A 67,000-nucleotide genomic window follows, 5' to 3' on the forward strand; every position below is an offset into this window, starting at 1 on the left:
AATGAAAACAAGTACTGCAACATTTAAAGCAATGAACATTTGGAGTTTAAAGCAATAGATTGGTCAAAGATTGTATAGGGGAGGGACCATACAATAAAATTTGACTAATATATAATAATCTGAAATCTGATAACAAAGGGAAAATATGATAATTTTAAAAGAATTTAAAAGGATATTACAATTTAGGATTGAAATAGCTTGCAAACAATTCACTTTTCAAACATGTCTCATATGTATTGCAAAATTGTCAAATGGCTGACAATTCATTTGCAATTTAAGATAACGCATGCTACATCCGTGTTATTATCTATAGGACTAAGGAACACTATAAATGGGACGGACAGGCGAATGGAGAAGTCCTAGTCTTCCCTCATATTTCACAATTTGGTAAATCATAAAACTATAAAGTATAAGCGATTTTTAAGCCGTAAAATCAAACAGGTACTGGCATATCATTTTAAATGACAATCATGTATTTGCTCTTTCTTATAATGCCGATGGAACACAAACATTTTAAACACAAGAACATAATCATGCAAATCATATTCCGTGCGTAGGTTGCAAGGTTGACAATTATTGATAACAAGAATTGTTTACGGAAGGACGGACGAGCCACGGGTCACGGACGAATGGCGAGTTGAATAGCCAACCAAACCGAACCATCACATTTTAAAATCAAAATTACTATTTGTTTTGTAAGCTTAATAATATCATGATTTTTTCAGAAAAGTCACTGCACAAACATCATCTTTTGATCTCAAAGTCTACGCAAGATGGAAACCGCAACACCACTGAATAGCTTTCACCATGTCATTGCAAAAGACATCTGGATTCGAGTACCCCCACCAAATGCACAACACTAGACCACATGTGTATGCGGTGGGGAACTGTTGAGTACTTCCGAAGCTTAGTTCTAGCTTGTTAGGGAATCATAAGGCGGTACAGTGGAGGCCCCAGTCCAAAAGGCCAGTACGTCCTCCAACCTAACGCCAGTGGTCCCTCCTATATAATAAACACAATGAATACATTCAACTGCTGGTGACTATGCATACGAAATAATGCAAGTTAACACTTCTTTGAAAGCTCACTATTGACAAAATATTTTATAATGCAGTATGATATTGTATTAATCCCGACAGTAATTTTTCAGATATGATATAGTTATGAAGACACGCATTTTTCAATAGTACATAATGCCAAGTAAGCAACCCGACAACTAGACAATATGAGGATTTTACCCCGACAATATAATACTCTATGCCCGCTATTAAGCGTGTTCATAATGTCGTGTTGTCTAGTTGTCCGGTTTCTATAAGTTTGTAAAGTTATTGATGGAGTATATTATTTATGGATTTCTAAACCCTGTAGCACGTTCTTAAATATAATACCTTCACAGTCAGTCAGGAATGCTTCAAGACAGTACATTGCCTGGTTATCAAGGCTCCGTTTGTTTGAGCCCTCAAAACTAAACTGAACCTTGTACATTTTGCTTGAGGTTTCTAAATGATAGTGGTTTGTTCCCAAGTTTACAGAAAAGAGTCTTGAAATCATCCGGTGCGAGCATGACTGCATCAAGCAACCTCCCGACTCTGATGAGTCCCTTTCGGAATTGGTCAATCTCTGTATACGTACATTATTATTTATTTATAACTGAAACAAGAATTTGAATCGGCTTAAAATCTATGCTGTCATGCCATATACATGGTATAAAAATGACGACGACGTTTGTGCGTTGATTTTGATTGACTAATACAGAAAACAAAAAGTGTTTTCGTTATGATGGGTATATCTTATTTTTATGATACATTTTTGATAAATGTTACCTTTGACGAAAGTTTCCAAGAGTGATATTTGCAGTGGCTTAAAGTACATGAAATTTGAAAAGAAATGTTCTAATATGTGGACTTTCAGTCAAATGAGTGGGTGAAACATATTATTAGATAATATCAGATGACTCAACTAACTTGCTTAGTTAAAAATGTAATCCTGTATAACAAAAAATGTACGCTGTGTAAAAAAATTTTCGTTGTAGTCGTGGTTGCTGTGGAACAATGGATATAAGAATAAATACATTTGGTGTAAGCAATATTAATAGTTTCAATGTTAACCATGCATTTCTGTACTAATTTCAAAATAAGCTCCAAACCATGGAAGGACGTTACAAAGAAGAGTTCATGTTATACAATACTAATTTTTGGTATCTACAATAATGATTATATCTTAATATTGTTTCATTCTTCAATAAAGCTTGTATAAGCCTTTCCCTGTCCGCTATATTTCTGTATGGCAAGGTGGAAAGCCCGCGGTCACAGCACCAGTCCGAGATATCACTAAGAGCTTGTCGGTAGTGTTCTTCTGTCCCTGCTTGTTCTATCTAGGACGGGGAAATAGGCAAATGACACAATCTTATTTGCATTTTATTCATTTTGCATTAAATTACGGGTCATCATTTATGGAAAATATTTTCTCCTATCCGAGCATTGCTTCAAATCCATTCGATACTTTATGACTAGCAACGATTTAAAGGAATGGTATTTCATCACTAGCAGCAATAAATAATAATAAAAAAACAACAATCTGTAAAGTTAAATGATCCTGCTCATGGACAGGACACGCGACATGCACATACAGTGTATTTTTTGTAGACTAGCTTGGGTGAAACAACCCAATGGTTTCACTTGGTTTGGTTTTATTTTGCTTTACGTCCTGTTAACAGCCAGGGTTATTTAATTATGTTTCCTGATTTTGAAGTGTAGGAAAGTCGGAGTACCCGCCAAAAATCTCCAGCCTGCGACATGTACCTTATAACAGTCCCACATGGTTCTCGAATTAATGACCAAGAGTTGGAGGGATAGTTGGTCGAGACACCTTAACTACTTGGCCACCATGGCTCCTAAATAAATGGTTCTATTCTCCTGATATTTTTTTCATGGGTCTCCTTGCAAATCTATATTTAAATTGTTAATATATTGTCCTTGTTTCATCGATTTTAAGTTTGGATTATGTTTTCCTTGTGCTGTCGGTATTACTTATTTGAAATTGAATGGGGGCGTTTCTGATAAACATTGTGTGATGCGTTCCTCTTTGATATGCATATATATCAATTTGAATAAAGAATAGAAGACAAATTGATTACTGAGTACCTGTGTTTTCTTGTTGAGATTTGATGTGACTCACTTCTATTTATCACCCATTGGTATCTTATCTACACCATTTATAAACTAATAAGTCTACACAAAACATACACAATGAAATGTATGCCATAACAACAAACAATTTAATGCATGATGTATGCTATAAAAACACAAAACTCTGATACGTACCTTTCCCTTCATATCTCGTAACATGTTTAATACACCACAGCAAGCATGGGCATATCATGCATACCGGAAGGCGAAAAGACGATGTTTAGCGGGGCGCCATAACGGTAAACAGCGTTATGGCGGGGCGAAAAGACGATGTTTAGCGGGGCGCCATAACGATAAACAGCGTTATGGCGGGGCGAAAAGACGATGTTTAGCGGGGCGCCATAACGATAAACAGCGTTATGGCGAGGCGAAAAGACGATGATTAGCGGGGAGCCATAACGATAAACAGCGTTATGGCGGGGCGAAAGGACGATGTTTAGCGGGGCGCCATAACGATAAACAGCGTTATGGCGGGGCGAAAAGGCGATGATTAGCGGGGCGCCATAACGATAAACAGCGTTATGGCGGGGCGAAAAGACGATGTTTAGCGGGGCGCCATAACGATAAACAGCGGGGCGAAAAGACGATAATTATCGTCTTGTCGGGGCGAAAAGACGCTGTTTATCGGGGCGCCATAACGATAAACAGCGTTATGGCGGGGCGAAAAGACGCTGATTAGCGGGGCGAATTAACTCGCCCCGCTGATTAGCGGCTTCACGTTTTCGTTATTTCGCGTTGAGTTGTGGCGTCTTTTCGTTATGGCGCGGCGCCATAACGCTAATTATCGGGGGCGAAAAGACGAAGATTATCGTTCTGTCGGGGCGCCAGAACGAAACAACGAAATGGCAGAAATCAGCCACCATACAGATCTCTAAATATCATGGCTTATTAATACTTTTTACGTCTCGACATTTTTGGCGATGCTACTGTATCTATCAGAAACTTCCAATCACAATGTTGGAGCAGTGATGTTCAACACCTACGTAAACGTTTATGTATGAAGTTTTTTTTTGTAACCACCGTTGGAATGATCATTAGCCAAAACCATTTCTTTTTACTCTGAGGCATTTAGGAATGACTTGTTAATTGTTTTATTTCTGATCAAACTAACATTTAGTAAATTAAATAATGATATTGTATATTGAAATATGAAACCAGATATTTGAAGAAAGGGGGCGAGTCTTTGGATTTGGCCAGTCTTAAAAAACAATATTAGACCGTTTACAACAGAATGTTCTATTATTGTATTTACTATCATTTTCTTCCTTAACGATTTCGCTGATATCCAGATGATTCAAAAAAAGTCTGTCGAAACACTTGCCGGTAATTAAACTGGAATTGTTAATAGATACATCAAATTTTAATGTGACAAGGTTTACTTAGTAATATTGTGTCGATCGAATGCACCTGCAGGAGTTATCGCTCTTGTGAACTTTCAACCCGCATTGTTTTGAATTGACTGAAACGGCATATGAGGGCGAGGACTATGTACTGTGGCCTATTTTGCGGCATTGTGCCTCGTAAGTAGATTTAAATGACCATTTTAAACTACAGTCAAACTTCGTTAACTCGAACTCGGACAACTCGAAAACCCCGTTCAACTCGAAGTATTACTCCGGTCCCGGCAAAAATCCTTCTTTTTCTTAGTAATAAAAACTCGGATACCGTAATCCGAAAAACTCGGTTATTCCGAACTAAAATATTGGTCGCGATATTATAAAACCTATGTAAAATGTACCGGTTATCCCGAAGTTGAAAACATAATTTTCATTTTTAAACAAAATGTGTCAACAAAATACTCATCGTACGTCTTGGTTAAATTGTTTACAATTTCGTGCACGAGAAATATACAGTTTTTGTTTCGTTTTGTTATTAAATTACCTTAAACATATCTGACCATTTTTACTGTAAAATCCGTCTTTATTAAGATCCAACATGTTGACAAACAGAACTTACATAATCCCTTTGATGATTAAAGCAGTGCGATAATTATACCCAAGTTACACCCAAGCTGGCGCCTCTGTACAGCTGTCTAGGTGACCATGTGCGTTCAGGCGGAACTATCCGACACACCTGAAATCACAACTATGGCTGGGTAACGTGTGAATTAATTCCAGGACTTCGTTTCTGATCGAACTATGATAAACTGTGCATTTCCTGCTGCTACTGCACTTGTCAACACGTGATCTGTGCTGATACATTTGTGTATGTATTATTTGCCGCAGACTTCGTATATTGTTTTTTTATGATTTTTAACGATAATATAATTTTTGTACCACGATAGAAATTATTTAAATAGATTTTAAAGTGATGAAATTTTGTGTTAATCTTCACTTAGAAATGGCATGTCGGACACGACTCCCAATCACAAATATACTGGCTTACTTGATTTCAAAACGAGATGATAGTATTGTATCATATATTATTTACTTTTTAGAAATGTCGTGTCTAGCATAAATAATAAATACGATTTTGTTATAATTAGTATTTGAAATCAAATAGGCGTGTTTCTGACTGTTAAGGATGCGTGTTTATGCAGAGGCCTATAGGTCTCTGGTTTATGTAAATGATTTTTATAGATATAATATACCAACACGTCTGTCTTGAAACTCGGTTAACTGGAAGACTCGGATAACTCGAAGTTTTTTCACGATCCCGACGACTTGGAGTTAACGAGGTTTGACTGTATTACATTCTATCAAGTTCAAAAATGAAAGTAGATGGCATCGTAAAAGGTAGATTGTGTGTTGTTTACCAGTTGGCCAGACGATGAACTCCTTCATCATATTCCATTATGGCGATGATGACTCGGGCCTTAGTCCTGGCGATTCTACTGACAGTGACATCGAAACGGTCTTCTATCTCTCTGTGTGAATCTTTATTGGCTAAGTACCATATGGTTACCAAAACTTGCTTTTCAATAGATATGGGCTTACGGCCCTGCTCATGATAGACCGGCACTTTACCAGTGCGATGAATAAGATCTATTAAGATTTCAAAACATCCAGGGACCATCAGATATGCTGGATAGTGTCTGATAGGGTCGGAAGTCTTTAGTGATAATAATTTATTTGTTAGTTAATCGCACATCATTCTGGCTGTACATCTTAGTTGAAATTTGAAACTTTGAATATGCTTGATTGCATTATTATTTAATTTATAAATAAAAAAATGAAATTAAAAAAAAAAAAAAAAAAAACAAACTTCAATTGTCAAAATCTAAGATGGCTGTTTGTCGGTCATGTTGTTTTCCGATTGGCCCCAACATGAAATATGCATACATTGTAACTAGGGTCCAAGGGCAACAACCTACATATGAAACTTCAGAAAGATCCCTTTAGTACGTTCTGAGAAATAGCGATAATAAACTTCAATTGTCAAAATCCAAGATGACTGCCTGTCGACCATGTTGTTTTCTGACTGGTCCCAAAATGAAATATGCATACATTGTAACTAGGGACCAAGGGCAACCTACATATGAGATGGTGGGCTAAAAATGGGGTCATGATTGGTATTAATTTCAGAGAATGGACTCAAATATATGTTCTACATTGCACAACTGTATCTTATGTAAAATTTTAGGGGTTTATTTTTCAATCTTTCGTGATTCACAGCCCGATTCCCGTCTGAGTTGAATATTAATTCAATAGTTCTATATGTTGTTTAAATAGCATAATTATTAAGACATAAATTGAAATATTAAAGACACTTGAATAAACTGTTTATTTTTTTCAATAATCAACACAAAGGTTGCTGCATTGAAATCATCTAAATTTTAAGAACATCTTATTTTGATATACATATGTTACACCATAACTTTTTTACACGTTTTATAATTCCAACATCCTCATTATGCAAATTCCACATGAACTTGTATATAACAAAATAAGAATAAAAGATAATGATTTAATATATTATCCATGGTTATACATATTACATAATATGCAAGAAATAGTGAGCGCGTGGCACAGTAGAATGGTGATTTGCAGTCTTTTGTGGTATTTTATATAAATTATACAAAGGCAACGCAATTACCAGTTTGTATTATTACTTTACCTTGATAAGTAAGATTATGAACTATATATGATTAACTACTCAGATTCAATTTCTGTATGAAATATTTATTATATAGATTTACTGGGCAGTACGACTTTCAACATATTTCAATTATACATTCACAGTTATGGAAGTAATTTCTACCATATATGAAGATAAATTTCTCACACATGGGAAGATTTATAAGTTGACATATCTGTGTATCTCTATAACCGGCCAGTGTATTGAAAGATTTCCTGAGGCTATACCTGAACTGTCCAGGTAATCAAAGAGTGTCACACCTGTACCAGCAGGGGTGAGGAGAGGAGGGGAGGGGGAGGTGGTGGTGGTGGGGGTTGTTAACCTATAGACCTTCATTTTTCACCTGCGAGATATACCCAGAATTTCATAAGACTGTCTTTATAATAACTTTAACAAGATGTAAATCATCTTGGAAGGTTTAAAGATACAGTATAATTTATCGTTTTGTATCGGATTAGAAAACTCTACTGAGCTAGATCTAGTTACACTTCTTTTGCATTAAAACATATGTACTTGTACAATTAATATAATAATTAGAATAAGACCATCAAATGTTAGACGGCTATAAAAATTCAAAATTTACACGGTGCAGATATCATTAAAAAGTTGTTACATTTCAATCTAAATATATAAAGTAAATTTCGGACCAATATTAAAACGATTTCCGGTGAAGATAGACGACAGAGTTTTTACAAGAATTTATTTAATACATCTGTGTTTCTTTTATACTCAGAACATTTTAAACATACAGTTATTACAGTCACAATATGTATATGTATAAGTAGATATACGTTTCTGTCTGTTTTCTTCTTTTTTTTTTTTTTATAAAAATTCATGTTTATAAGTTTCGTTTGAAAAATAAATTTTAAAAAGAGAGAGAGAGAGAGAGAGAGAGAGAGAGAGAGAGAGAGAGAGACAGATTTTGCCGATTTTTGTGAGAGAATGGCTGCAGTTCGGTCCCAATATTCTTAAGTCAATTTAAATATACTGTTTCTTAGCAAATATATCTAGGTTGTTAATAACATAATTTCAATTCAGGTAAAGTTGTTAATTGGAGAATTCACCTGTGACCAAATTTGGCGACAGTCGGAGTGTTTCACGGTTGGCTGACTCTTGTAATTAACCCCTTGGGGTCAATTAGTGTCACTGACCATAGCTAACCTACACTTTGGTGAGTCTATATATAGGACAACACAAAAGAACTTTCATGCAGCACTAGTGTTAGTCAAAATTTTAAGCGTCAAATTTACGAGCGGCTCAAATTATTTTCTGCGTCCATGCACTGATTTAAGATATTGAAATTATTATAAAATTATATTTGCAAATGAGCTACGAAAAGATAGTACTAAATCTATCTTTAGCCTACTGTACTACAGCTAAGCCTTACTGTTTGTTTGTGTTAAAAGGCCATTTACATTCCGAGCAAATATGAATTAAAACAACTATAAACACGCATGCGAATATATATCTTTTCTTGAAATATAGATAGATATAATTATAATAAATATATAAAAAATAAAAAATAAAAAAAATGCTGCTGCCGGGAATTGAACCCCGGCCTCCACGGTGGAACGCACCACCTTAACCTACTGAGCTAACCACGACGTTAGTTAAATTGAAGACATTTTATAAATAAGAGGCTATTCAGTCTAACATTAGTTTTCTTTTTTTTCAAAATTCATCTTTATATTATATTTTCATTGCAAAATAAGTGAACAGAATGATGAAAAACCTTACAGTGTTGCATATTTGTGCAAATTTGCCAATACAGATATCACAGTAGTCAAGTAATTTTACAAAACACCAACCGGGTGGGGGGGGGGGGGGGGGGGGGTAACAGCGCGTTGCGTGCCCATCTCTCAAAAGCGCTGACAATAGCTGCTAAAACCTATGGTTTTAGCGCTAACAAACAAACAAACAGATTCAGTTAAAGAACAAGCAGGAAAACAATCAACATGGGACAGTGACCTTGATTAAGTATAAGACTGATAATATTCAATATCCAAATTTAGATGCATGCCCATCCATTGGTTAAAATAAGCAATGCCTTATACTTGTCATGCTGTTCAGACTCATGGTCATATCTTTTATGATACAACAGAGAAAATGCTTTATCAATGCGTTAACAAGATGCATGACTTATATGTAAAGATAAGATGTATACATATCATGCATATGTAGATTGTGATTGGAAGTAGGAAGGAATTGTTGGAAGGCACAAGGTCAAAATATCATGGCTGGTGAGGTTAATTCAAATACATTCCCAATTTATTTGAATGACTATGAATTACAAACGCTTATCTTACGCTACAAAATCAAACTTCAGTTAGTAAAACATTTTTGAACTTTTTAAGTCAACGGATTCAATGAAGTATACCTCAAATCTAACAATGCTTTTACAAGATTTAACAGTAAGTTTCTTGTACCAGGCAATGCTGAAATAATCAATGTCAAAATTCTGACAGCTTAAACAATACAATCATAACTATTTGTATGTGATAACTAACTTTTGTAAATTTGACAGAATTATAATTTTTTTTAATCATTAGTATGCAGATTGAAATGATGTGAAATGCTGCTTATGCCAAAGTTATTGGGTCGTATCTTATCAAATTGCAGAGTAAGCTTATGGTTACGTAATTAATATATATGAGGAAACAAGTTGTTTTTCACAAATTATAACCTTTCAAAATCAAAAGAGTCACTATCTAAATCAAATCACGTAAGGTGTACATACGATATAATGAACATTGGGACAGTTTTAAATCCATTCTATTAAACGATTGATTTTGATACCTGTTGCCAAGGTTGCTACTAGTCTTGTGTTCCTCCACAATATCTGCCCTGCAGGTAGGGCGTAATAATTGTACCTGCTGCCCTCATTGCATGATCGTAAGAGGCGACTAAACTTTGGATATTATCTTTTCTCTTCTTTCTTAACAACTTTCTTCTTCCTAATGTCTCCCTTGACAATGCCTCATTTTCTTGTGAACAGCGTTCGCCCCTGTTAGGAAGGCTTTGGGTTCTGTCCCCTTGCCGGGACATACCAGAGTCTTTAAAAATGGTAGTTGCTACTCCTGCTTAGCGCTCAGCATATTTGGAGTGGAACGACTGGTTCGCCCGTTGTCAGTATAATGTGACCGGGTGGGGTGTGCTGCTGGGTGTCTTCGGCAGTATGCTTCAGTGAGGTAGCACTATAAATCGGCAAAAGTTCCGGCCTATCACAAGGAGGCTAAACACGAACATACCGCAGCCTCCCAAAACACACATACGCACTCACCACACGCATGCATATCGCACGCACGGGGGCCGTCCTTAAATGGCCTTAGCTGTTAATAGGACGCTAAACAAAATAAACCAAACCAAACCTCCACAATAGTCGAAGGCAAGATCAGAACATGCTGAGGATTAATAAATTGTAATGTATGATAGTCTCAGTTTGAAAAGTGTCATTACATTCTTAGCTCTCTTACCTTTCCAGCTTTATTTTTTCATTTTCAATTCTGTCACATCCACAGAAAAACTCATCCTCCTCTGTGATGTTTGAAATGTCCATTTTGATACAAACATCGTGTATCCATTGCCCACACGTGCTGCACTCAATTCACTTAGGATTAATTTCCGGATTTGTATTGTGCATAACTGTGCAGCATTGCAAACCCTCAAACGCACATTCATCTAAATGTGTCCCAAATGGGCCAAGAGGACAAACTGCTGGCACAACATGATTAATTGTTGAATACCTGCAGTAAAAAGGAAAAGGCTGAATATCGCACTTCATGCTTCACACAGTCAACAATTTTATTAAATTTCTTTAAACAAATCAAACATATAACCTCTTTATGCATGGTATATTTAATATGTAATTAATTTGTAGTTTATTCTGGCCAAAACCCTTCATTTTATATTTCATAGAGGCTCATGCCACCACATTTTCTTATTTTGTTCAATATTAAGGATATTATACCTGCTTGGTTTGGTTGGTACCCATGCAAGGTGGATGGCTGCAGGGTATAACACCTCACTTAAAAGTATTGTCCCAGCAGAAATTCGTGCCGTTTACCACTGAAGTGGTTGATTATGGGCCTTCGCAATACATTTGCCACCATATGAAGATGGAACATGGCTAAATAGTACAAATAAATATATCGGTTAGTGAAATTCAGTAACAACGCACCAACTGACACACACTGCTTGATACATGCTATCTAGTGATCATATTTATTCATTCACATAACTTTACAATAAAGCAAGTTGAAAAATATAGCAAAAACAACCAAATTTATAAATGTATATATATATTTCTATAAATGTATATATAGCTTAGAAACACAAATGACGAAGGAAGACAACTTTTTGACTCGTGCCCTGACCGGGCCTCGAACTCACGATCTACGGCACCCAATCGCCTAGCCAGAATTTATATTTCTATAAATGTATATATATTTCTATAAATGTATATATATTTCTATTATGTTTTATGAGAGCAATTCAAATGAAGAATAAGGAAATATAATGATTATAATGATGTATTGGATATATATATATATATATATATATTTTTTTTCAACCTTTCATTGCAATTGCAAATACTTAACAAACAATAATAGCTATAAAGCACATAATTATTCAAGATAATTTTACTTTTGGAAATAAGTTGATACAAATTTAATGAAAGGAATTTGAGTACTTACAGCAGTCTCTGTAAGGATTCCTAACAGTTTCCATTATTCCCTCCCTGCAGATTTTTTTCTATGACTGCTAGATTGCTGAGGTCGCCTGTGGGTGGATTTCCACAAATTGCAGCAATCCATGCTTGAGCATTTTCTTTGAATTCCTCTACAATCTGTTCAAACAGTTAAAATTATATTAGTTCCTTAAGGTAAGCATCAATCAAAGGCAATAATGATGAACCGTTGTGTAAATAATATCATGTCCAAAAAAAAAAAAAAAAAAAAATTTAAAAGTTATGGAATTAATATCCCAACCATTCTTTTGCTCTTATTTAAGATAAACTCAGTTTTGATACCAACAGAAAATGTGTAGAACCAATGAACCACTATCATGTATTCATCCATATATGACTGTTGGCCTAAATTATTCGTCCAAGTTCACCCCAATGATAAATATTTTACCCTTTGTTGCACCAACCACAACCATATTTTTATAATTTATTTTAGTAGATTTAATCATTTCTTTACAGGTATAAATTGATGCTTTACTTTTAAGAAACATCAATGAATAACTTAATAGCTGCAAAATGCTGCCAAGTTCTTCAACTCATGTAATAAAGTAAATATTAAAGAATAAACATACATATTTTGAGTAATCCAACACATATTCTGCCATGTGGACAACTGATGCTAACCGAACCAACGTGGCATTGGTTTCATTCCCATACAGACATGTGGAAATCGAATTAAAAATACAATTCACATCCGCCTTTGCAGTCAAGCAGATGCGATTTCCTACTGATGCAGGAATGCGGTTCTTGTATCTGTAAAATAAAGTCATTATCAAACAAAGCTAAGACCAAAGACTATCTATCAAAAGGGGGTGGGGATTAACAACATTGAATTTATAACGGTTTCGTTTTATATTTGCTTAATGTCCTATCAATAGCTAAGGTCATTTAAGGATGGTTTTAAAACTGATAGTAAGATAATGATGATAAATTTTGAACTTCACATGAGGTTACTTAAAACTTTACTATTCAGAGGAGATTTGTTAAGAAATTAATGACTTGTCACTTGATATCGCTCCTCCAAGCAACGTTAGAAATTAGTACGAGTAATACATTTGTACGGGTTTTTTTTTTTTTTTTTTTTTTTGTATGGTAATATGCGGTTGAATAATATACATTGTATTTAGCGGTTGAAAATTAAGGTACAGACATCACAAGAGGTAAGAGAAAAACGTTATTCTTATTTGTTATTGAGGTCGTATTGCTTTGAAACTTGTCAGAGTAACTTTTGGAAATGAGATTTTTAAATATGCATAATTTGAAATCAAAACGATTATTTTTTGCTTCAATAAAGAGTTTTACAGGTAGATGTAAGTGTATTTTATCGATAGTTTTTCGGTTTCTTCGTAAATTATAAGTTAAATAAAGACAATAAAACTAATAATAAACATACCGACTGTGAGCTCAACTCTTCGTTTGGAAACGGTAACAATTACATAGCTTTTAGGACCCAGAACATATGTTAATCGATTGTTTAATCAAATGTATCGTGAAAGTTTTAAGTAAAGTTAATTGCGGTTGAAAAATACAGTTAGTACCATAACTTTCGGTGTTGGGAAAGGTGTTATACGGTTTTCAGCTGATCACAAACTACACTTCAAAGTTGCTTCAATCGAAATATGAAGGTTTTGCAGTGTCTATGAAGTTAAATAACTAACTAACGGCAAATGTCCGTGGCATGCTGTGGAATGGTGTTGTTCTATAAACAAAATTTCGGTTTTTCACTTAGGTATCAACAACACAGTTTTTGTTACTGATCCTCATCAAACTCAGAAGTAAGCACAAGTCAACAAGAGCTATTCGCAGTGATGCAGGTATCATTAGAGTCTACGACGAAACGTTTCTCTCTGTCATAGCTCTTGGTATCATCCCACAACCAAGTTTCAATTGGTACTGAAATTTGCCTGGTTTTTTTTCTCCAAGCAACAAAGATCTATATCTCAGAACAATGTTAGTGATGATGAATTCATGCATGATCTATCATTTCACTTAAATTTCTATTTTATTTTTTTGATGATTTTTCAAAGGCCTTTGACCGTGTGTGGCACTAAGGTCTGATACATAACCTGGATAGCTATGGTATCCCCGGACCTCTTCTTCGGTGGATAACTAGTTATCTCTCCAAAAAAAATGTTTTCATTAAAGATTTATTATCTTCGTTTAAGCCTAAAATGTTGGTGTTCCTCAAGGTTCTGTTCTCGGTCCACTTTTCTTCCTATTATACTGTACATAAATGATATTTCCTGTGATCTATCCTCTCTGTTTAGGTTTTTTGCAGACGATACCTCTCTTTCCTACTCGTCCAATAACTTAATATTGTTGAAGCTGAGGCAAGAAGTGATCTAAGAAAACTTGAAGTTTGGTCCAATGAATGGCTGATGTCCTTTAACCCTACCAAACCTGAGGCCCTAGTTATCTCAAATAGACAACTTCTATATGTTCCGTCCTTTACATTTTACAATACCCCAATCCAAATCACTAACCAGCATAAACATTAAGGAGTTAACCTTACCAATGATTGTAAATTGAACATTCATGTAGAATATATAGTTACACGTAATAAAACAACTAAATATATAGCTACCCTTCGTAAACTAAAACTTCCCCGTCACTAGAAAAAAAATGCATCTTACTGATATACGACCTCTACTTGAATATGCATGTGACGTATGGGACAACTGCGGTGCAAAAAATCCATTGTTATGAGACATAACAAATTTAGAAGCTGCATGAATTGTAATAGGGCTACCTATATTTACAAAAACAGATTTCTTATACTGTATGAAGAAATCGGATGGTTACCTCTTGCGGATACTAATATCGTAATGTCATCATTACGGAAGAAGTCATTTATAAGTTGGTAAAACTTACTAACTTATCCCTTGGGCATTTATGTCAATGAAATTCGTATGTTTAAACTAAACTTGAACATCTGAACATTAATATGCAGTAATGTCACAGTAGTATCTGTGAAGTTCACATGGACTTATACACTTAAAAACATAGATAGATATACGTATATAAAAAGATGTTCCATATCACAAATGACAGAATCAATAGCTTATCTTTGCTTAACGCACTTGATGGATTTTTGGAATCCAAACCAATTGAAATGATAACCGCTAGTTATATCACGAATATTGAAATGAAACCGTAAGTATACGTTACTCTCGACTGCTATGTACTTAACTGAACGGCTTTCAATATGTTTCGATTATAGTGATGTTTGATTCATTTTTCGTGTTTATATCACTTTGCGTTTCATCATATTTGTTCGCTAACATTAAATGTTTCTGTATACACATAAGTATCTGCTTAATTTTACTTTAGATGGTGTTAAAATCGCAAAAGTAGTGCCCAAATCTGGTAACAACCAAAGAAAGGAATGTTAATTATACATATGCTCTCTTTGTTTTCAATATCACTTCAAACCACTTTGTATTTTAAATTCTATAAGAAGAGTATCCCTGTATGTACATAGATAAAAATGCATGGTCAAAAATGTCAAAAATGTCAAAAATCTGCACAAATCAATTAATTAATGCTTACCTTTTTTGCGGCCATGTTGATTTATCAACCGCTATACATGTGTATATATGTATATTACTCAACCACACATTACCATACATCGTATGTACAGTGTGTCCCTTATCGGACGTTCAATGGTACCTTCCCTCGCTAATGTTCGGCAAAAAATGAAATCCCTTTTTATGAATCTAGCTCCCTAAACCCTAAAAACTATAGATAAACACTTTGGTTTAAATGCATCGATATAAATGTCAATTTTAACGTTAATGCTACTTGTATGCACGTGAATGAAGGGAAGCAACTCCTATTTGAATCATTCGTTTCTACACCAAAAAAAGTGCTTGTGTCAGTTTCTATAACCTAAATTTTGATCATTGAAAATCAAAATAATGTAGCGATAAAAAGATATGGTGCATATAAATTAAAAAAAAAACATACTCGAGGGTATAGATATATTATTCTGATTAGAATGTAAACTTGGGATATTGTGTTTATTTAACCTTTAAAAAAAGGTGACCGGATGGCATGCACAGTACACTTGCCTTTCACCAATAGACTCAAGGCGGTCGGTATTAAATGCTCCCGATCGGACTTGAAAGGGTACACGTTCACCTGCACGACCACGTGGGTTTCCCCGGGTACTCAGTTTCCTCTATCGAGTTTCATCCGGACCAACAAGCATGATTAACACATGTTGGTATAACTTGTAAAAAAGGAGCGGGTCAGTATGACCTTGTCTCTCTCACTTTATCGTCTGGCGGAGCATGACTCGTCCGACGGAACATGCTTCTCTTCTCCGAAGTTATAGAGCCGTGGATTATCACGTCTATGCACTCGGCCGGGATGTACCCGTCCCTGTTCTTTTGCGCTCGTTTCTTAACTGTTGTAAGCCAGACTGAAATTTAACAAAGAAGATAACGGAGCTGACTGTCCCCTGGGAGTAGCGGTAACAAGGGGCGTGCGAGCGGAAAGAGAGAAGTGCACCAGCCTTGCTGGTGACTTGAAGGGTGAAGTGTGAGGGTCATGTCAGTAGAAAATGGGATGCACAGTGTTCCCTCCAACATTTGGCATCCGAGGAAGAGGCCGAAGGAGACCTGTACAGCGACTGGCAAAAGCAGCAGATAAATCGTTCAGCTGGTTTTGGTGGAGAAGGGAGGACAATAGCTGGAAGCCATCCATCGACGGGCAGTGGTTTGGCCAATCACTGTCGACTTGCCACCTTTAGGACGTTCCAGGATAAAATTCGAATCGCCCAGTGAGAGGTGGTCCTGGCTGGTGACGTCGGTAGATTTTACAGTCAGACGACCGTATGAAGGTAACTTCTAAAAAGAACGTAAAATCCAACAGCGAGATATGTGGTTTTTAATCCAAGATTTGATTGGTCCAGTCTGACTTTGGCAACTAAGAAATACGAAGGCTATTTTGGGCCAAATGTATAAAACATTGGGACCGTATCATGTCGGCATCATTCGCTTGGGTGAATAGTTTAAACCCATCACTTGTGTTGGAATGGTCAACATTTATGGGTCTCTTGAGAGAGGACAGTGCGAGGAGATACTTGGAGGTGCTGTTTGGGTTATTGGAAAGTTGGAGGAACACAACTGGTCTTTACCCTTAACGTATTCACCAATAGGTACGAATACCTGAACGGGACACCTCGGCTGTAGCAGACCAGGGCTTCAAGGAGGTAGGAATCAGTTAAACAAGTTATTACACATATTGTATAATTTTGTGTAATAATAATAGTTGGCACTTTCCGTAAACGAATATCAATCATTGACGGAAAGTGCCGAAGGTTTCCGATTGCAGCTAACATTAAATGTATATTAATTTTGCCTTTCATTTCGTAACTTGGGGAGATCGTTCATCATGATTCATTTATCCGTAATTATTTCCTTATGTGTTAGTTTTATTGCAAACCTGCCAAAAGTAAATGATTGAGATTCCGGTTACGAAAATTAATAATTTTTATTTGCTTTTAGCAGAGACGTATATACAAGTCTCTGCTCTTAGTGAGAACATTTAGTAATTTTTCAAGAAGGAATGGGACAATCAGGGACAAATCAACGAGTTTTGGTAAAACTCGAGTGTTAAATGGTATTGATTTTTATAAAAGTCTTCCCCTTTAATAGTAAATTAAGACAAGAATACTCGATGGAAAGTTGTTAAAGATACAGAGACAAGATATAGATAATATTCATATTTTTTAAAGCGAAAATAATCAAGATTACACAATCTTAAATCTCAGAGATTTGTATTTGGGAAAAAAAGTAGAAATGTTCAGGTACGGGGAGAATTTAAAACGGTGAAAATATGGATAGACTAGTCCACGAAACGAAAGCATTGCATATCTCAATTATTACGGAATAAAAGGCATATTTCATTTACTGAATTAAATAATAATGAATTGTGGTTTTGTTGTAGGTCATGAGTTCACCGAGCAAGTCACACACCAATTTTGGAAACTTCTGAAAAAGCACAACAGACATTAGAAACATCACGTTCGGGGATTTCGCCAATACATGGAATTTCTTGTCCTTACTTTGAAATACTACTGTGAAATGACGTTGTTTACGACCGATGTGAGGAAAACGGCTTACTGATATCAAATTTACAATGTCCAAAATGTCATTCCGCTTGTTATCACGCCAAACGTTCCAATATAGTAGATGACATATGATCTGGCGATGCAAAGCAAACAAAAGGCTTGAATTTGAAAACATGAAGTTCTCCTTTTCCGAACGGTCTAAATAAGATACCAGGTATATGCTGGAATTCCTAAGAAACTTTTTAGACGGACATAAACTATTCTTTAACAATACCACGAATTTGAAAAAGATCAAATACAATGTACTTCTACATGTGATGTTTATATACATATAAATGACATATGAAAAACATAGAAAAATGATTTCATTAATTCAACGGTAGAATAATTCAATTTAACTATAAAAAAATGTATGCCTACCTGATAGATACTGTTTTTGCTTAGAATTAATCGTAAAATAATTAATTTAAAAAAGATGTAAAATGTAATAAAATAAAATCTTTTTTTTTTGAATGACTGCTGTAAGAATACCAACATTACATATAATTGACCATAGTGTCACAAAAAAGTGCAAATGATTAATAAATCTATAATTTTAATCAGATCATAATTAATTAATCAGGAAGTTTGAACTATATATACTGTATACATTTAAGAAAAAATCTGACTAAAATAACATTAGAATAAAAGAAAATCGATTGTCTATAATGTTAGAATATCCCTACACAGTTCTTTTTCCACTTCCATCTACATTAAATTGTTAATAAGTTCTGATGTAAAAAAAATTGTATGTAGGTTAGCCACTATTCCAAAGTTAGCACGAAATTAACAAAAACAAATCTTGTTTCGCGGAGGAGTTGTGTCCCCTCATTAGCACTCTTCACACGTGTTTCAAGATGGCTGGCCCGGAGGATAATCAGACGGAAGGCGTGGAAGTTGAGGAGGAAAACAAAGCCCTGAAGACGAAAAAACATGACTCAGGGGCAGCAGACTTGGAGAAAGTCACAGACTATGTCGAGGAAACGGAGATATCTGCGCAAAGTATTGGAGACGTAAGTAAAACAATACCATAGGCCATGGTAACATATTGTCAGACTCCAGCCACAGGGGCATGTCTAGTTTTATATTACAAAAAATAGTCAGAAATACCTATATATTGTCAATATATATAGGTATTTCTGACTATTTTTTGTAATATAAAACTAGACATGCCCCTGTGCTCCAGCACTGTCGGGTACGGAAGCACCGACAGATCTGTTTATATAGTAAAAACAACTGCATTTGACCACACGTAAACAGGACAGATATAAACACACATGTGAGGTTCAGTCACCTGTTTTTCTCTCGCCATAAAACTGTGGATGGCGAAACATGTAAGTCGGTAAAATGAATAATAATTAATCCTACTTGTTCATTTTTAGTTGTATTTGAGAAATTATAGTCAAATTTGTCGGTGCTCTCGTACCTGCACTGTCGAACATGGCTGTAATAATAAAAGCCTGTGTTCAATTCAGACTGGTTGACATTTTGTAGGTACACATCATTATCTCCAAAGGATAATCTACAAAATACTTTTATACATGGTAACATCAATGTTTCGATCGGTCCTCAACTTGCGTATATGTGGTATATAAATGGAGAAAGTCGATGTGGCAAAGTGTTCAATAATTATAAGGTCTCTGTCACTGAGCTGAGTGAGCATGCAAATTTCGCTCTGGCGGTCAAGAGCCAGGGATCATTACGCTGGACACCTGGGTCTTGATTCCTGTCAGGGCACTGGACAGGAATGTGTTTTTTCCTGTTCTAGCTTTCACAATGGATATAACACCCAACTAAAATCCAATAGTGATGATGGTATTGAGAGTCTCCGGTTGAGATTTAGGTGCTAACTACCAAGAAAAAATGTGAGCAGTGTGAAAGGAGCGGGATGGTGTGGCTTATATTATAGAAAGTTTTTAATACAGTCTCTGTCACTCAGCTGACTCAGCATGCTTTTTTTTGGCTTAGGAGATAGTGCCATGTAATATCATGCTGAAAACTCGGTTAATTCCTCTCGGGGCACAAGCTATAGGAAGGAATATTTCTTCTCTGTTCTTTCACAAATATGTATAACAGGCATGAGATTATCCATTATAGCATTTGACACTTTTTTAAACTAAAGTAGTCAGTAGTGTAAAAAGCTTTTCCTCTATATAGTATATTTCAGTATAGCTAGATAGATTTTTCACAGTGAAATAAAAGTGCAGGACTTCTCTTTATCAAAATGCTAATTTTGAAATTTACTAAAAACAGCAAAACATTCTTTTCTGAGCCATTTTTACCCAGAACTGATTTTAATCCCAAATATAAAAGGAAAGCAATCTTATGACTATTTTGGTGATCAAATCTGTGATGCTGACCTTGCCAGCCTATAGTTATCAGTGTCTTGAACTAAACTTTAATAAAGGAAAAATTCCTTCTAATGTGAAACTTGGCTCATTTCCTATGTACCAGTATAGAGGACTCCTGATCATGATACTTCAAATGTTTGTATAAACTCTCCTGTCTAGAAATTTGAATTCCAGATCCTTTAATGCTTTTTGCGAATGTAACGGACTCTTTTTTATATTCCTCCAATAATCACAAATTAATTATGCCAAGTTTCCTGCGGCAAAGTTGCCACACCTTAAACATTTTGTCAAACAGATAATTGTGTGGTATAATATGGCCTGAAAAGAAATTGTCTGACAGTGTTAGATGCAGTAATAATGTGATAAAACATTATTTTACATGATTGAATATTTTTCACATGATAAAATGATGTTATATCAGTTAACACATTCTTATGTATATTGATATAAACTGTAGATCTAGATCAATCATCTTATTGAGATATTAATCTCAAAACACTTATTTAGTCCCAGCATCAAAATTATTCTAACTATAATTAGTATCTGGTATTTGAAGTTAGACAAAACATGGGCTAGTTATTCAAGTAGTGTTACTCTGATGGGATCACACTAGTTGCAACCCCCAACTTACCACCCACAGTTCCATGGATCAAACTAGATTCGCATTTAAGATTATATTTAAGCCTGCCACATATTCATAGTATACCTCGGCACTGATGAGGCCCTCAAAAATGATACATGCATTTCCGCTAAAATGCCAGAAAAAAATGGGTAGGTAGGTGGGGAATATTTTTTATTTTTTTAAATTGAATATAAGGTTATAGACGAGCAATCTCCTTGAAAATTACCAAAAACCTTCAGGGTAAGGAACAAAAATATAGACTAGGGTCAGTAGGGCTAGCGGAAACAGGTATTATTATAAAGGCCTAGCATTGTGTTCATAGCAGCATATAGGCTCGTTGTTTTAAAAAAAATGAAGTAATGCAAATTTTGTTTTACTGGAATTTCTGTGTCAATAGGCAATGAAGGCTGTGAGTGACAGAAAAGCAAAGGAACGAGCAGAAAGACAGGAGCGAGAAAGGGAACTGGCCAAGGTGAAGATCAACAAGGAAGATGTAGACATTATAGTAAGTATACAGGTGTTTGATATAGCAAGATTATATCAAGTAAAAAGTTAAATTAATGAATTAATAAACCTTAACAAACACTAGACTGACTAGCTACTTCCTATTGACAAGGAGAATGAAAATTATATCAGTAAAAAGTTAAATTAATGAATTAATAAACCTTGACAAACACTAGACTGACTAGCTACTTCCTATTGACAAGGAGAATGTTCTTTTTCGCAATTGATACAGCATCTGACTAATAACTTGGCCGTGGCTGCGGTGGCTGAGTGGTTAAGGTGTCCTGACACTTTATCACTAGCCCTCCACCTTGCGAGTTCGAAACCTACGCGAGTCAGTTGCCTGGTACTGACCGTAGGCCGGTGGTTTTTACTCCAACTTTCATCCACCTCCAAAACCTGGCATGTCCTTAAATGACCCTGGCTGTTAATAGGACGTTAAACAAAAATAAACAAACAAACAAAATTAACTTAGTAAACCAGAAGTCTCCTGTTTGATCTCAACAGAAGCTTTGCAATAATGACATTGGTTACATTGGCACCACCTATGAACTCGGCCTTGCTTCACTACCAATGCTGTTACACCTAGAAAACTTAAGGAGTTATTTCCTGAAGGGTGGCAGGGCTTTTTATGGGGGCATTTTAGGGCCATTAATGGGCCCCATTCCCAGTTGAAATTATTTCATATTTAAGCCAAATTCCCAAAATCTGCCATAATTTACTCTTGAAAAAAAAACATTTCAAAATTCATCAATTTTCTTCCGAAAATGAGACAAAAAGGCCCCTTCCAAAACCAGTGAGAAAACGCCCTGGGTGGTGGGTTAGAGTTACCCTGGGATGATACTACAGAAGTTTTCACCTACAGTCTCAGCTAGGGAGAATTTCTCTTCAGCTCATTTAGTACAGTGAGGAGTCACAACAGTTAGGTAGAGCGTTGGCCTAAGTTACCTACGATGTAGATCCAGGGCGCCAGGTTTGATGCTTCTTATGTATCGGTTTGTTTTTCTGGAGGAAATCCCGCCTCAGTATGACCCAAGGCTGTTCACAGGGTGATAAAACCAACAAGTAATCAGTATGACAATCGACTAGTAAGCCAGGTGTCCTTGATTTGATACCAAGCAGAGGTATTGAAATAATAATGATTTATGTTACATGGTATATATATAAAATACAATCTAATCACTGAGATGACCTGCTACGAGTTGTTGTTAGATCTTGTATTGCAGTGTATCGTAGAGAAGCGGAAATTACAAGTCTAATTTTAATCTGATTGATATAAAATAGTAAATGAAGGTACATGATTGGAAGTTCGATCAAAGATGTCTTAAAGTATCATTCTGTCCTTACGCTAGAATCTGCTTCTGTAAATGAAGAATGTACCACTAGGCTAAAGGAAAAGAAATTGTTGTCCCAGCTGAATTAGCTATATAGTTGACATTTTCTGTCACTCTACAGCAAGGTAAAATTCTTTATGTTGAAATGTTTTAACCATTAGCAACCTGTGCAAGGATCAGCATCCGTTCAATGCTTTAGATAATTTACATCAGCACAATCATTATGGATTTGGCTTCTAACCAACATTGTTAGAACAAATCTCCAGTACTAAAGAAGCAAGTCTAAAAATCACTGTAGTTGGATACTTAAAAGTTAAATACCTTTGCCTAATCTTCTCCCTACAACCAGTATCTATAGGTTCTATCTGAAATCTCAGAAGAGCTTTGATATATATAACAAGTTTAGCATTGGCATTAATGGCATAGCTACCTTTTATGCTTGTATGCCAAAGCATCTACAATTAAAAAAAAAAAAAAAGAATAAAGAAAAAACTGAGAGAAAGAGAGAGATGAAAGTCCATAAAGCATCCATATAATGTTTGCCTAGCTACACCATCGGTTAGAGGAAATGTGACAGATTTGCTGGTGGTGACTATTATAAATTGTTCTTAAAACTATTGATAGTAGTACAAAACCAATATAAAACTGATTTATGTGCCTTTTATACTTCTTGACTGAACACTACAACATCCAATAGTTTAAATATTCAGTAGTCGGGGCTATACTGTTTAGTGCTTACCTGGACTCACCTGTAAGGCACGGTGGTAGTTCCAACACAGCCAGGGTTTGATTCCCCTTTCTGATGTGTAAAGTTTATGGAGTTCCTTATCTATACCAACATGTATGCATGTCAAAAGTGGCTTAGCCAGGAGCCTGATTGGTACACTAATATTTCAAAGTGTTTTAGATTGTAGGCTACATATTACATCATAATGATACCGATGGTTGACATTTTTTTCACAATTTCATTGAAGTAGGAAGAAAAAGTCATTATTATGACCAGGGGCGTAGCTAGGCCAACAAAAATGTGTAAGCCCAGGCAAGGGGTGTGGGGCCTAGGGCAGAGCCCTGGTGGGGGATCAGGGGGTTGGGAGGCGAAGCCCCCCGACGGAAAAGGTGTCATCCTGTTTCTCCCAAAACTGAAAAATATATATCCTGTTTCTCCCAAAAACTTATGTACACAATGTAGGGAGAGTGTTGTTTTAACATTTAAGGTAACTGCTACCTGTACAGGTAAATCAACATTCCTGTTACCTGTACAGGTAAATTAAGGTGTCTATTGCTGAATGTATCAGTTGACAAATAAATAAGATAATAGATTTATCCATATATTCACAGATGGTTTGAATTTAAAAACAAAACGGGTAATTTAATAAGAAATAAATAGATAAAAATAAAAAGTTATGTATGTATACATGTATATTTATGATGAATTTATAGAAGTGATTATAATTGACTTCTTTTAGATTTATCCATATATTCATAGATGGTTTGAATTTAAAAATAAACATGGAATTTAATAAGAACATTTTTAATTACAATGGTAAGTTTACAATAGCACAAAATAATATTGCTATACAAGGCAGAAACTCATATTATCTTCTTAATCGTAAAATGAAAAAGTTTATATTAAATGAAAATACAAAACTGTCATTGTTTGATACATACGTATCATGTATTTTGAATTACGCTTGTGAGGTTTGGGGCTATAACACTGCGCCACAGGTTGAAAAACTACACTTGATGGTTTTTAAGTCGATTTTGGGCGTAAAAAGATCTGTTAACAATTCTATGGTTTATTTTGAACTAGGACGTTTTCCTTTTCATATAACGAGAAAGATTTTTATTGTTAAATATTGGCTACAACTATTGAAGACTAAAAACTGTATATTGAGGGCTTGCTATAATGAATTATTTGAACTTAACATTAAAAAGCCTAATAGCAAAGCAAATTGGGTTCATCATTTGAAAAATGACTTATGTTCACTTGGTTTTGGCGATGTATGGTATGCACAGAACGTACCAAATAAACAACGTTTACAAGATATTTTTATCCAAGAAATGAGAGCTAGCTTAGAAAGTTCTTCTAAGTGCATCATATATCGCCGTCCATCTGTTTTCAAAATGACTGAATTGTTCTGTAGTACCAATGTAATATTTAATTCAGGCAACGACTAAAAGGAAGTCACTGTTACTTAGTTGATAAGTATTTATATATTTAATTAATAGTTAATTAATTAGTAATTGCACAACAGTTTTTTCTTTAAATCAGAACCTTCTAGAGAAAATATGTCTAGGAATATAATTTAAAGTATGTGATTGTCTTTTTATGTCTTAAAAATTCGTGTAGTTTAAAATTGCAATTGTAATGTTGTAATTATATGATATACACTTTTTTGTGATGGCAAAAAATATTATTGAAATGTATAATACTTTGTGTTACATTGGCTGTGTTCTCTGCCGTCTTGCACAAATGTAAAATGTTGTCATATGTATGTATATATTGTGATCCTATATGCTATTTGCATACGGAATAAAATAATTGAAATTGAGAGAGATAATTGCCTTCTGTGTTTACTTAATAATTAGACCCTGTGTTAACAAATCCTGTTTCTCCCAAAAAGTTTTTACCTAGATTTTCAGTTTTGGGAGAAACAGGATTAAACCACGGAAAATGAATTTAAAGATTTATGAGGGTTTGAAATTGATTTCCGAGATAGTAATTTCAAAATATGTTTACGTAATTCTAAATTATACTGAACTACAAGTTTTCCGGTAAAAACATATAATTAATGTTCATTTATTTCTATAGTTTAGACAAAAGACAATTGTCTGTCTAAATAAAAGACATTTTCAATTTGGGTAAGAAATCCCATGTCTAGGTTATAGTGGCCTTTCTGGGATAATTTTTTTGTTGGAACATGTACTGTAGGTCCGATTTTGTCATGTGTTTGTGGTACGTTACTTGGACAAGGAAATGAGCTATCAGCAGACTGGTTTAACTTTTTAGTCGCTGGTTCTTCTTCCTTGGGTTTGAAAAATGTTTCGACCCTGGGCACATTTTTGAAGCCTTCTTCATTTTGAATACATTTTTCAACATTATACAACCGGAAACAGGGGGTGACAGTATAAAGACGATGTGATAGCTATTCCTGAATGCTCTAGACCTATATTTTATAATATATAGCACACAGTGGTACATTTTCTGGTATTATCAATAATTTGGTTATAATATTAAATCAAAACTTTGAAGTTATATTTGAAATGTTGGACCATAACATAAAGGCAGGATTTTTTATGTGTAAGCCTGGGCTTTTTTTTTCTAATGGATGCTACGCCCCTGATGACTACAACTGAAAATCTACAAACCTGCCTTAAAGTGACCACCTGCATAAAGCGACTCCCTCTCGTATGTAAGGTCCTCATTTCCCCCTCCAAACGTTATTTCCTATACTAGTTACCTGAACCTGGATTAAGAGACCACCTGTCATATATGAGCACATTTTCCCCTCCCAATGTTATGTATACTTGAGATGTACATAGATTTATCTACAAAAGGACATTTCTATTTAATTTAGAAAACTGATTATAATAAATCGATTTTGAGTTTTCTCATTATCTATTTTAAAAGTGAAACTGATTCCCATTACTATAATGTGACCTTTTTTATTGCCTCATATATCACAGGTTTGCCTGTGTTAATTTTCCAGGAGTTCAATATAGATTTTATAGCCAATCAACTTCTTTGTAATGCCTATCAAATCATAACTGATAATTAATTATTGATGTGATATGTGACCAATGTTCCATAACTAATGCTCTAAGGAACTCCCTATTGGTCGGCAAGTGTGTCATATTTATGGTCATGGAGTTTTATTGACTTGTCTGCTTGTCAAAACTTCTACTTTTTCAAAGTAAATGTAAACTGACGTCAAGATATCGCTAGATGTCAAGTATCGAGTGAAACCCATGATTGGAGAAAGGTTTAGTCGTCGAGTAAAACCCATGATTGGAGAAAGGTTTAGTCGTCGAGTAAAATCCATGATTGGAGAAAGGTTTTGTCGTCGAGTAAAATCCATGATTGGTGAAGTGTTTAGTTGTCAAGTAAAACCCATGATTGGAGAAAGGTTTAGTCGTCGAGTAAAATCCATGATTGGTAAAGGGTTTAGTTGTCGAGTAAAACCCTAATTGGAGAAAGGTTTAGTCATCGAGTAAAACCCATGATTGGAGAAGGATTTAATCGTCAGGTGATTGGAACAAGTGTGATTAGACTTAATATATTCAATTTCAAACAATTTCATTCAATTTCATTCCAACTTATGACAAATGACTGGACATCGGGCAGAACCTATTTGAGTCCTCTTCATAAAACATAAAGTATTGCTAGATGCTGAGTATCCAGTAGCTATAGAAGCCCTATGATTGGAGTAAGATTGAGAAGTGTATACCTAGCACTGCTATAGAATAATAAAATCTAGCATGGGTCTGTTCCATGGACAGGGTTATACCTCAACCGTAGTGTAAGAGTTTGGCCAGTCAGCCTGAGACTTGAGGAGAGCTGGCTCTTACATGAGGGTTTAGATACGTATTTACATGTATCCTTGTTCACAGAACAGACTCACGTTTGATTTTTTTTTTCTCACATACTTGCAAGTAAATGTTGTTTTTTTATTGCACGGTCTACAATGCTCCATGAAATGTGTGTCAGAATAGATGACGTCATCATTTACGACTTGGTTACTCAATGTAAAATGATGACATTACGTTATTGTGAGCAGTGTCATATAGCGCGTGCCGGCTGTCTTTACCCACCCTGTGTGAGATCGTTTTTTCTCTTACTCTGGATAGGGATATCCACAGTTTTACTGGGGTGAGATTTTCTTATCTCACCCTAGGGAAAAGACAAGCTACACATGCTTTTTGCACATTCTCAACAATTGTATTTCGTCACGGTAACAGTACAATGGCGTCACGTTAACAATTCAATCACGTCATATCAACTTGTCCTTGCATTGATGTAACGTCAATATTAGATACATAAGAGGGTAAAAGAAAAGTAATCATTCACCCCCATGGACGTGAGACCGGGGAATCTCAACCCTCGGGGTGAAATACTAAGCTACCAAAGACTCTGCAAGCCTGGTGTTTGGCAACTTAAGAATCTTCTCCACGGGTTGAGATTCCCCTGTCTCACCTCCAAGCGGGTGAAAAATTCTATTAATCTTTTCCCTAGCAATCACAGGATAACTCTGTAAAATCCTGATAACTGGGTGATATATATAATTATGAAAATGATATTCCCGTTAACTGAGACATTCTAGTTTTAGTATACTGAAGAGAAATTATAATCAGTATGTTTTACTCTATAAAACAGTGTTAAATATGCATGGTAAATGTAAAAATTGTACATAGGTTACTGTGTAGTTGGAAATGTTCACAAGAGATTTATTTTTGCTATATTTGAGATAATTGATTGTACATAATGGTTTATATATGTAAATACCTAGCAAATATCTATACAAACAGATGTGTTTCCTGCTAAGGTGTCCCGACACTTTAACACTAGCCCTCAACCTCTGGGTTGCGAGTTCGAAACCTACGTGGGGCAGTTGCCAGGTACTGACCGTAGGCCGGTGGATTTTTTCCGGGTACTCCGGCTTTCCTCCACCTCCAAAACCTGGCACGTCCTTAAATGACCCTGGTTGTTAATAGGATGTTAAACAAAAACAAATAAACCAAAGTTTCCTGCTGAATATTTACAAGGCAGTCAGGTACATTGAAAGTGAATACCTGTGAAATAAGTCGGACTAGGAGAACTGTGAAATATTGGACCCAGGAAACATCTTTGTTTACCTTAATTCATAGAGTAAATCTTGTCATGTGAATCAGAAACATAAACTTGTCTTTTTGTGCTCTTCCCCACTCTTAGTGGACCTGAATAGGTTGAGTAATCTACCACATAGTCATTACTATTCTAAGTCCTCCCGATTCTTTCTGTAATTGAAACCCCCCCAAAAAGTAGATGACTTTATGGTAGGGGAGACTTTAAAGTCAAGCTATCAGGTTTTTCACACTTTGCAAACAAGAGTCTGGACAAATAAATAAACCTATAAAAATATTAACTAATAATATAATGACAACATGCAGTAATTTCATCCAAATCATTAATTATGAAATTTCATAATTGATTGCAAATAACGTGATAATGTAGTGCATGTGCAGGGCTTTTTCTGAGGGCTTTTTGGGGTCGTTAATGGGTCAAATTCCCAATTGAAACTATTTCATTTTATAGTCAGTTTCCAAAATTTGCAGTTTACTCCAGAAAAAACTTTCCCAATTCACCAATTTTCTTCCCAAAATGAGATAAAAAGGCCTCATCCAAAACCAGTGAGAAAAAGCCCTGATGTGGCTTCCATTGTCAGGCATCATCCATTTGGTTTCTTTCAATTAACTTCAGCTTCTTCTCAAGAGGCCCAAGAGTCCTGTCAATATTAGGTCATTAGCATGGCTTTGTGAAGTGATAACATGACCTGAAAGAATGGGTCACAATGTATAATCTACCCTCAAAAGTTACATCAATTGAATTACACATATAAGAAAATAGTGTACTCATCATAAACTGTAGAACAGGAGAGCGATGTAAGCGTGTACTCATCATAAACTGTAGAACAGGAGAGCGATGTAAGCCCATTGGGCCTCCTGTTATAATTATTGGAACAATGCATATGCTATATAACACCATATTTGCGAGCCAAGGGCTGATATTGTCATAATTTCATATTCACCCTTGGCAGATTAAACCTTATTTATTTCATTTCTCTCCAGCGGGGACATGACATGCACTGAATTTAGACTTTATTTTAACAAAATTTACACTTGTAAGATTTCCCACCACTGGCTACAATGTAGTTGAGTTGTCATTTACATTTAGGACATAGTCAGCTATCTCTACCAACTGATCAAATGCAGAAAAAAAGTTTGCCCAAATATTATTGTCCTTTCGTGGGTTTTTTTTAATCGTTATATGAAAAAAAACGTGACACAGTCGAAAAGGTAACTCTGGTACTCAATGCCATTACTATCTACATATATACATTTTTGTACAAGCACAGGGAATTGACATGAATTCCAACCCACAGTCAGTATGTGTGATATATAAGGAATGTGGGTTGAAAATTCGCGCCAAGTCCCGGTGCTTACACTCTGACTTCAACCTGTATGTTAGACACAGGTTGGGTGCCCTAAATAGCCAGGACACAATATAACTTGAAAGATTAAGAGAGAAGGCTTAATTTACCAAGTGTGAATATGGGATTATGTTTCCTTGGCTGGCAAAGATTTGCTCCAGTACCAAATCAACAGCTTGCTGTATCAATGGTAATATTTTCTGTTTTTTAGGTAAATGAAATGGAGATATCCGCTGCCCAGGCTGAAAGGAAGCTTCGAGAATTCAAGGGGGACTTGGTGTCGGCTTTAGTGGAACTGACAAACTGACCATATTTGATAAACTATCTATGTGACTATTACAACAAGGAGAAAGCAAAGAGAACCATTGCCTCCCACAGACTAGGCCTGAATCAGTGAAGAGTTTGTTGCATCACCGTTACCATGGAGATAAAACCAGTGACCAAGAAAAAAAGACAGTTCTGCCACAGTGGCTGAACTTCATCAGAATATGAACAAACATTTCTCCTGAACAAAAGACTCATTTGTCTCGATTCAAAGTTTATTCTAATTAGATCCTGTGAGACTACAGGGTAGGGTCTTTACTCTGGAAGAGTTGTTGGTACCTGTATCTGTCCGTCAACCTGAAACAATGTTAATGTAAATTTTTTTGATATTTCTGGTTGATAAAGAAAAATAACTTACTATACAGCATTTAGCTGCTATTCAAAATATAATTTGTTTTTAAAAGTTACCCGTGGAAGTTATTTACGATGAAGCTATTAAAATAGTTTCAATGCTTATAAAAGAATTTTTGAACAGGGATTTTCAGGTTACACAGTTTATAGGAAATTACAGTTTCAAATATTTGTTTTATTTATTTCCGTTTTCACATTTTGAAACATTATCAGTATTTATTGATAATGTTTGATACATCAACAATAAATCTTATTTTGTATTAAATGGATTCAATTTATTTATTCAAATTTGACTGCTTGACCTACAGTACATTGCATTTTAAATGAATTCCTTCAAAAAGTTGTGAACATAGACTGTTTAGACACACAATTAGGGTAACATTTAAGCACACAAGTAGGATGGACATTTAAACACACAATAAGGGTGGACATCTAAACACACAAGTAGGATGGTTATTAAGACACAATAAGGATGGTCATTCAGACACACAAATAGGTTAGTCATTTAGACACACAAGTATGTTGGTCATTTAGACACACAAGTAGGTTGGTCATTTAGACACACAAGAAGGTTGGTCATTTAGACACACAAGAAGGTTGGTCATTTAGACACACAAGTATATTTGTTATTTTGACCCATAAGTAAGTTTGTTCTTTAGACACACAAGTAGTTTGGGTCATTTAGACACACAAGTAGAATGGACATTAAGACACAAATAGGATGATCACTTAGACATAAATAGGATGGTCATTCAGACAAATGCAGGATGGGCATTTAGACACACAAGTAAAATTTCATTTATACACAAGTAGGATGGTCATTTAAACATGCGACGAAGATGGACATTTAAATGTAGAAGTGAGATGGTCATTTAGACGTAAGAGTAGGATGGACAAAATCGAGAGACAACTTTTGATTCTGACATAAGTTTTGTAGATAGCATTTCACTGTTCTGTCATATTGAAGTTACTGAACTAAACTAAAGGCTAAAGGTGAATTGTCAAGGGAGACATTCGGAAGAAGACGGTTGCTAAGATGGAAGAAAATACTGCCCTCCAGGAATGGTGTAAGAATGGTGCTTGCTCTCCAAAACTGCATGATTCGTAAGAGGCGACCAAATCCTGGATCTAATCTTTTTCCTTCTCCAAAAACAACTTTCCTCTTCCTAATGTCTCCCTTTATTCTGCATAACATCTGACATTAAGGTGAGCGTTTGCCTCTGTGTTGTAGTCTTTCAGTCCTGACCCTTGACCTTTATATAAGTGTTCGCCCCTGTGTGGAAAGCTTTGGTTCCTGTCCTCTGGCCTTAAGTTGAGCCTTTGTCCCTGTTAGGGAAGGCTTTGGGCTTAAGTTGGATTCGTCCCTGTGAGAAAGTCTTCAGGTTTTGTCCTGGAGATCCCCTGGCCGTTGGTTTAACATTCAACCCCTGTGAGGAAGGCTTTGGGTTCTGTTCTCTGAGTTCTAGTTAAGCGTTCGACCTGTGAAGAAGGCTTTTGGTTCTGTTCTCTGAGATCTAGTTAAGCGTTCGACCTGTGAAGAAGGCTTTGGGTTCTGTTCTCTGAGATCTAGTTAAGCGTTCGACCCTGCGAAGGCCTTTGGCTCTGTCTTGGGGATCTCCTGGCCTTTAGTTGTGCTTTTGCCCCGTGTAAGGAAGGCTTTCCTTTTGTTATCTAAGATTAAGTTAAGCTTTCGACCCTCTGTGGTAGTCTTTGGGTCCTGTCGCTGGGCTTTTAGTTGAGCGTTGCCCTTGTGAAGAAGGCTTCTGGTTCTGTCCCCTAGCCTTTAGTTCGGCAATAGCCCTTGTGAGGAAGGCTTTAGGTCCTGTCCCTTGACATTTAATTGAGTGTTCAGCATTGAGAGGTAGTCTTTGGGTCCTGTGATGAGGACTTTTGGTTCTTTCCCTGGACCTTCAGATGAGTGTTCGCCCCACTGGCCGTTACTTGAGCGTTAGCTCCTGTGTGGAAAACGTTAGGTTCTGTCCTCTGGCCTTAAGTTGAACCTTTGCCCTTGTGAGGAAGGCTTTTGGGCTCAGGCCTTTGTTTTGATTTTCCCCTGTACGAAAGTGTTTGTCCTGGGGATCCCCTGGTCTGTAGACAAGCGTTTGCCTCTTTGTTGAAGACTTTTGGTTCTGTCCATTGACATTTAGGTGAGTGTTCGCCCCAGTTTGGAAGACTTTGGGCTCTGTCCTGGGGATCCCCTGGCCTTTAGTTGAGCGCTCGCCCTTGTGAGAAAGGCATTGGGTCCTGTCCTCTGGCCTTAAGTTGAGCCTTTACCGTTGTGAGAAAGGCTTTGAGCTCTGAGCTTAAGTTGAGCGTTTGCCCCCGCGATGAAGGCGTTAATTCATGTCTCTGGTCTTAAGTTGAGCCTTTGCCCCTGTAAGAATGTCTTTGGGTTCTGTCCTGGGGATCCCCTGGCCTTCAGTTTAGCATTCAACCCCTGTGAGGAAGGCTTTTGGTTCTGTTCTCTGACATCTAGTTAAGCGTTCGACCCTGTGAAGAAGGCCTTTGGTTCTGTCTTGGGGATCTCCTGGCCTTTAGTTGTGCCTTCGACCCCTGTTAGAAAGGCTTTCCTTTTGTTATCTAAGATTTAGTTAAGTTTTGACCCTCTGGGGTAGTCTTTGGGTCCTGCCGCTGCCTTTAGTTGAGCGTTCGCCCTTCTGAAGAAGGCTTCTGGTTCTGTCCCCACGCCTTTAGTTCGGCAATAGCCCTTGTGAGGAAGGCTTTTTTGTCTTGTCCCTTGACATTTAGTTGAGTGTTCAGCCTTGAGAGGTAGTCTTTGGGTCCTGTGATGAAGACTTTTTGTTCTTTCCCTGGACCTTCAGATGAGTGTTCGCCCCACTGGCCGTTACTTGAGCGTTCGCTCCTGTGTGGAAAACGTTGGGTTCTGTCCTCTGGCCTTAAGATGAACCTTTGCCCTTGTGAGGAAGGCTTTGGGCCCTGTCCTCTATTTGGTTATCCCCTGTAAAAAAGTGTTCATCTTCTGTCCTTGGGATCCCCTGGTCTTTAGTTGAGCGTTTGCACCTGTGATGAAGACTTTTGGTTCTGTCCATTGACCTTTAGGCAAGTGTTTGCCACCTGTTAGGAAGGCTTTGGGCTCTGTTCTGGGGATCCTCTGGCCTTTAGTTGAGCGCTTGCCCTTGTGGTGAACACTTTGGGCTCTGGCCTTAAGTAGAGCGTTCGCTCCCGCGAGGAAGGCGTTAATCCATGTCTCTGGCCTTAAGTTGTGCCTTTGCCCCGGTAAGAAAGTCTCTGTGTTCTGTCCTGGAGATCCCCTGGCCTTCAGTTGAGCGTTCGCTCCTATGAGAAGGCGTTGATTCATGTCCTTGGCCTTAAGTTGTGTGTTCGCCCTGTGAGGAAGTCTGGGTTCTGTTCCCTGGTCAATACAAGTCAATGTCTATAAAATGATTCTTTCTACTCGCTGAATAGCGTTCATTGTCAAAGTTGACGGTTAACTGTTTCGTTTGTTGACAGTATACTATGTCCAGGTATGGGATTTCACTGATCAAACCATGATGGATACCATCCTCCTGATAATAAAACCATGTCTTGTGGTCGTCGTCATTATCCCTTTGGAGCACGTTATACCTTTTTCATGTGGTACGATTCTTGGTGGTTTTGTTTTAATTACCCCGGCTCTCGTGTTGAGAACATGATTTTTTTGGCACATAAATTTACATACCAGGATTTATCAAGAAAGTAATGGGCGCTTATAAATTTGGAACGTGTAGTCCTTTTTAACCCACCATCATCAGATGGTGGGCTATTCAAATCGCCCTGCGTCCGTGGTGCTGTCCCCATTTCATGATCGTGAGAGGCGACTACATTTTCTAATCTGGTGTTTTCTCTTCTTTCTCAAGAATTTTCTTCTTTTCAATGTCTCCCTTGACACTTAATCACCTTTTGACTTTAGTTGAGCGTTCACCCCTTTGAGGAAGACTTTGGGTTCTGACCCTGGCCGAGACATGTCAGAGTCTCTACAATGGTAGTTTCTACACTTTCTAAGCGCTAAGCATTTTGAGAGTGGAACGACTGGTTCGCCAGTTGTCAGTACCTGTATAATGGGATATTATGTTGTTGGTGTATTTAGTGTCTGACTGTATCTGCTATCAATAACGCCCTTTAAAAAAGACACTTATGAGTAATAAACTACATCCATCAACTTAAAGTGCATGTTATGATAAGAGTGATTTCCGCTCCTTATTTTTACGTTCTTTATCTTGAGATTTATATAATGAAATATGGGCTATTGCAACTCTGTATTAATTAAAATATTAATTAAAATTGATCTAATTCCCCGTAACGTACATACAAATATTCACATTCATATCAATTAAATGTACATATTAATATGATATACACACTTGTCCATTAAATACTGTACGTATCACCATGATATACTCGTACACTCGTGTTAATTCAATACTGTACATTGCAAAAACACATATAAAGACTTTAAAATGCAAAATATCGTAGCATTATTATGTCCAAAACTGTAAACTGATTTCTTACAAGAGTTTAATTTGTGTATCGAGACATTTCTTTAAATATTTTAACGGATATAGAACACTGTAACAAACAGAATTGTATAAGTAAAGTCAAAATTCTAAATAATGGATTGTTTTTTTGTTTGTTTGTTTGTTTGTTTTTTTTTTGCTACTTTGGTTAGAAATTTTTATTTGTCCAAAGTTGCCTGTCCCTCACCGTTACAGTACCTTAAGTTCCGGATATATACATTCCGGTACCTATTTTATTTATTTTTTTAATTTCGCGCCTTTCAAACTTTGTCAAGACGTCGTTTTTGATCACAAGATCAAGGTGGTCTGAGAACATCAACTAGGTAAGGTTAACATTTACTATTTGTCAAGCATTATGTGTGCTTACCGTTCATTACTTGTTACCTTTTATATTAAAATGTTTTCTTTAAGTTCGGGTAAATGCCTGGTAAAACAAGCTGAAATTTCCAAGGTTATGAAGAGCTTTGTCAGAGGTTTAAAGCGTGTTAGTGATACTGATTCGTGGATGTCAACTCTGTTACCGGTCCTCTCAGTTAAACATACCATATGTATTTGATGTAACGGTATTTCGATTGTTTCTAAGACTTTTTGAACGGAATGAATATATGTTGACATGAAAAAATTGTTACACAGCGACAAGCACTGTTCATGGTAGGCTTATTTTGTGCATTTTTGTTTGTTTTTGTTTTTGTTTTGTAAATACGAAATTTAATTGAACTCATTAAACATGTTCTACATGTATATTATACTGATAATTAAGAGTGTCAGATTTATGATGAAATAAGCGAAATGACTGGAATTGAAAATAATGACATTTATATAACCTATTACATATTATATAAGAATAAAATAATTTTGTGATATGCACTAAATTATGTCATGAGCACAGAATATGAAAAGTGCCGGAATTTGGGGATCAGTGCTGGGAAAGGGCTTACATCTGGTTATGAGTCCTTGAAAAGTACATAAATAATATCACCAAACACAAAGATTAAAACTATATGTTAAGAATATTTCCATGTATAAAAAATAGTAATTAACATTGATCACAAAATAAGTGTTGTCAGCTTATGTCTACGTCCTCGACCAGGTTCCATGCCTAAGAATTGTAGTCTTTCGAGCGCTTCAGTTTGAGGAAAACAGAGCGCTGGAAAATTTGTTTGAATTTGGTAATAAAAAATCTGTATGAACTATGCATGTGTTTGGTGACAATAAAAATGTCTCACAATGTGTGGTGTTAAACTTTACTGCTTGAAGACATTTTATGACGATAACTATTTCGGGTAGTATTTATAAATGGATTGTATGCCTAGCGGTTAGCAAGGGATTGGCGGAATGCATGTCTACATCGGGGAGTAAACACTGACCCAGATATATATACATAAACATATTCTCAGATTGTATCGTTAACCGCACGCCAGCACAGGTCATATCTAGACTGTGATCGCCGTACCGGGACACCGTGTATACCCTTACATCGCACAATTACAAAGTGTACTAGTCATATTCGCGGGATTGTTAACACCACACAAGGCCACGAGGCGGACATTTCTCTGGTACGCGATGTCAGCACAAAGTGTTTTGGGGATGTCGACATGGACATGTTAGCTCTAGAAAGGTGAGGTGACAATAGTAATGACATAATCAGGCATTGTACGTAACCGGTAGAGGATAGCTTGATGTGTGTTTACAGTGTTCACTGGACACACATATATAATAGGTTACGACACGTGTGTACGGGTGTTAGGGGGGAGGGGGGATCACTGTTAATTAACAATGAGCTGTCGTAAACGCGTACATTACACAATGAGATGTCGTAAACGCGTACATTATAGGTAAATATCAAATCTGTAGAAAACGTTATAACGGGAATCACTGTCTACATGTTCCACCGATTGAGTGTTGACAAATTAACGGTTCAGGTACACGATGAACAGTAACATGAATGGCCAGGTAAACCAAACAGACTATAGGTCAGCGTTACTGACAGGGCAAGGACAGCTCTTGTCCAGACTTGGGGTGAAATACGAGTGGGGATGACTTCACACGTGGGAGTTGGACAGGTAAATTCAGCAGAAAAATAATAGATTGGAATATTAACACATATATATATATGATAGGTAAAACTAACCGATAAGTAATAGCAGGAAAAATGAACAGATAGATAATATAAGGTAAGATAAACAGATTGATACTAGAAGGTAAACTTAACAGATAGATAATAGAAGGTAAACCTAACCGATAAGTAATAGAAGGTAAAATTAATCAATAAGTAATAGAAGGTAAAATGAACAGATTGATAATAGAAGGTAAAACTTACCGATAAGTAACAGAAGATCAAATTATAAGATTAATAATAGAAGGTTAGATTACCAGATTGGTATTAGAAGGTAAAATAAACAATGATAATAGAAGGTAAAATTAACCGATAAGTTATAGAAGGTACAATTAACCGATAAATAATACAAGGTAAAAATAACGGATAAGTAATGGAAGGTAAAATTAACAGATAGGTAATAGAAGACAAAATTTAGAGATGTAGAATAGAAGATTTATAACAGAACGTAAAGGTAGATAGCGAAAAGGTGAATTTAACGACAGAGAACGAAAAGAGCAGGGCAGAAAGGGGAGGTGAATATTACAAGAATAGTGTTGAAATCTCCGGAATATCAACATATAGAGGCCGGTCAGAAACATTTTTGCGTCTCTTATAAATTCACCAAATGACTGGACAAACCCAGAGGCATATACATGACATGTATATGCACATGTTAACTTTCGCATTCCGTACTTAGCACATTTTTGGAAAATATGTTAGGTTTTCACCTCCAACATATTTCTTTTAATTCAAAAAGTTTGAAGACCCCCAGCACCACCATCTCGCACACAGCCACGGGCGGTCCAGTCATGGTCATGACGGGATTTCCACTATACATGTATTTATGATGACGTATGTGCCGGTAGGACAGTAGACACGGAAGTTGTTTAAGTATGAGAATGTGTTAAGAGTCGAGCTGTGTCGAGCTGTGTGTATGAGTCGTTAAATGGAGTCCTCTATAAAACGTGTATGGACAATATGATACACAGTTGATAGAGAACAAGGATCCCAACATGGCAACGAGAACTTAACACAAGTATGTAAATGTGTTGAACTGTTACGTTTATATAGTAATTTACACTGAACAGGCTCAGAAAGGGCGCCGCCATTTTGAAATGCGTGCTCCATATCAACTGCAAATCACGTGATTCCTCACCATGAAATGTTGGATGTCACTTTAGGCAATGGTGACAGAACTGTAAGCCTCCGTCTCTAGAATATTAAAACTACAAATTAAATGAATTTTGATCTCTTAAATTATGTCTGATTCCATAGATAACTTTTGGGAGGAACCTTGTACATTTATTGTGATAGCAGTGACGTATTCATAGGGACCTATTACACAACCGTGAGGTAATTCTTTACAAAATCTTAACGGTTGGTTGCACTATAACATTACCCATTTAAACTACCAGTTGTGCTATAAAAGTCTATACTGAAACACATTCTCATGTCGCTGTGCTTTTGAACGGTGTCGGCGGTTCTCTCCTCGACAATGGACACGAGTAACGAGGTAGATTTAAGTGACTCAGACAAGTGCAATTGTAAGCTCACGATTCGCTGGACGATGTTTTAAAAGACATTCTTCAGATGGGTAGAATATAAGTTATATTCTAACTATTTTGTACAATTACTCTTTTTTATAATGGTAATTCCTTTGTTCTTAAACAACGTGAATTATCATCCCCAAAGTATGTTCTTTAAGGACGAATCAAGCTGTCAAAACTTTTAAAGTGATAATACAATGAAAGGCAGAACAGTTATAGGACGACCCGGTATACCCGTAGCGGTGTGAATGTCTGTCCAGTTCAATGCCTCCGTGTCGTGTAACGACCGGAAAAGGGGCCCGGGAGTTGGGGGTGTTACATGTACTGTACATGACTCTGAGGAGTCCGGAGATGAAAAAAGTCCGTTATGGTCCGAGTGTCATCATGGCTTGTTGTGGTGACACGGGACACAGCCGTTAGTAACTGCATATACATGTAACCCCTTGAATAATCAAACTTAAATTTTATATACGTAGTGACTTCGATCTTTTCTTGGTGAATCATTTTTGCTCTAACGAAAAGGATGTCCGGGTCGTGATATACATTTTAAGGTTACGTATTTGACGAAATAAATGAGTGGTTGACGGATTGTACAAATTGTCAATGCATGGATTTTAAACACCCACCTGCATGGGTTATGTTGTTGACTTACATGAAATGATTGAATGGTTGACGGATTAAATTATAATTGGCAGTAGATTTTATAACACATACATTGATATCGTGTGTTAATATAAATTATACCGTGTACACCGCAAAATGAATAGAAAACTACACCATAGAGACTAACCCGCGTTTCCTCTGGCCCTGACACCCTGTCTGGTGTAGGTCAGGGCCAGAGGAAACTCGGGCCACATGGAGACTTAAGTCCTCCAGCAGAGCCACATTATCGTTCCGATGACCCAGATTGAAATAAGATAACCTTATTGTCCGACCGCTAGATAACCTGTCTCATACCAAAGGGTTATTTTTTTATATTCTGGGTCATAAGACCGTGTCAAGTCCCTGTGAGAAGAACCTACAACCCCGTAATCTCAAAGGATTGTCTGTATAATTGTTATCTCTATGATAAATAGATATCCTACTCGTGACGTCATTACTGACGTCATTTTATTTGTCCGCCACTCAGATTTTAGTGATTAGTTATGATTACATTTGAAAAGTTGCTTTTGACTCGCGAAACAACATTGTATTACTTTTCCAGCGGCGTCGTCAACATTTCAGTCCCTTTGCTTAAGAACAGAAGTTCATTTTAATTAAACACGGGAGCATTCATTTACAACATACATAAAATTCATGGTCCAGTGACTCTGGATTTAAAGTGTTGTTAGTTAAGTTTTTCAAAAAGTATAACTCATTCCAACTTAACCTAGAATATAGTTGCATTGTTGTATTGACATCTCAACCCACACTACAGATTACGTGAATTTTTATTTTTGTTGTATTTTAGGCTAAAACCCTAATATTATGAGAAATTGATGTAGATCTTTTCTGCTTATCCATGTGATTTGAAATTAGTTTATAGCCAAATTGGAATGACTTCCTTAGTATACATGTACCAGATTTGTTTTATTCTCACTTATCAGGAAGAGTGTTTTTGGCTTAAAATGACATATGAAGATGAAATTTGAGAATTTAGGATTTTGAGAAGTTTGATAAAATGTATTTAAATGTATGCTTCAACTTATATTAATCACGCTTGTTGGCCCGGATTGAGGCGCGCCAGGGGTCTTACTGTGGGAGGAAACTGGAGTACCCGGGGAAAACCCACATGGTCGGGCTGGTGACCCCATACCTTTTCACGTCCGATCGGTGAACAGAACCCCGGCTTCCCATGGGAAATGCAAGTGTTACCACTGTGCCACCCGACCACCCGAAGTTTGATATTTGTTTTGCAATGCACCAATATTTACACGTGTCTATAATGTGTAAAGGGTGCATCCATACTATCAAGTGGGGTTTTTCTTGTTTGTTTTTTTTTTGGGGAAGAAATACTGAAAAATTAGTGAATAATTTTGGAGTTTAGTTCAAACATACTATACTGACAAAACGGGAATGGCGAGGCATATAATTACGTGTAATTCTAGTCTGTTTACTCAATATCTAACGCTTAAAGTTCAATGTTTTCGTGTGTTTTGATAAGAAGTGTTTTCTGAAAATCACAATCATCTAAGCGTTTGATACGAACTATCCCTACCTGTTGGATGATCCATACGTTGTCGTAACCTAGCACGTCAATTTTCAATACCACTATTCGGCTAACTTCGGCTGATTCCGGGTACCCTGAATCAATTTCATGTGTCATTCGTATCTACGGGGTATTCCGAAACGTCGTTTTTGAATTTTAAAGCCCCCTCTCCCTCCCCTCATAAAAAAAGGAAAAAAAGGAAGAAAGAAAAAACCCAGGAAACATAATAAATTATGATATTTTTACAGTGGGCACTGAGGAAGACGTTTTAATTAAATGTTTATGTAGATATCAGTTCCTGGCTCCATACGCATGTTCATCTGTTGTCGCAGATCTGATTCATTTATCACTTTAAACTGTGTATGTTGGTACAGGTAAATGTGAAACAAAGCCTGCCCAACATTTACCTCTATCAGTGCTTACATCGTACCTGTGTCTTACCGGAAGTGAAAATCTGCCATGTCTCTTACCGGAAATGAGTATATATTAATGCCATGTACATGTATGTATTTTCTTACCGGAAATGAATATCTGCATACATAATGTATGTTTATCATACTCTGAGATCTGTCTCCACCATTAATGTACCTATCTTTATGACCAGAATTGAGAACGTACTTCATGTTTATTTTCCCAGGTGTCTACAACAGAAAATAGACTTTTTAATCTATTGTCTTACCAAGATGGAGCTCACCTAATCAACATACCAAGAAGTGAATAAGTGTAAAGACACCTCATTTGCCATTGGATTGATTGTATGAAAACATGTCCGGACTACGTAGTGACGTCATGAATGGGTCACAGGAAGATGAGGAAATGTCACTAAACACTCAGGATGAATTAAACGATGAGTCACGAGAGGGCACGAATGACATACCAAGCGACATATCCACACAGAAAAGTGCCGAAGTTACTGTGAAGGCGCAAAAGCCTCAACGTCAAAGTAAGTGATTATTTAAGAAATAATTGTTATTTTTTGTTGTTCACTGGTGTATGAACGGCATTTTTTGACAGATATTTTAAATAAGCGTCAAAATATTTCTTATATTTACATTTCAAAACTATTTTTCAACGTAATCTTTGAAAAAAATCATAAGAAACAGTATTCTACGTTCGTTATACGTAGTGACGAAACAGCTGAATGATCGATGTAACAGCGTAACAGATAGTTCCAATTTGGCGGGAAAGGTAATCAAGTACACAAGTACACAAAATATAGTTCCACACAAATTCATTATTTTAATCATCATGAAAGAAAAATATTGAAATGTTGTCTTCAATTTTACAATTATTAACAAGTTTTAAAGTTGATAAAACATTATTTCACGTGTAATCAAACGCGATTTTATATTCACACTTCTGCATTGGCAACAATGTACTGTATGTATTCATACGCGGCAGGTTAATTGTTCACCTAGGAATGAACTCTAATTTTGTTAGTACCTTCATATAGAGAACACACAGTGGAAATGTAAATATATCGGAATACAAATTAAAAACGCAACGATATTATTTCATTCAGTTCAGTAGCTATTATTTGATATCATACCAATTAAGATAAATGCGGCATTGATAATCGTCACACGGCAAGCCGTTTTAACATTTAATCCCATTTCCTCTTAAGATAAAATACAATGTATGTTTTAAATGTATTTCACTCAAGTGAAATACTGTAATACTGTTTACCTCAAAGTAAATAGGCTTCTTTTTGCATTATGTTTTATTTTTCTTAAGTGAAAGGGGATTTTCATTTGTTTTATGAACACATCAAACGTTATTTGGGAGAGGGTCTTTTAAGTTGAAAGAATTTGTGAGAATTTGTACCTAATTCTTTTCAGGTCTTTGTTGATAAGATATTTTTCGATGAAATATTAATAGCCCACAAAAAAGAAAACCAATTCTGAAGTGTACTGACGTATTCCGATAATAGAGCTATATAATAAAGTATGCAGTTCTGTCAATCAAGCACGTACACTCTAGCATCACAAAATTAAAAAAAAAAAAAAAATCAAAAAATATATACCTTGATTGACATAGCGTCATACAAACGTATACTTTGATAATCACAGAGGTACTCTCCTATAATTATGACGCCATTTACTCAGAGAGGACATACTGACATTTTAAAGTTAGATGTTGTGAACTCGTTCAAGAGACTGGCTGCTTTAACGACTGCTTGACCTGATTCGAAACAGCAATTTAATTTAAGGTCATGCTGGCTAGGTTTTAACTCCCGTCACTATCAAGCCGTTATAAGTTTACATCGCTCCACACTACTACTGTAACGTATTCCCTTAATTATCAATATCCAGACCGCTAACCTTTATCAACCAAGGATAATTTAATATTAAACCTCTCTACCCCACCCCTCCCCTTCCCCCACCTAATCTACAACCTGTAACTGAATAATCCGGCCAGAAACGCACGCCCTCTTCTGCCCAGCAAAACGTATCAAACGTCCAGCTTTAGTCGGAATACAACAGCGGTTTGTTTCCGTAAATTTATACGGAAAATATCGAAGATTCTCGATGGCACCAAATATAATAGTAGTCGTGTCAGTGTCACGCGATGGGAGGTATACCTAAAGTCAAGTTGACGTTTCCTATTGTTCATCGTTCTGATACCGTATATACACACGAGATAAGGGGTTATCACAACAATGCCTCTGTGACCTCCCTCTACGATAGCAGTGCACGTGTCAGGCGGCCCGGCGTCCAATCAAACATCATTAAAACTTGCTGGTATTATCAGATAGTTTGTTGATTTGTATCAAATCTTATGATCTCATACCTCGTCATACTGGATTATAATTAGTCAAATACAAATTACATATATATGTATATGAGAGAGTTGATAGTTCAATAGTTATTCAACTTGAAGCCTTACGGCTCACAAGTATGTAATAGAAGCATCAATTGAAGTCCCCTGGCACACTAGAGACGGCTATGCTGTGTGATGCGTAGGGCAATGCTAATCTGTTACAGTCTATAGATATGTATTTGTGTGTGTGACATTTTGAGACATTTTAAGGGCTACATTGAAATTGGGTAAAAATAGCATTCCCTGGTGTTCATTATCAGATGAGACCTTACAGTCTATATAAATCTAGCGCCCGAAAAGACACACTTGATAACATAGTGTAGTATAGAACACTTAATAACACATAGTCTAGTATAGAACACTTAATAACACACAGTCTAGTATTTAACACTTAATAACACACAGTCTAGTATAGAACACTTAATAACACATAGTCTAGTATAGACCACTTAATAACACATAGTCTAGTATAGAACACTTAATAACACACAGTCTAGTATAGAACACACACTTAATAACACATAGTCTAGTATAAAACACTTAATAACACATAGTCTAGTATAAAACACTTAATAACACATAGTCTAGTATAGAACACTTAATAACACATAGTCTAGTATAGAACACTTAATAACACACAGTCTAGTATATAACACTTAATAACACATAGTCTAGTATAGAACACTTAATAACACACAGTCTAGTATATAACACTTAGTAACACATAGTGTAGTATAGAACACTTAATAACACAGTCTAATATAGAACACTTAACAACACATAGTCTAGTATATAACACTTAATAACACATAGTGTAGTATAAAACACTTAATAACACATAGTCTAATATATAACACTTAATAACACATAGTCTAGTATAGAACACTTAATAACACATAGTCTAGTATAGAACACTTAATAACACAGTCTAGTATAGAACACTTAATAACACATAGTCTAGTATAGAACACTTAATAACACACAGTCTAGTATATAACACTTAATAACACATAGTCTAGTATAGAACACTTAATAACACAGTCTAATATAGAACACTTTATAACACACAGTCTAGTATATAACACTTAATAACACATAGTCTAGTATAGAACACTTAATAACACATAGTCTAGTATATAACACTTAATAACACATAGTCTAGTATAGAACACTAAATAACACAGTCTAGTATAGAACACTTTATAACACATAGTCTAGTATAGAACACTTAATAACACATAGTCTAGTATAGAACACTAAATAACACATAGTCTAGTATATAACACTTAATAACACATAGTCTAGTATAGAACGCACACTTAATAACACATAGTCTAGTATAGAACACTTAATAACACAGTCTAGTATAGAACACTTAATAACACATAGTCTAGTATAAAACACTTAATAACACATAGTCTAGTATAGAACACTTAATAACACACAGTCTAGTATAGAACACTTAATAACACATAGTCTAATATAGAACACTTAATAACACACAGTCTAGTATAGAACACTTAATAACACACAGTCTAGTATAGAACACTTAATAACACATAGTCTAGTATAGAACACTTGATAACATAGTCTAGTATAGAACACACACTTAATAACACAGTCTAGTATAGAACACTTAATAACACAGTCTAGTATAGAACACTTAATAACACATAGTCTAGTATAGAACACAAACGTTATAACACATAGTCTAGTATAGAACACTTAATAACACAGTCTAGTATAGAACACTTTATAACACATAGTCTAGTATAGAACACTTAATAACACATAGTCTAGTATAGAACACACACTTAATAACACAGTCTAGTATAGAACACTTAATAACACAGTCTAGTATAGAACACTTAATAACACATAGTCTAGTATAGAACACTTAATAACACATAGTCTAGTATAGAACACTTAATAACACATAGTCTAGTATAGAACACACACTTAATAACACATAGTCTAGTATAGAACGCTTAATAACACACAGTCTAGTATAGAACACACACTTAATAACACATAGTCTAGTATAGAACACTTAATAACACAGTCTAGTATAGAACACTTAATAACACATAGTCTAGTATAGAACACTTAATAACACATAGTCTAGTATATAGAACACTTGATAACATAGTCTAGTAGAGAACACACACTTAATAACACATAATCTAGTATAGAACACTTAATAACACACAGTCTAGTATAGAACACTTAATAACACAAAGTCTAGTATAGAACACACACTTAATAACACATAGTCTAGTATAGAACACTTAATAACACACAGTCTAGTATAGAACACTTAATAACACAAAGTCTAGTATAGAACACACACTTAATAACACATAGTCTAGTATAGAACACTTAATAACACATAGTCTAGTACAGAACACTTAATAACACATAGGCTAGTATATAACACTTAATAATACATAGTCTAGTATATACCACTTAATAACACATAGTCTAGTATAGAACACTTAATAACACATAGTCTAGTATATACCACTTAATAACACATAGTCTAGTACATAACACTTAATAACACATAGTCTAGTATAGAACACTTAATAACACATAGTCTAGTATAGAACACTTAATAACACATAGTCTAGTATAGAACAAAAACGTTATAACACATAGTCTAGTATAGAACACTTAATAACACACAGTCTAGTATAGAACGCACACTCAATAACACATAGTCTAGTATAGAACACACACTTAATAACACATAGTCTAATGATAGAACACACACTTAATAACACATAGTCTAGTATATAACACTTAATAACATATAGTCTAGTATAGAACACTTAATAACACACAGTCTAGTATATAACACTTAGTAACACATAGTGTAGTATAGAACACTTAATAACACAGTCTAATATAGAACACTTTATAACACACAGTCTAGTATATAACACTTAATAACACATAGTCTAGTATAGAACACTTAATAACACAGTCTAGTATAGAACACACACTTAATAACATAGTCTAGTATAGAACACACACTTAATGACACACAGTCTAGTATATAAAACTTAATAACACATAGTGTAGTATAAAACACTTAATAACACATAGTCTAATATATAACACTTAATAACACATAGTCTAGTATAGAACACTTAATAACACATAGTATATTATAGAACACTTAATAACACATAGTCTAGTATAGAACACTTAATAACACAGTCTAGTATAGAACACTTAATAACACATAATCTAGTATAGACCACTTAATAACACATAGTCTAATATAGAACACTTAATAACACATAGTCTAGTATAGAACACTTAATAACACATAGTCTAGTATAGAACACACACTTAATAACACATGCTCTAGTATAGAACACTTAATAACACATAGTCTAGTATAGAACACTTAATAACACATAGTCTAGTATATAACACTTAATAACACATAGTCTAGTATAGAACACACTTAATAACACATAGTCTAGTATAGAACACTTAATAACACATAGTCTATTATAGAACACTTAATAACACATATTCTAATTATAGAACACACTTAATAACACATAGTCTAGTATATAACACACACTTAATAACACATAGCTGGTATAGAACACTTAATAACACAAAGTCTAGTATAGAAGCACATAATGTTACAGATAATACACGCTTACTAACACTCAAATCCTTGCAATGGACACACGCTTAAGCACACCGGCGAGTAGTAAAGGACTAAAAAGATGTATAGTTCACTTAATTCATTTGACCCTTTTGTACCTAACGTCCATTTTGTAATGACTGTTAATATATCGTGTGTAGTTTCTACAACTTAACTAGTAATATAATGTATCTTTATATCCAAAATGTATTACCACTTCGTCCCATGTCATCTTAATACCCCGTTAATTTGTTCCGTGTCCTGTTCTACTGTTTCAGATCCCTCGCCATATCCATGTCATGTGTGTCGACAGTGTTTTGAACGCCCGCTCGACTTTTGGACCCATCTGAAGACGCACGTGGGTTTACTCCAAGCTAGCGACTTCCTGTTATGCGTTGTGTGTGGAACAAGATTTAAGGAAGAGGAAGAAATATCCAAACACCTGACTACTCATTCTGATGACGAGATCTCGCGATGCGAGGTGTGCAGTGAACCATACAACCACTTCACGCGCTTACATACGGGTCCCAAGCCATTTAAGTGTAGTCTATGTCTTCGAACATTCCGGAAAAGTAAAGAATTCCATTCTCACCTAAACTCGCATTCAGGTAACGATGACTATAGTTGTGAGATTTGTGGGAAGGGCTTCTCGCGGAAAGACCGACTCCGTATTCACAGACAACAGGAACATGGCATAAAATTGAACGAGTGTCCGATTTGTAGAAAGCGTTATGAAGAGTCCTTTGAAGAACACAAAATGACTCATAACAAATACATGTATGTCGAGTGCGATGAGTGTCACAAGGTGTTCAGTGCTATTCGCAGCTTGGCTAAACATCACGAGTTTCATAACAAAACAAATAGTTTCACTTGTAACCCCTGTGGTATTAAATTCAATGACGTCGCCCTTATGAAAGATCATGTGAGGAAACACTTGCCTAAGGCCACGCATGAGTGCAATTTTTGCCAGTTAAGATTTTTTACTGTCGACGATCTCAACTCGCATATGAAAACACATACGGGGACCGTGTCTAGTCGGTATTCTTGTACCGAATGTTGGTCTGACTTTCCCAACGAGAGAAGATTGCGTGAACATCAGCAGAAAGCAAAACATACGTCCTGTCGACATTTTCAGTGTAGCTTTTGCCCTAAACGATTCCTTGCATTGAAATCACTCTACCGGCATGAGAAGGTCGCTCATATGCATGTGCGGCACACATGTAAGTTTTGTGAACTTACGTTTGCTCATCCGAGGAATCTCACTTCTCACGTGACTAACATTCACCCAGGTAAATCTTTAGGTCACTACTGTGCCCTATGTAAAATCACTTTCAGTAATGCTACAGAATTAGATTCTCATAACAAGAAACAACACTCTTACGCGACGAGCGGAATCGTACAGACATCATCAGAAATTGCAAATTCAAAGGAAACATCTTCATCGGTGACCTCGTCAGTAATCAATAACGTAAAAGATGGAGGTAGCACACCCAACTTGGCAAAAAATAATAAAACTCCAAATGGTTCTTACACTGGACGGTCTGTAAATGAAATCCAAAATGTGAATACCGAAGATGATGAGACGGACGGAACAGGCAAGGAACTTGGGGAAGTAGGTAACGAAGACAAAGACACTACGGTATTTGTCTGTCGATTCTGTGGGAGGCGCTTCTCTATAAAGCATTTTTGGCGTCTACATAGCAAGAGACACAAAGCCGTGGAAAGTGTTAAAAGGTGTGAAAAATGTCGTAAACTGTTTGGCAGCCTAGAACAGTTCACAAATCATCGTTGTGTCGAGATAAGCCCGTACGAGTGCGAAATATGTGACGAACCCTTTGCTAGCGCGTATCTTCTGATGAAACATCGGGCTATACACAGGGGACCAGTGCACAAATGCGACAAATGCAACAGACTGTTTACTCGAAAGTGTAATTTAGAAAGACACATGGTCAAAAGCCATTCCTGGACATCGGATTACGATTGTATATTGTGTTCAAAGTCTTTCTCGTGTAAGCAGGCACATTCCTTTCATCTTTTATCACATATCCGAACAACAAATACATGTACAGTTTGCAACGTCGCGTTTCGAACCCCGGATGAATTCGATGAACATGTAGAGGGGAATCATAAGATTGGAAACATGTACAAGTGTCAAGTATGTACTGATGAGTTTGATTCCATCATGAGCTACCAGGTTCATCAACTTACACATGATGTCAGTGTTGCTCACAAGTGTAAGGTTTGCAATATGATCTTCAAAAACGAACTGCAACTGCGTTCCCATCAGAAGGTGCATAAGTCCTCGTCAAATATCATATGTAATTGGTGCGGCTTGGAATTTAAAAATATTATGAGACTTCGCAAACACCAGTACCGGAATAGGTGTTGGAAGGGGAGATCTTTCCAATGTATCATCTGTGGAGACAACTTCCAACGTCTAGACCTTCTGCAAATGCATACAAAAACGCATTTAAAATCAAATGTGTTGTCCGCTGAGCCTGTAAGGAACGATTGTGTTGTTCGCGGCAGTGGTAACGACGAAATTGGTGACGTCAGAGAAAAGAACCCGGTAGATCACTTGTCAGCCAACTTTGACGATGACGACGATGCTCCGGATTCAGCAACAACGATGTCAGGAATGGAGGAGTGTAATAGCGATATTAGTGGTGGTTCTTTGCCTCGTTCTGAGTTTTTGAATGCAGATGATGTTACAGTGAACGAGGACATAGAAGGGTGTGACGACCCTGGACAAAGCCACATTGGCAGTGTAATGTTCAGCTGTGGAGTCTGTAACAAAGAATTCTCTACCCATTCAGAGCTTCATCTCCACATTAACAACCACAATGTAGAGTCACATAGTATGACATCTGACCAGTTATCGCGTTGTCATGACAATGAGCCATTGGAAATAAACACAAATCATCCCCAGTCTTCTGCGTCAGAGCATCACAATGATTCTCCTGGAGTTTGCCAAAAGAGTCCAAATCAAATTGTAGACGACGAAAGTGGCAAATCCCAAGGACCTGTTATAAGTGACGATGATCAGATGGGCAGAAACAAGGGCATTCATGATTCAGATCTTTACATGTGTGGATTGTGCGAAGATATCTTTCAGAATATTGAAATGTTGAACGATCATATTTCCAAACATGCAAACGACAGGAACTCTTACAGGTGCGGTATATGTAGTAAGGTACTCTCTTCGATACTGTCCTTCCACACCCACTGTGCCAGTCACGTGGCTAGTGACGGTGAACCTGAACCAGTTAACGGCGGTAACAAAACAGGACGGGTTAATGTTTTTGATATGGCGTTCTTGACACTATCAAATCATTCTGATAGTCATACATGTCCAAATGAAGATGAAACATCTACTGCTAGTCAGAATGCTGATGAAACTATTCTAAAACAGAGTTTGAAAGATATTCCAAAACAAATAAAAGAAGAACGCCCCGGTATTTTCGATATTTTGAAATTTGATAATGTTGAAATGAAAGCGACCAATCCTTTGAAATGCGATATTTGTGGACAGACATTTGATTCCAAGCATGAAAAACGTCGTCACAAAAAACAACACACAAGCGAGAAGGAGACACAGGTTGATGAACAGAGTAATTGTAGTAAAGTAGAGACAGAACGAACTTGTTACAATTCCGTGTCAGACGCTACACTTGAAACACGCAACGTGGTAGATTCTTTGATGCTATATAAATGCGGTATATGCCAATTATCGTTTTGTGTGCCATCAAAACTCGTTGATCACATCAAGGTGCATTTAGATACAGATGTGTCTGCATTGTGTTCCGCGGACAGCGAGTCACCGATGGTGTCGGTCGATCACACCGGTGATGACACAAACGTCGAAGATCCCGTTGTACCTTCCCTGTCTGTCAGTGATAACACAACTGACTCATCAGGGGACATGAAACACACTTGTCGTACTTGCAAACGTGTGTTTCCATCTGCCGATTCTTTGTATTCTCATTGTCATGATCATGTCGCATTGCCGAGAATCAAGATCTATAGATTTCGTTCATTTGATGAAGACTTTTCAGGGTCGGTCCTTGTCGGGAATCATCCTGGCATGACCAAGAAGGGAGTTTATAATGAACAGTTTAGTAGGGATGTTGGATATGAGGTGCAAGGCACGGATAATCAGGCAAGACGTTATCAAATTTCAGATCGATCATCGATTCAAAGTGGCGATCGGTTTTTATCCGTCGGAAACAGTAAAAACCGTATGCACAAACACATAGATCCGATGTTGCCCGCTATTTCAAGACCAAGTGCAAATAAACATACCAATAGTCAAATAACGAAGTTACCTTCTCACTCTGGTACCGCCGACGCTTCTCGTGACAGTAACACATCTCGTTGCAAGCCAGTTTCTGCGTTGAAGTGTAAAATCTGCTCGCGCATGTTTGGTTCTGCGCATGGAATGGACGTACACTACCAAATGGCTCATAATTTAGAGACCGTCAAGAAGCGTATGTCCTCGCAGACACGCTCCTCATGCACACGTTGCAACAGAACCTTTCCTTCGGCTCACGCACTTCATGTTCACGAGGGGATGGTACACTCAGAGTATAAGACCAGTTACAAATGCACTACATGTGGCATGGGGTTTCTGAGCAAATTAAAACTTCAGGCACACATCGAAATCCACAAAGATGGAGAATACGACGAAGCCACTGCAAGGAAAACTCCATACAAGTGTGTAATGTGTAATAGAGCCTTCAGTTCAGTCCATGGGATTCGCTTACACGCTTATCATCATACCGATGTAGAGGACACAAGTAATCACAAATACCGCTGTCTTCTCTGTAAGATATCTTTTGACACTATTTTGCAGCTTCGTTCTCACGTCACAGTGGTCCACAATGATTACAAGCATTGCAATTTTATGGATGACTCGACTGATAGAATGAACGATTCTTCATCAAAGAAAGAAAAATCTAGCCGTGATATTAATGCAAGTAGTAGGCGAGAAGAGTATCTATCCAAAGCTACCGACTCCAACAGAGAGTTGGTTTCGAATGGCAGAACTGCTGAACGCTCATCTAAATCTACATTAAGTTCGACGTCTTCATCAGTACGGCTCAAGTCATCGACAGTACAACCCGCAGACACTCAATACAGACCCTGCCAGTGTTTGGTCTGTAATAGAGTATACCCGTCCACGTTTGTACTTCGCCAAAATTGTAAGCATTGTCATACCGTCACCAAGGTTCTTTTCCCGTACAAATGTCTGATCTGCCAAAAGAAGTATAGTACAATCAGAGGAATTAGGATCCATATGCTTTCTCATGTTGACAATGATTTGAAAAAGTCACAGAAGAGGCGTTCTGACGATACTGCCACTTCCGGTATTATTTCGAGAAAAAATCTAAAATTATCCGAAAATTCACCGAATACAGCAACAAATGGCAAACAGAAATTATCTAATCAGTGCTTAATGTGTGGTCGGATATTTAACTCGGGACGTGGGCTTAGGATCCACATGCAAAGTCACCCGAAATTTAATCTCTCCGTCCGTCAAGTAGTTTTCCAATCACCGCACTCAACTAAGCAACCGGTATCCATGGAAACCAAATCACCTAGTCCTGTATATCAGAATGAAAGCATTTCCGAAACCATGAAGAGTGGAACGATGAGGTACAGATGTCGCCTGTGTCCACGACAGTTCATCTCGACAACAATTATGCTACGTCACATGAAATCTCACAAAAACAAGTTCCAATGCGACATGTGTTGTGAGGTATTCAGCGATGCGTGGTCATGTGAGACACACAGGAGTTCACATAAGGTCAATGTAACGCATGCATGTGATCTCTGTCTGAAGATATTCCCCACCCTGAGCAGCCTGGTACATCATAGGAAATCGCACACCGGGAAATCCCTTCCCTACCGTTGTGATGCATGCAACGACGAGTTTAAGACCATCGATGAACTGAGATTACACTGTAAACGTCATATAAATGACGACCAGGGTGAGGACAATGAGGAAAATCCAGGAACTGAAAACAACATTAATGATAAGGAGATTCCGGTCATAAATCTAAACGGCGGGGAACACAAAAAAACAAAAGACGAGGATTCAGTAGATGAGCATGCATACAAATGCGATATTTGTGATAAGAGTTTTAAAAGTATTGAAGAAATTAAAGACCACTGCAGATCACATACAGAAAACGAGAGTCCTGAATTAATATCTAGGGCGGATGTTGAGGCTATGAAAGTGTCTGGGTCGAACATTTACCGATGTAACATATGTGACAAAGAATATTCGGCCTCATTTAGCCTGGAGCGCCATTACAGGATCCATGAGGGCGAGAGGATGTACATATGTCATATCTGTGATAAGACATTCCAACAATCTTCCAGTTTACGCGAACATCTGTTGTCACATCACCAAGACGCCCTGTATAAATGTAACGTTTGTGGCCTGCAGTACAATTGTATGAAGACGTTGTCAACCCATAAAAGAACGCATACCCAGTACGCGACAGAGAGTTGTTTATTATGTTCCAAAGAGTTTTTAAATCAGCAAGACTTTATGAATCACAAAAAGGAATGTGAAATTCAGAGACCATATGTGTGTGATATATGTGGGAAGGGATGTATTCGTAAAGGCCAACTAACGGAACACAGGCGAATTCACCAGGACACTCGAATATACAGCTGTTTCATCTGCGACAACCGATACACGCACGCGCATAATCTGAAACGTCACATGGAAGCAGCACACGGCAAAAACATACCCCGTGCTTCAATAACGAATATGATGTACGCCCCTTACAGTAATGAAGTAAAAGTCGAACAAGATTTTAACAGAGAAATAAGTCTAAAAGGCAGAGACCAGCCAAATGTTGAATGTAGTGCGACCGGAGCACAGGTTCCAACAGCGACCAATCGTTCGGTAGCTGATGATCACAACTACAAATGTACACAATGTAACGAATACTTCGTGTCAGTAAGTGCTCTACAGCGACACACAGTTATACACACTAGGGATAGTTCAAATCACACGTGCAATTTGTGTGGGAAGACTACGACCACACTAAAAGGAATCAGACGTCATATGAGCATCCACAATGAAAAAAATCATAGTGTGTGTCGAATTTGCGGAGTCATTTTTCAAAACAAGACATTATTACGAAGACACATACATATTCACACAAGGAACAAACTCAAGTGTGATATATGTGAAATGACACTGGACAGTACAAATATGTTAAAAGAACATTTACTTTCCCACATGATACTCCGGTGCAACATTTGTAGTGACGAGTTTCCATCTCGGAATCACCTGACGAAACATTTACAAACACACTCGAGGGAAGAAGGAGGAAATACGAAGACGCTATCTGAGACGTCTTTCGGCGAGAAACAAAATATTCAGCAAGATGTTGATACGACGGACGCTACGAAGAGTACTCAACAACACCAATGCTGCGTGTGTGGACAAACATACAAGAAATCAAATGAATTGGAAAAGCATTTATGGAATAATCACGGTGAGAGACAGGTCACGTGTGACATCTGTCCTGATCGGTTTGCCAGCCAGGACGGTCTCAAACGTCACATACTTCAGAAGCACAAATCGGCATTACATAAATGCCGGGAGTGTAAAGCAACATTTACCTCACTAGAAAATCTACAATCCCACATCGCGGAAGTACATCCTCAGCAGCCATACGCCTGTACAACGTGTAACATACAGTTCCAATCCATGTCGGAGAAACACCGTCATATGACGTCAGTTCATGGGCAAAATGTGAATTCGCCAGTCAGATTGATTGAACCTGATACTTCCATGGACACCAAACAAAGGTTCATTTGTAGATGTAAGGTCTGCAACAAACGCTTTTATTCCGTTGTGGACCGACAATTACACATGGTTCAAGTTCATGGCACTGTAAACTACAGGACAACCTGTTCTATATGTGGTCAGATGTTTTCTAGTAATGCTCGCCGCAGGAAGCACGAGGCTCTACACTTAGGAAAACTTATCCCATGTCCAATATGTCAGAGAGCATTCAAAACTAAGACAGCAATGGCTAATCACCGCCGATGTCACTCCAGAGAAACAAATACATTTAGCACACGTAAGCAGTGATTCGTCAGGCAAAACTCCTTGAAGTACTCATTTGAATTCATCCATATATATTATGTTAAATCCACTACGAACGTAAAGCCATCTACCACGATTGAAAACCATTATCAACACATCTGACACTTGGTATCTGCTATTTTGTATTTCAAACAGTAAATCATTATATCGTGTAACTTTTAAAACAAATTAAAAAATAATTATTACATGTAACTCGATTTTTTTTGTTGATTCATGTCGATGATAATACTATAATAGATTAACAAACAAAACTGTAAATGATGGTAATGTGTCCAATATTAGTGGATGTGTAGTGATGTACTGTATAAATGATGGTAATGTGTACAATATTAGTGGATGTGTATTGATTTACTGTATAAATGATGGTAATGTTTACAATATTAGTGGATGTGTATTGATTTACTATATAAATGATGGTAATGTGTACAATATTAGTGGATGTGTACGGTGATTTACTGTATAAATGATGGTAATGTTTACAATATTAGTGGATGTGTGGTGATTTACTGTATAAATGATGGTAATGTTTACAATATTAGTGGATGTGTGGTGATTTACTATATAAATGATGGTAATGTGTACAATATTAGTGGATGTGTACGGTGATTTACTGTATAAATGATGGTAATGTGTACAATATTAGTGGATGTGTGGTGATTTACTGTATAAATGATGGTAATGTTTACAATATTAGTGGATGTGTGGTGATTTACTGTATAAATGATGGTAATGTTTACAATATTAGTGGATGTGTGGTGATTTACTGTATAAATGATGGTAATGTTTACAATATTTAGTGGATGTGTGGTGATTTACTGTATAAATGATGGTAATGTGTACAATATTAGTGGATGTGTGGTTATTTACTGTATAAATGATGGTAATGTGTACAATATTAGTCTATGTGTAGTGATTTACTGTATAAATGATGGTAATGTGTACAATATTAGTGGAGGTGTGGTGATTTACTGTATAAATGATGGTAATGTGTACAATATTAGTGGATGTGTGGTGATTTACTGTATAAATGATGGTAATGTGTACAATATTAGTGGATGTGTGGTTATTTACTGTATAAATGATGGTAATGTGTACAATATTAGTCTATGTGTAGTGATTTACTGTATAAATGATGGTAATGTGTACAATATTAGTGGATGTGTGGTGATTTACTGTATAAATGATGGTAATGTTTACAATATTAGTGGATGTGTGGTGATTTACTGTATAAATGATGGTAATGTTTACTATATTAGTGGATGTGTAGTGATTTACTGTATAAATGATGGTAATGTGTACAATATTAGTGGATGTGTGGTGATTTAATGTATAAATGATGGTAATGTGTACAATATTAGTGGATGTGTGGTGATTTACTGTATAAATGATGGTAATGTTTACAATATTAGTGAATGTGTGGTGATTTACTGTATTAATGATGGTAATGTTTACAATGTGTATGGTGATTTAATGTATAAATGATGGTAATGTGTACAATATTAGTGGATGTGTAGTGATTTAATGTATAAATGATGGTAATGTGTACAATATTAGTGGATGTGTGGTGATTTACTGTATAAATGATGGTAATGTTTACAATATTAGTGGATGTGTGGTGATTTACTGTATAAATGATGGTAATGTTTACAATATTAGTGAATGTGTGGTGATTTACTGTATTAATGATGGTAATGTGTACAATATTAGTGGATGTGTGGTGATTTACTGTATAAATGATGGTAATGTTTACAATATTAGTGGATGTGTAGTGATTTACTGTATAAATGATGGTAATGTTTACAATATTAGTGGATGTGGGGTGATTTACTGTATAAATGATGGTAATGTGTCCAATATTAGTGGATGTGTACGGTGATTTACTGTATAAATGATGGTAATGTTTACAATATTAGTGGATGTGTGGTGATTTACTGTATAAATGATGGTAATGTTTACAATATTAGTCTATGTGTAGTGATTTACTGTATAAATGATGGTAATGTTTACAATATTAGTGGATGTGTACGGTGATTTACTGTATAAATGATGGTAATGTTTACAATATTAGTGGATGTGTGGTGATTTACTGTATAAATGATGGTAATGTGTACAATATTAATGGATGTGTGGTGATTTACTGTATAAATGATGGTAATGTGTACAATATTAGTGGATGTGTGGTGATTTACTGTATAAATGATGGTAATGTGTACAATATTAATGGATGTGTGGTGATTTACTGTATAAATGATGGTAATGTTTACAATATTAGTGGATGTGTACGGTGATTTACTGTATAAATGATGGTAATGTTTACAATATTAGTGGATGTTTACAGTGATTTACTGTATAAATGATGGTAATGTGTACAATATTAGTGGATGTGTAGTGATTTACTGTATAAATGATGGTAATGTTTACAATATTAGTGGATGTGTGGTGATTTACTGTATAAATGATGGTAATGTTTACAATATTAGTGGATGTGTGGTGATTTACTGTATAAATGATGGTAATGTTTACAATATTAGTGGATGTGTGGTGATTTACTGTATAAATGATGGTAATGTTAACAATATTAGTGGATGTGTAGTGATTTACTGTATAAATGATGGTAATGTTTACAATATTAGTCTATGTGTGGTGATTTACTGTATAAATGATGGTAATGTTTACAATATTAGTGGATGTGTGGTGATTTACTGTATAAATGATGGTAATGTGTACAATATTAGTGGATGTGTGGTGATTTACTGTATAAATGATGGTAATGTTTACAATATTAGTGGATGTGTGGTGATTTACTGTATAAATGATGGTAATGTGTACAATATTAGTGGATGTGTGGTGATTTACTGTATAAATGATGGTAATGTTTACAATATTAGTGGATGTGTGGTGATTTACTGTATAAATGATGGTAATGTTTACAATATTAGTGGATGTGTGGTGATTTACTGTATAAATGATGGTAATGTGTACAATATTAGTGGATGTGTAGTGATTTACTGTATAAATGATGGTAATGTGTACAATATTAGTGGATGTGTGGTGATTTACTGTATAAATGATGGCAATGTGTACAATATTAGTCTATGTGTAGTGATTTACTGTATAAATGATGGTAATGTTTACAATATTAGTGGATGTGTAGTGATTTACTGTATAAATGATGGTAATGTTTACAATATTAGTGAATGTGTGGTGATTTACTGTATTAATGATGGTAATGTGTACAATATTAGTGGATGTGTAGTGATTTACTGTATAAATGATGGTAATGTTTACAATATTAGTGGATGTGTAGTGATTTACTGTATAAATGATGGTAATGTTTACAATATTAGTGGATGTGTAATGATTTACTGTATAAATGATGGTAATGTTTACAATATTAGTGGATGTGTAATGATTTACTGTATAAATGATGGTAATGTTTACAATATTAGTGGATGTGTGGTGATTTACTGTATAAATGATGGTAATGTTTACAATATTAGTGGATGTGTAGTGATTTACTGTATAAATGATGGTAATGTTTACAATATTAGTGGATGTGTGGTGATTTACTGTATAAATGATGGTAATGTTTACAATATTAGTGGATGTGTGGTGATTTACTGTATAAATGATGGTAATGTTTACAATATTAGTGGATGTGTGGTGATTTACTGTATAAATGATGGTAATGTTTACAATATTAGTGGATGTGTATAAATGATGGTAATGTTTACAATATTAGTGGATGTGTGGTGATTTACTGTATAAATGATGGTAATGTTTACAATATTAGTGGATGTGTAGTGATTTACTGTATAAATGATGGTAATGTTTACAATATTAGTGAATGTGTGGTGATTTACTGTATAAATGATGGTAATGTTTACTATATTAGTCTATGTGTAGTGATTTACTGTATAAATGATGGTAATGTTTACAATATTAGTGGATGTGTAATGATTTACTGTATAAATGATGGTAATGTGTACAATATTAGTGGATGTGTAGTGATTTACTGTATAAATGATGGTAATGTTTACAATATTAGTGAATGTGTAGTGATTTACTGTATAAATGATGGTAATGTGTACAATATTAGTCTATGTGTAGTGATTTACTGTATAAATGATGGTAATGTTTACAATATTAGTGGATGTGTGGTGATTTACTGTATAAATGATGGTAATGTTTACAATATTAGTGGATGTGTGGTGATTTACTGTATAAATGATGGTAATGTTTACAATATTAGTGGATGTGTAGTGATTTACTGTATAAATGATGGTAATGTTTACAATATTAGTGGATGTGTACGGTGATTTACTGTATAAATGATGGTAATGTTTACAATATTAGTGGATGTGTAATGATTTACTGTATAAATGATGGTGATGTGTACAATATTAGTGGATGTGTTGTGATTTACTGTATAAATGATGGTAATGTTTACAATATTAGTGGATGTGTGGTGATTTACTGTATAAATGATGGTAATGTTTACAATATTAGTGGATGTGTGGTGATTTACTGTATAAATGATGGTAATGTGTACAATATTAGTGGATGTGTGGTGATTTACTGTATAAATGATGGTAATGTTTACAATATTAGTGGATGTGTGGTGATTTACTGTATAAATGATGGTAATGTTTACAATATTAGTGGATGTGTGGTGATTTACTGTATAAATGATGGTAATGTGTACAATATTAGTGGATGTGTACGGTGATTTACTGTATAAATGATGGTAATGTGTACAATATTAGTGGATGTATGGTGATTTACTGTATAAATGATGGTAATGTGTACAATATTAGTGGATGTGTACGGTGATTTACTGTATAAATGATGGTAATGTTTACAATATTAGTGGATGTGTAGTGATTTACTGTATAAATGATGGTAATGTGTACAATATTAGTGGATGTGTGGTGATTTACTGTATAAATGATGGTAATGTGTACAATATTAGTGGATGTGTGGTGATTTACTGTATAAATGATGGTAATGTTTACAATATTAGTGGATGTGTACGGTGATTTACTGTATAAATGATGGTAATGTTTACAATATTAGTGGATGTGTACGGTGATTTACTGTATAAATGATGGTGATGTTTACAATATTAGTCTATGTGTACGGTGATTTACTGTATAAATGATGGTAATGTTTACAATATTAGTGGATGTGTGGTGATTTACTGTATAAATGATGGTAATGTGTACAATATTAGTGGATGTGTGGTGATTTACTGTATAAATGATGGTAATGTTTACAATATTAGTGGATGTGTACGGTGATTTACTGTATAAATGATGGTAATGTTTACAATATTAGTGGATGTGTACGGTGATTTACTGTATAAATGATGGTAATGTTTACAATATTAGTCTATGTGTAGTGATTTACTGTATAAATGATGGTAATGTGTACAATATTAGTGGATGTGTGGTGATTTACTGTATAAATGATGGTAATGTGTACAATATTAGTGGATGTGTAGTGATTTACTGTATAAATGATGGTAATGTTTACAATATTAGTGGATGTGTACGGTGATTTACTGTATAAATGATGGTAATGTTTACAATATTAGTGGATGGGTGGTGATTTACTGTATAAATGATGGTAATGTTTACAATATTAGTGGATGTGTAGTGATTTACTGTATAAATGATGGTAATGTTTACAATATTAGTGGATGTGTAATGATTTACTGTATAAATGATGGTAATGTTTACAATATTAGTGGATGTGTAATGATTTACTGTATAAATGATGGTAATGTTTACAATATTAGTGGATGTGTGGTGATTTACTGTATAAATGATGGTAATGTTTACAATATTAGTGGATGTGTAGTGATTTACTGTATAAATGATGGTAATGTTTACAATATTAGTGGATGTGTGGTGATTTACTGTATAAATGATGGTAATGTTTACAATATTAGTGGATGTGTGGTGATTTACTGTATAAATGATGGTAATGTTTACAATATTAGTGGATGTGTGGTGATTTACTGTATAAATGATGGTAATGTTTACAATATTAGTGGATGTGTATAAATGATGGTAATGTTTACAATATTAGTGGATGTGTGGTGATTTACTGTATAAATGATGGTAATGTTTACAATATTAGTGGATGTGTAGTGATTTACTGTATAAATGATGGTAATGTTTACAATATTAGTGAATGTGTGGTGATTTACTGTATAAATGATGGTAATGTTTACTATATTAGTCTATGTGTAGTGATTTACTGTATAAATGATGGTAATGTTTACAATATTAGTGGATGTGTAATGATTTACTGTATAAATGATGGTAATGTGTACAATATTAGTGGATGTGTAGTGATTTACTGTATAAATGATGGTAATGTTTACAATATTAGTGAATGTGTAGTGATTTACTGTATAAATGATGGTAATGTTTACAATATTAGTGGATGTGTATGGTGATTTACTGTATAAATGATGGTAATGTTTACAATATTAATGGATGTTTACAGTAATTTCCTGTATAAATGATGGTAATGTGTACAATATTAGTGGATGTGTAATGATTTACTGTATAAATGATGGTAATGTTTACAATATTAGTGGATGGGTACGGTGATTTACTGTATAAATGATGGTAATGTGTACAATATTAGTGGATGTGTGGTGATTTACTGTATAAATGATGGTAATGTGTACAATATTAGTGGATGTGTGGTGATTTACTGTATAAATGATGGTAATGTTTACAATATTAGTGGATGTGTACAGTGATTTACTGTATAAATGATGGTAATGTGTCCAATATTAGTGGATGTGTGGTGATTTACTGTATAAATGATGGTAATGTGTACAATATTAGTGGATGTGTGGTGATTTACTGTATAAATGATGGTAATGTTTACAATATTAGTGGATGTGTAGTGATTTACTGTATAAATGATGGTAATGTTTACAATATTAGTGGATGTGTACAGTGATTTACTGTATAAATGATGGTAATGTGTCCAATATTAGTGGATGTGTGGTGATTTACTGTATAAATGATGGTAATGTGTACAATATTAGTGGATGTGTAGTGATTTACTGTATAAATGATGGTAATGTTTACAATATTAGTGGATGTGTACAGTGATTTACTGTATAAATGATGGTAATGTGTACAATATTAGTGGATGTGTAGTGATTTACTGTATAAATGATGGTAATGTGTACAATATTAGTGGATGTGTACGGTGATTTACTGTATAAATGATGGCAATGTTTACAATATTAGTGGATGTGTAATGATTTACTGTATAAATGATGGTAATGTTTACAATATTAGTGGATGTGTGGTGATTTACTGTATAAATGATGGTAATGTTTACAATATTTGTGGATGTGTGGTGATTTACTGTATAAATGATGGTGATGTTTACAATATTAGTGGATGTGTGGTGATTTACTGTATAAATGATGGTGATGTTTACAATATTAGTGGATGTGTGGTGATTTACTGTATAAATGATGGTAATGTTTACAATATTAGTGGATGTGTGGTGATTTACTGTATAAATGATGGTAATGTTTACAATATTAGTGGATGTGTGGTGATTTACTGTATAAATGATGGTAATGTTTACAATATTAGTGGATGTGTAATGATTTACTGTATAAATGATGGTAATGTTTACAATATTAGTGGATGTGTGGTGATTTACTGTATAAATGATGGTAATGTTTACTATATTAGTGGATTTGTACGGTGATTTACTGTATAAATGATGGTAATGTTTACAATATTAGTGGATATACAGTGATTTACTGTATAAATGATGGTAATGTGTACAATATTAGTGGATGTGTGGTGATTTACTGTATAAATGATGGTAATGTTTACAATATTAGTGGGTGTGTGGTGATTTACTGTATAAATGATGGTAATGTTTACAATATTAGTGGATGTGTAGTGATTTACTGTATAAATGATGGTAATGTGTCCAATATTAGTGGATTTGTACGGTGATTTACTGTATAAATGATGGTAATGTTTACAATATTAGTGGATATATAGTGATTTACTGTATAAATGATGGTAATGTGTACAATATTAGTGGATGTGTGGTGATTTACTGTATAAATGATGGTAATGTGTACAATATTAGTGAATGTGTGGTGATTTACTGTATAAATGATGGTAATGTTTACAATATTAGTGGATGTGTACGGTGATTTACTGTATAAATGATGGTAATGTTTACAATATTAGTCTATGTGTAGTGATTTACTGTATAAATGATGGTAATGTTTACAATATTAGTGGATGTGTACGGTGCTTTACTGTATAAATGATGTTTACATTACTTGTAAACTTTTTTATCATTTACCGTGTAGGTTTGTAGAGTTTTATACACTATTACGCAACAGTATACAAACAAATATGTCTGTGTTCATAACTGACATATAAGATGACGTCACTGATAGGTCTCTTTTAGAAAGGGCTTTATTGATTACTACTACTAAAAGTGTGCTAGTTGTATGTATATCTGTTTGAACATAATCTGTTGTATATATGATTGCATAATCATGTTGGCATCCAACTCGTTCATTAAAAACTGTTCATATTCACAATCATAATCTATCATCAGAATTGGAAATAGAGACGAGTATTTCCTGACATATCCTGGCATATTCTGCTATTTTTCAATGGAGATTCAATATTTTATAACAGGTAAGTTTGCTTTATCATAGTATCTGAATTGCCAGCATTACTAAATGGGCAATAGAACCATCGATGATTCAGAGAAATAGGAAAATCAGAAATCTTCACTTACAGTAACTTACCATAGAAAGTATTAAGGACCGTTTAGCGTCTTTTGATCTCTTTTCAGCCTTCAACGTAATACCAGAACTATGAACAATGAACACTACAACACCCCATGATTAATACTCGTTAGGATGACTCATTGACCTTGTCACCGTCTCTGATCACATTCAACAACGCGAATTTTCCTATTCTGATGTGTCGTCGTGAAATATATTACACTCGCCATCCTAGAACACCTTTTGACATCTCTAATACACACAGGTATCCATGTGCATAGTCCATTCTTGTTTGACACGGATTCGTCTCGTCGATTGGGGGTTTGGATTTGTTTTCTTTAGTTCGTTTGTTGAGTATTTTCCACCAGTGCGATCGAAAAATTCTGTAAATATTTGTCCCTGATTTTCATTGTTGACAAAATGGATTATTTCATGATATTATTATCAAATCCAAAAATAACTTGGTCTAAATGATTATGCGAAGAAAACGAAAAACTTGAATACATTTCAGTGTATTTTATTCATGTAGAGTTTTACCCATTTGCTTCCACATTCCTAAACTGAATACCATCATCTAGAATATACACACATATTCAACACTTTATCAACTATAAAGAAATTATCCCCATTCACACAACTACATACCCCAAAACACATTCATACATTTGCATAAAACAACTTATAACCGATAAATATCCCGATTTACGTAATGTTATACAAATTATGGGGTTTTGAAACATTTTGATACCGATATATACACTTTCGCTCTATGTATCCCTCGAGTGTGTCCATCCTCGATACTCCAGTGGTATGTTCACTTAAGCTCTCGCACACTTGGAATATGTCCATCGTCGATACTCCTGAGGTTACGTTCTCTTTCGCTCTATGTATCCCCTGTGTTCATGTCCATCCTCAACACTAGAAGTTACATGTTCACTTTCGTTGCTCTGTATTTAAAACCTGACTTCAGGTCCATCCTCGAGGGTCATGTTAACTTTTATTCTGTGCTCCCCATGGAATATGTCGTGGCAAAATCGATGGCAGATTTATTTTGACGATCACAGAGGAGGGACAACCAAGTCTAAAGCCAGTAACTTTAACTTTATTTATTCCTCCTCTTTACAAAACATACAATAAGAGGACTTTTTTTTTTTACATCATTCAACAAATGCAATGTATGGAGGACAAATCGTATAACTTTTCAGCGTACCGACATTGCGACCTCGAGATTTCTTTGATGTACATTAAAGGAACAAACTTGTCTTTAGTCATCCACAATGTGGTGGTGACTGAGCGCATACAATTTTACCTTGTATTCCAGAGTGCAGAGATTAAGAGAGTGACTGTGAACGTGACCAATGGAATAGAACAGTATCCTAGACGTTACATTTACATTAAACGTCATTTTACAGCAGGGTCTAGGAAAGGGAATCAAACAAGAGATCCCGCATGCTGCAATAGTGCAATTGAATTTTAAAGGGCACAAGGAGCTTAAAATAACTCCCGGTTCTTCAGGATGACCCATATCAGTCGTCTCTGTTGAGAATAAACAAGCTTATCGTTTTCTTGAAACTAAAAGTGAATTTGATTGGTTAGTGAATTCAATATCCTAGTAACATATATTGGTATTGACATATGTTACAAGCACCTTTATCAAGTGACCTTTATTACAAGGGTGCAAATACAGAGGTACTATTTTCCACCATGTAGCCAAGTGATGCGTCCAGAAGCAGCAGACCTATATTTTAAGATCTTGACAACAGGTAACAGCATGCTTATATGTAATAAGGAATCACCCTCTAAAATGATAAAACAATCGTATGATGCAGTCATTTAGGAACATAATTCGGCATTCTGTAATAGAATATCAACTTAAAGGTGTCAAACACCTGTGGCTTTGTAACAATCATTTATGGCAGCCAAACACCATCAAATCCTACTTCGTACGATAATGTTGTACAATGTACTTATAATGTATGTTACCCTCACAGTCCCGGATACATCACTTATAATGTATGTCACCCTCACAGTCCCGGATACATCACTTATAATGTATGTTACCCTCACAGTCCCGGATACATCACTTATAATGTATGTCACCCTCACAGTCCCGGTATGTCACCCTCACACTCCCGGATACATCACTTATAATGTATGTTACCCTCACAGTCCCGGATACATCACTTATAATGTAAGTTACTTTCACAGTCCCGGATACATCACTTATTATGTATGTTACCCTCACAGTCCCGGATACATCACTTATAATGTATGTCACCCTCACAGTCCATGATACATCACTTATAATGTATGTTACCCTCACAGTCCCGGATACATCACTTATAATGTATGTCACCCTCACAGTCCCGGATACATCACTTATAATGTATGTCACCCTCACAGTCCCGGATACATCACTTATAATG

General features: G+C 35.7%; 2 protein-coding genes across 2 annotated transcripts; both read left to right on the top strand.

Moving 5' to 3' along the window:
• The first annotated feature begins 18,949 nt into the window (after positions 1 to 18,949).
• Positions 18,950 to 31,062, top strand: LOC117315574 (huntingtin-interacting protein K-like). The gene is made up of 3 exons (XM_033869818.1): positions 18,950 to 19,137; positions 21,495 to 21,602; positions 30,334 to 31,062. The coding sequence occupies exons 1-3, from the start codon at positions 18,982 to 18,984 to the stop codon at positions 30,427 to 30,429; spliced, it is 360 nt and encodes a 119-aa protein (XP_033725709.1). The 5' UTR covers positions 18,950 to 18,981; the 3' UTR covers positions 30,430 to 31,062.
• A 5,721-nt stretch (positions 31,063 to 36,783) lies between these two features.
• Positions 36,784 to 56,113, top strand: LOC117315488. Its single transcript, XM_033869696.1, has 3 exons — positions 36,784 to 36,929; positions 41,782 to 42,087; positions 47,910 to 56,113. The coding sequence occupies exons 2-3, from the start codon at positions 41,910 to 41,912 to the stop codon at positions 55,748 to 55,750; spliced, it is 8,019 nt and encodes a 2,672-aa protein (XP_033725587.1). The 5' UTR covers positions 36,784 to 36,929; positions 41,782 to 41,909; the 3' UTR covers positions 55,751 to 56,113.
• Positions 56,114 to 67,000: the final 10,887 nt, after the last annotated feature.

This window comes from Pecten maximus, chromosome 17 (assembly GCF_902652985.1).
Source record: "Pecten maximus chromosome 17, xPecMax1.1, whole genome shotgun sequence".
NCBI lineage: Eukaryota > Metazoa > Mollusca > Bivalvia > Pectinida > Pectinidae > Pecten > Pecten maximus.

Bases quoted from the DNA above. Each gene is read 5' to 3' on its own strand.
- LOC117315488 (XM_033869696.1), top strand. From the start codon at position 41,910: ATGTCCGGACTACGTAGTGACGTCATGAATGGGTCACAGGAAGATGAG. The intron at 42,088-47,909 runs GTAAGTGATTAT...CTACTGTTTCAG, and splicing joins GCAAAAGCCTCAACGTCAAA to ATCCCTCGCCATATCCATGT.
- LOC117315574 (XM_033869818.1), top strand. From the start codon at position 18,982: ATGGCTGGCCCGGAGGATAATCAGACGGAAGGCGTGGAAGTTGAGGAG. The intron at 19,138-21,494 runs GTAAGTAAAACA...CTGTGTCAATAG, and splicing joins CTGCGCAAAGTATTGGAGAC to GCAATGAAGGCTGTGAGTGA. The intron at 21,603-30,333 runs GTAAGTATACAG...TCTGTTTTTTAG, and splicing joins AGGAAGATGTAGACATTATA to GTAAATGAAATGGAGATATC.